This window comes from Lacerta agilis, chromosome 2, assembly GCF_009819535.1.
Source record: "Lacerta agilis isolate rLacAgi1 chromosome 2, rLacAgi1.pri, whole genome shotgun sequence".
NCBI classification, from domain to species: Eukaryota; Metazoa; Chordata; class Lepidosauria; order Squamata; family Lacertidae; genus Lacerta; species Lacerta agilis.
Genome location: NC_046313.1, coordinates 105,926,747 through 105,997,437, shown reverse-complemented (window position 1 = coordinate 105,997,437; position 70,691 = coordinate 105,926,747). Strand labels below are relative to the sequence as shown.

At 46.4% G+C, this 70,691-nt stretch overlaps 3 protein-coding genes across 4 annotated transcripts in view; 1 reads left to right on the top strand and 2 right to left on the bottom strand.

Moving 5' to 3' along the window:
* LOC117042388 overlaps positions 1-3,875 on the top strand; it is an 8,151-nt gene extending 4,276 nt beyond the window's left edge. Inside the window, exons 3-6 of the mRNA XM_033141934.1 lie at positions 1,077-1,166; positions 1,351-1,416; positions 2,755-2,879; positions 3,801-3,875. Coding sequence (XP_032997825.1) covers positions 1,077-1,166; positions 1,351-1,416; positions 2,755-2,879; positions 3,801-3,875 — 356 coding nt within the window. The remainder of the gene's footprint in view (positions 1-1,076; positions 1,167-1,350; positions 1,417-2,754; positions 2,880-3,800) is intronic.
* A 16,816-nt stretch (positions 3,876-20,691) lies between these two features.
* LOC117042387 (nuclear factor 7, brain-like) lies at positions 20,692-31,258 on the bottom strand. Its single transcript, XM_033141933.1, has 6 exons — positions 30,849-31,258; positions 28,549-28,644; positions 26,773-27,006; positions 24,058-24,080; positions 23,439-23,625; positions 20,692-20,973 (listed from the first exon to the last, which is right to left on the bottom strand). The coding sequence occupies exons 1-6, from the start codon at positions 31,251-31,253 to the stop codon at positions 20,692-20,694; spliced, it is 1,227 nt and encodes a 408-aa protein (XP_032997824.1). The 5' UTR covers positions 31,254-31,258.
* A 5,155-nt stretch (positions 31,259-36,413) lies between these two features.
* On the bottom strand, positions 36,414-50,315 carry LOC117042110 (nuclear factor 7, brain-like). Of its 2 annotated transcripts, XM_033141587.1 has the most exons (5): positions 49,676-50,315; positions 47,769-47,864; positions 46,096-46,329; positions 38,901-38,923; positions 36,414-36,824 (listed from the first exon to the last, which is right to left on the bottom strand). In XM_033141587.1, exons 1-5 carry the CDS (start codon positions 50,078-50,080, stop codon positions 36,611-36,613), a joined length of 972 nt encoding a protein of 323 aa, XP_032997478.1. In that variant the 5' UTR covers positions 50,081-50,315; the 3' UTR covers positions 36,414-36,610. The 2 variants fall into 2 exon arrangements, with proteins under 2 accessions (XP_032997478.1, XP_032997479.1); XM_033141588.1 differs by lacking the exon at positions 47,769-47,864.
* Positions 50,316-70,691: the final 20,376 nt, after the last annotated feature.

The window sequence follows — 70,691 nt, the reverse complement described above, 5'->3', positions numbered from 1 at the left end:
TTAGTTTTGTTTTCTGATTAAGTTTGTTTTGTTTTGTGTTCGATTGTATGTTTGTGTGTACTGTTTTTATCAATTAAAAAAATTAAAAGTTAAAAAAGAAATAAATAAAACTATGTGGTCTAACCTTAACTCGAACTCTTCCCCACACACACACACACACACACACACACACAATACAATAGTTTGCTGATTAAAATCAACCCCTCCCTAGGGCTGCTGTTTTCCCTACGGAGGAAAACGTACAGGTACCGTATAGAACCTTTTGATACCCAAAGTAGATGTGACACTCATCCTGCACTTTGGGATTTGGGGTGAATTTTGCAAAACAAATAACAGGCAAAGGTGAGGCAGAGCTGAGCAGAATGAAAGGAGGAGGGTGTTTTGTTTTTTTTAAAAAAACTTTCTGCTTCTGCTGCAATCTGACTGGAAACCCCCACCCCCACCCCATGCCAGCTATTTGTGATAGGAGGAAAGCAGGGCATGCAAATTAATGGTCTTGCTGCTGTTTGTGCTGGCATCCATCCGTCTCAGTAGATAAGGAAGGAGTGCACCTTTAGGAGTGAAGTCAAACTGTTGGAAGGTTGCAGTTCCTTCTGTGTCCATAGAGACCAATGCGGGAGAGACATGTTTTGTGGCCAGAGGAAGGCATCCGGTTGTGCTGCTGCACATGCACCATGGTCTTTCTTCTCTCTGTGCTCCTCCCAGCGGTCATTCCTCCTCTGGTCATTGCTATGGATACACGACGTGCCTGTCTGTCTCCACTGACCAGCAAAGCCTAATTCTACCCACACCTTCTTTCGTTGCCATCAACCACCCTCAGCCCCACACAAGAGAGGGATGGGGAACCTGTGGCCCTCCAGAGATTGCTGGACTCCAACTCCCATTAGCCTCAGCCAGCATGGCCAACTGTCTGGGATGATGGGAGTTGCAGCTCAGCAACTCAACCTTTGCTCCCCATCCCTGATAAAAGAGTTTATATAGCAGACAGTTGAGTCAAAGCCTGCTTCTCTCTTCCCCAGAGAAAGCAAAAGCCCTTGGGCATAAAAAAATGTAAAGCCTTTTTCTTGTCATTTTAGCAGAAACAAACAATACCAAATACAAGGGCGTACGATTTCTAGAAGAGGAGAGAAATGGAATGCGTATCAGTAAAAGTACAGGAGCGACAGGTAAGTTCTAGGGGACGGAGAATGGATGGGGAAAGGGAGATCAGGGTGGAAACAAATGGGATGCTGGCAGAGGGAATGTGCAAGTATTGATCTTCCTCCCTAAGAGAAAGCTTGCATGTGTCCATGATGCACAATAGACTGAGGCTGTCTTCTACTTTTCCTTCTTTCTTTTCTGTTCACCCAGGGATGAACGCTTCAACCGATCAGGCTGAGAGTTCGTCTAACAGGCCAGTTCTGGCATCTCCCCCAAGTAAGTTCTCTTTAGCTGGGGGGCTGCTCCTCCTCCACCCCAAAACCAGATGTTTTGTAATAAGTAAAGTGAGAAAGAAATGCCCTGGAAAGTGTGCTGTGCATAGCGCTTGCTTAATACAAAGTTTCCTATCTAACCTCCCCACAAACAAATCAGAATGAGGGCCCAGGAAACAGATTATCTGGAAACATCGTCTGTGCATCATATCCTACTCGGAGTAGTCTCATTGGAATGAATGAACATAACTAACTTCAGTCCATTAGTTTGAATGGGTCCACTCTGAGTAAAGACTTGTTGTTGTTGTTCAGTCGTTCAGTTGTGTCCGACTCTTTGTGACCCCATGGACCAGAGCACACCAGGCACCCCTATCCTCCACTGCCTCCCGCAGTTTGGTCAGACTCATGTTGGTAGCTTTGAGAACACTGTCCACCCATCTCGTCCTCTGTCGTCCCCTTCTCCTTGTGCCCTCCATCTTTCCCAACATCAGGGTCTTTTCCAGGGAGTCTTCTCTTCTCATGAGGTGGCCAAAGTATTGGAGCCTCAGCATCAGGATCTGTCTTTCCAGTGAGCACTCAGGGCTGATTTCCTTCAGAATGGATAGATTTGATCTTCTTGCAGTCCATGGGACTCTCAAGTAAGGACTACAGGTGGCTAATTGCGCATCTTGGTTTGAGAAGCAGTAGCTTTTGCACAGGGCAAAATGGTTTAGCTCTTGTGTCCACCAGCAAGCTACTGCTCTTCTCAAAGCACAACAGTGATTGGCTGACTGTTACAGTTCTATCTGGTTTTTGGAGGGCAAAGGTCCACAGCGGAGACCCTCCTTTGTACCCATGGAGTCTCCCCCCACAATTTAGAACCCTCCTAAGTGCAGGTCTTTAAAAAGATGGGAGCGCAGTGCATAAAACTCAGCGACAGCACTGCTGCTTGGACTCTCTGCCGTGGCTGAGGAAATGACCGATGCTTGTTCCAGAGAGGTGATGTTTCTTTTTTTCCTCTTTTCATTCCCACTGGCGTGCTTGGTGAAATAGGAACACACTTGCCTGCTCTAAGCAGTGGCAGGGAGACCGGGAACAAGCAGTTACCATCTAGTTGCACCATGAGGGGTTTCCACTCAGATTCTTGGAGAGAGCACTTCTGGGAGGGATCATTCCAAGGTTCCCAGGATGTTCCCCCAGGCACTGTTGGGCAGGTATCTTTGTTTCCATAGCAGTAGTACTGCCCCACGTTTTGAGAACTTGCATCTCAAAATGTCCCCATGCTTCCTTTGACTACTATTCCCATGCACCTGAGCTCTAAGTAAAACGTTAGAGATGAACGGTGTCTGTCTCTCTCCTGCAGGGAATGTGGGTGGTTCTGTCTCTTTCACGAAGGCAGCAAATGACAGCGACTCTACGGTCTCCAACATCATTCATTTGAGCTTAGCGGGCTTGATTCTCTGTCTCCTTGGCCTAATCATAGCAGAGGTAAGTGTCTTTCCCCTGCGTTTCTACCCAAGGCATTCATATTATACTGTTTCACAGAATCATAGATTTGGTAAGGGACCACAGGTAACAAAAAGGTAAGGGACAACTGGATGGTTAAGTCCAGTCAAGGGCGACTCTGGGGTTGCGGCGCTCATCTCGCTTTCAGGCCGAAGGAGCCAGCATTTGTCCACAGACAGCTTTCCGGGTCATGTGACCAGCAGGACTAAACCTGACACAACGGGACACTGTGACGGAAACCAGACCGCACAGAAATGCTGTTTACCTTCCTGCTGCAGCGGCACCTATTTATCTACTTGCACTAGCGTGCTTTTGAACTGATAGGTTGGCAGAAGCTGGGACAGAGCAACGGAAGCTCACCCTGTCACAGGGATTTGAACTGCCGACCTTCTGATCGGCAAGCCCAAGAGGCTCAGTGGTTTAGACCACAGCGCCACCTGCGTCCCACTGCAATGCAGGCATCTTTTGCCCAACACAGCCTTAAGATTAAGAATCTCATGCTCTACTGACTGAACTATCCCCCACTTGCAGTGGGAAGTTTAAGGCAATCTTTAGAAACTGTTTCCGTGGGGACAGAAAATGCAGGAAGCATCCAGGGTCTGTAGTGTTAAAAAGACGTATATGAAAATGTACAATGAGCAGGCGTTGTTAGGCTTCCAGGCAGTGTTTAATTAGCTTTCGCAGCAGATCCACACAGGTAACTGGTTACGAGCACTGCTAATTCCAAATGGATTCTTTTAGAGCTAATTTGCCAACCTCTTGTCAAACTTACAGCTTTGAATTAAATAAATGTGAATATATGCCTACCTAACCACACATGCGCAAACAAACACAAGGCAGTGCTCCAAGAGTATGCCTTCAAACCATCCAGTGGCCAGCGAAGTCAGAAGCCTCTCTCCAAAGCATGTTTCCTTCACGTGCTGCAGTGAGAGACACTCAGCAATCAGGGATAGGGACGCGGGGGGCACTGTGGTCTAAACCACAGAGCTTAGGGCTTGTCGATTGGAAGGTCGGCGGTTCGAATCCCCGCGACGGGGTGAGCTCCCGTTGCTCTGTCCCAGCTCCTGCCCACCTAGCAGTTTGAAAGCATGTCAAAGTGCAAGTAGATAAATAGGTACCACTCTGGCAGGAAGGTAAACGACATTTCCATGCGCTGCTCTGGTTCGCCAGAAGCTGCTTAGTCATGCTGGCCACATGACCCGGAAGCTGTACGCTGGCTCCCTCGGCCAGTAAAGTGAGATGAGCGCCACAACCCCAGAGTCGTCCGCAACTGGACCTAACAGTCAGGGGTACCTACCTTTAACCACAGATGTGCAAACAAACACAAGGCTTTAGGGAGCTGGGTATGTTTAGCCTGGAGAAGAGAAGGTTAAGGCGTGATATGATAGCCATGTTCAAATATATAAAAGGATGTCATATACAGGAGGGTGAAAGGTTGTTTTCTGCTGCTCCAGAGAAGCGGACACGGAGCAATGGATTCAAACTACAAGAAAGAAGATTCCACCTAAACATTAGGAAGAACTTCCTGACAGTAAGAGCTGTTCGGCAGTGGAATTTGCTACCAAGGAGTGTGGTGGAGTCTCCTTCTTTGGAGGTCTTTAAGCAGAGGCTTGACAGCCATCTGTCAGGAATGCTTTGATGGTGTTTCCTGCTTGGCAGGGGGTTGGACTGGATGGCCCTTGTGGTCTCTTCCAACTCTATGATTCTATGAAGGCAGTGCTCCAAGAGTGTGCCTTCAAGCCATCTTGTGGCCAGCCAAGTCAGAAGCTTCTCTTCCTTTCCACAGCATGTTTACTTCACGTCCTGCAGCAAGAGACACTCAGCAACCAGGGGTAGAAGTGGAGCCAAACTGTATCGAGAGAGGATGGAATACCCCTTTCCTTCTACGCCAGGCAACATCTCCCTGCTTCTGGAGATGCCAAGTTCAGACAATCTGAGAGAGCCATATTATTCCATTGTTCACTGATCATCTTCAGTCCTTCTTTACAGTACGAGATTTCTGTTGCCTTTTCATCTACTGAAGCGCTTATAGGTGGGTTTATATATGAGAGGCTAAGGCTGCGATCCTATACCCAAGTGAGCAAGTGCTACTGAACTTAGTGGGGCTTCCTTCTGAGTAGGCACACCAAGGATGGTGCCATGACTGTGACGCTCCCCCTCCCCTTTTTTTTGACTGCGAGCAATTGCAACGTGGCTAGAATACGTCAGAATAATCTTACGCATTAACAACATTTGCACGTGGCTCAAATATGCAGCGAGGTCCGAGAAGCGCTTTTGACCCTGCAGTCTGTAGCCCAGTGCAAGCTTATGTAGGAGTAACTGAAGTCAATTACATTTTTTTAATTGGAATCAATTTACTTTTTAATTGAAGTCAAGCAAATCAATACAATAAAAAATAATAGAAGCACAAATACAAAACGGGGTGTTGTATTTCTGGGTCAAGATTTATAGGATCAGCCTGCAGGTGTGTCGTCATCAGGAAATGTCCTTAGGAGATGTTTTGCCCAACAGCCTTCCCCAACTTGATGCCCCCTCAGATGCTGTTGGACTGGAACTCGCATCATCCCTGATGGAGCCACCAGCTGTTCCGAACAGCCGTCAAGCAGAGAGAGAGATGTTAGACTGTCAGTTGCCTCTGCTGTTTAGCAGCCGGAGGATAGGAGAAGTTTGATCTGTGCAGTATTGCAACCAGGATTCTTACACAGTACTTCTGTACCAAGGCCTGGGGCTAGCTTGAGTTGCGCACTAGCCAGTGATGTGATTTTTCAGCCGCACTGGTGAGAACCATGTTGTTGGCATCCGTCTGCCTTCGAGAGACAATGGAGCGCACCTCCAGGGGTGAAGGTCAAACTCTGCGTGCTGTGCAAGCCTGGGCCGTGTGAATGGAGGTCCTGGGCTGGCCAGACAACAAGACCCTCCCTTCCACCCTCTAACTGCCTTCCCTTTACTCTCCAACTGCCATCCTTCCACTCTCTCCCTTGCATACTGCCTGGAGAGCTCCCATTGGTCAATCTCCTCCCTGCCAAGTTAACCCTTGGAGAACCTTTAGGGGTGAAACGCCACATTTCCTCCCCCCTTAATAAAGTTTGAACAGGAGGGTTAACTTAACACAGTTACTCTCCTGTTCAAACAGCAATAGCTCAAAACACATAACATTTATAACCTTTCCATTGTATCTATCCCGTTTACTTTTTTTTTCTTCCATCCCATATCACATTTTCTCCTTACTACCTCCCCGCCACATTAGAATCATAGAATCATAGAGTTGGAAGAGACCACAAGGGCCATCCAGTCCAACCCCCTGCCAAGCAGGAAACACCATCAAAGCATTCCTGACAGATGGCTGTCAAGCCTCCGCTTAAAGACCTCCAAAGAAGGAGACTCCACCACACTCCTTGGCAGCAAATTCCACTGTCGAACAGCTCTCACTGTCAGGAAGTTCTTCCTAATGTTTAGGTGGAATCTTCTTTCTTGTAGTTTGAATCCATTGCCCCGTATCTGCTTCTCTGGAGCAGCGGAAAACAACCTTTCTCCCTCCTCTATATGACATCCTTTTATATATTAATTATATACATACCTCCGTTAAATGCATTAAATAGGCATACTATTATATTAATAAACAATTTTATTAATGCACCATTAATCTTCTTCCTCTGGTCTCCTGGACAAAGTATCAGCCACGATGTTCAAGGTCCCTTTTACGCTCCTTAATGTCCTTAACCGCCACAAGAAGTGTCTTTCTCTGGGCACCAGTCTTTTCTCTGCTGGGAAAGCAGAGCAAGAATTCCAGCTTGGATGCAGGAGTTGCTGGAAGGAGAGAGCTGAGTGCAGGGTGGGGATCAAAGGTAGACAGGCACAAGGTGTCCCTCACCAGATGTATGACCCCTCTGCTAACACCCCATACACCCCAAGATCCAAGTAACTTCTTCAATTTTGATGCCTTCTCGGCCACGAGATCTTCTTTTCTCAACTGCATGCATTTCTGTGGTTACTGTATATGTTAGGTCGAAAGTGTCTAAGGAAACGTACCTTTGAAGGAAAGAGCCATCTTCTTATGCATTCATAGGCAATCCAAAACTCCTAACCCAGGAGTGGCCAGGGGTGGGGGCCATGTTGCTTGCAATGGAGCAAGATGCTCACATAGCTTTGAGCTCTGCACCTCATCAAGGCTTACATTTTTTTCCAGATGTGCACTAGCACAAGCTACTCTAAATCAACAGAGTAATCAACCAGGCAGAGGGCCTTCTCGGTAGTGGCGCCCACCCTGTGGAACGCCCTCCCATCATATGTCAAGGAAATAAACAACTATCTTAATAGAAAGGTGTATATATGTGAGGTGGAAACAGAAAGCCATGTGAAGGGAAGGAGGGAAGTCATGCGCTGGGCAGAGCACTGATGTTTGATGGATTGTTATAATGTGGTGATTTTATGTTATGTTAATGAAAAGCAATGATTTTTTTTTTTTAAGGAAATAAACAACTATCTGACTTTTAGAAGTCATCCGAAGGCAGCCCTGTACAGGGAAGTTTTTAATGTTTGATTTTTTATCGTGTTTTTAATAGAGTGGTACCTCTATTTGCGTTCACCTCTGGTGACGTATCCTTCAGGATACGTATGCGGCAAACCCAGAAATATTTTTCTGGGTTTCACCACATGCACAGAAGAACTCTAGGTGCCGGGTGCATGTGCAGAAGCGCTAAACTGTGCCACGCAAATGTGCAGAAGCAGCACCTCTGGTTGTGGAAACCTCGGGATCTGACTGGAGCTCCAGAACAGATCCCGTCCATAACTGGAGGTACCACTGTATTCTGTTGGGAGCAGCCCAGAGTGGCTGGGGGAACCCAGCCAGGTGGGCAGGGTATAAATAATAAATGGTGATGGTGATGATGATGGTGGTGGTGTCTGGCATTGCAAAATAAAAGAAAAGAAACCTACCAATAGCCCCCAATGAAAACAGAGTGTCGACATTTTACAATTTTATTATAAAGTAAGATAAGACAAGAAAAACTAAAAAACAACAACGTTTAAAATAATAATAATAACATTGCTAACACTGTAATTACAATGTGGGAGTACGTCCAGGACACACCACCTGCAAGGAAAGAAAAAGAAAAGTGGGGTTCAGAGTAGGTTATTTCTCCTACATATATCAATAGTGAACTCATTATCTGGGTATGGATCCATATTAACCAAAAGGTGGCGCTGTGGGTTAAACCACAGAGCCTAGGGCTTGCCGATCAGAAGGTCGGCAGTTTGAATCCCGGCGACAGGGTGAGCTCCCGTTGCTCCATCCCAGCTCCTGCCAACCTAGCAGTTCGAAAGCACGTCAAAGTGCAAGTAGATAAATAGGTACCACTCTGGCGGGAAGGTAAGCCATTTTTCTCATTCTGTCTTCCTTAGGCCTGTCTAGCAAAAGGCAAGATCTCTAGTTGATTTGTAATATTTGCTTAGAGAAACAAATTTTCTTAATGACTTGTAAGCTACTTTAGCGTTACAGAGTCGCACTTTTCAGGAACTTCACCAAAGGCAGTGTAAGAAGAACGTAAGACACAGAGCCCTAGCTAAGGGCCATGGATCAGTGCCATCTTTTGGCTAGAGATGTGCTTGTATTGTTGGCCTCTGTCTGACTCAGGAGACAATGGAGTGCGCCTCTGGGGGTGAAGTCAAACCGCTGCATTTGCAGCACAAAAGCGACCTCCCCTGGATGCAAGCCTGGGCAGCGTGTATGGAGGTCCTGAACTGCTCAGACGACAAGACTCCTCTCTCGACTTCTCTGATGTGGTCCAAAGGAAAGCAGGGCACCAGACTGGCTGCAGGAGTTGCTGGAAGGAGGCGTACAAGGAGCCATCCAACAGGCTTAAGGACCCCACTCCGGATTTGTGTAGGGTTTACTCCTTTGCCCTGCCTTTTCACAAAGATATCCCACAAGGCAGTGGAGGTTAAGGATCAGAACTTTCCATCTCCTAGATGGGCTCTTTTCCCAGGTTGACAAGGGCTGAATGAAGACTACTTAAAAGTTTTTGGTGCCCCTATAGATATCTAATTCAAAATATAAATAACAATAAACCATAAAAATGTAAAACATTAACCTCTATTTCTTCTTCTTCGTCTTCGTCGTCTTTTTCATTTATTGTGGGAGCCTTTTCTTGGTCAAACCTGGTTCAGCTGTACCATATAAAGGTAAAGGTACCCCTGACCGTTAGGTCCAGTTGCGGACGACTCTGGGGTTGCGGCGCTCATCTCACTCTACAGGCCGAGGGAGCCAGTGGTTGTCCGCAGACAGCTTCCAGGTCATGTGGCCAGCATGACTAAGCCGCTTCTGGCAAACCAGAGCAGCACACGGAAACGCCGTTTACCTTCCTGTCAGAGCGGTACCTATTTATCTACTTGCACTTTGACATGCTTTCAAACTGCTAGGTGGGCAGGAGCAAGGACCGAGCAACAGGAGCTGACTCTGTTGTGGGGATTCGAACTGCAGACCTTCTGATCGGCAAGCTCTAGGCTCTGTGGTTTAGACCACAGCGCCACCCACATCCCAGCTGTACCATATGGTCCATGGCAAATCTGGCAATGGAAAATTTATGTGGTGTCCCCCTTCCCTTTCCCCCCTAAGCGTGTGCTTATTTTGCTTAATGGTTAATCCAGCCCCACCTGCCCCATATAATGATTGTGGATCTACAATAAATGAGCAAGCACTTTTGAGTTCCAACTGTTTAACAATTATAGCACCGCGGAGTCTACAGAGACTCTACATCCTCTTATAGCAGAGGTGCGGCCCATAAAAACTTACCTGACACGGTGACATTTATCCAGGCCACACATTCTCCAGAAATGTCGAGAAGCTTATAGATCCTGCCAGCATCTCTATTTGCGTTGTATATATGAAAAGTTCCCGCTGTCATGGAAACATTCTCTTTGAAGTAATTATGGTATGTCTTGCAGACTCCACCACTAAGATGGCACGCAATGTACCATTTGGAAGCTGTGTTGTTCCAAATGCAGATGTCGAAATATGGTTCTGAAGATTCTGAATCATTAGCAAATTTCACTGTTATTGTCTCCCCTTCTTGCACGGATTTTGAAGTACGATTAAGGCAATTCTCACCACCTGTCAGGGATGGAACCAGAAAGAAGTTTAAGTTTCAAATATTATCTGCAGCAGCATCATATATTCCTTCCAGTTTGAGCTAGTGTACCCAGGTATTGATTGCGGACTTCTTGTAGACATCTGACAGGCTATTTTGTGAGAAGGATGTTGGATGTGATGCGCCTTTGTGCAGTCCTAGGTAGGCAAATGTATATTGTCTCCCTGCTTATTTAACTTATATGCAGAATGTATCCTTTCTAGCCAGTCTTTCTGTCCCTATAAATGTAGCATCCCTCTCCTCAGTTCCGCAGTCTTGTTTGTCTGAATAAAGAGTGTTACATGAAGAAGCTGTCTCCTGCCTGCTATGTCAGAGCTGAAATCACTTGCTGAATCACGATCCCCACGTTACAACAATTTGCATACAAACACATTTATCTTAGGAGAGATTTGCACAAAACATGAGGAATTTTCATGAGGACTTTAAAAAAATTGCACACTGACCTGGAACTGGAGAGAACTGAAGATTGGAATAATGAGAAACCGAGAAACCAAAAATGACATTTCTGTTGCAAGACCGAAGGCAATTATTACTATTTAAATTTCTATACCGGCCTTCATCCTAGGATCATAGGGCAGTTTGCAAAGGGAGAGTGAAACAACCAGCTTCTTTGAGGTTGATTTCTTTTGCAAGGGAACCTGAGAAAACGCTAGCCTGACCTTGTCAAAAGCAGCTTCCTATGTTTTTAGGAAAGGACTGCTGTTGTTGGTTTCTGAAACTCTAATTTCATATTCGTACTCACTCATTGGCTCATATTCACAGGCATTTGAGAAGAGGAAATGGGCAGCAAGCAAGGTGAGTGAAAAGCCGCAGGAATATCTCCTGCTGAGCAGCGTGGCATGACTCTTCAGTGGTGCAGGAGCCATCAGAATATCTGGAACAATTCAGACCATAAATAAGATTATCGTAATACACATTGAGAACCAAAAGCGGCTTGCAGTGTGTGTGTGTGTGTGTGTGTGTGTGTGTGTGTGTGAGAGAGAGAGAGAGAGCACCTCTATACTTCCATCCTGGGGGAAAATGTGGCTAGATCTGGGTGGTACTTAAACAGATGACAGAGAATTGCCAGTGGTTTGGAATGTATTAATCCCAGCAAAATTGGTTGCTTACAAAGATATCTTTTAAGAAGCACGCCTATAATAATTGGTGTCTTACAAAGATATCTTTTAAGAAGCACCCCCATAATACTCGCTTTTTGGGAAATGGCTTTAAAAAAAAAAAGGCATAGCTGTTAATAATAATTTAAAAAAATGTTTTGTTTTGTTTTTTACTGCCAAAATAGAATTGAGAACCAGTCATCTTTCATTTCTTTCCTAGCAAGTACAGAAGCTTTAGTTTCACTTAGGGCGATCCAGCAAGATGTTCAAAATCTTCTCCAATACGTGGAGAAGTAACATACCTTAGATTGAAACCCAGCAAATTAAACCTGTTTTCACTCTCAGCACCTTTTCAAGAAATTTGGCAGAATATGGCTTGATTCCAAGCTCTGCCCAGGACATTTTTTACTAACATATGCTTACTGAATGATTCAATTCCCCATTACAATTTGAATCAAGCAAAGCAAAAGATCTACAAATCCTTTCCCTCCCGCAAGTTATCTCCTCACCTGCCTTCTGAAATATAGGCACACGCGAAACTTCTTAAGACTCTCCGACAAAACCTTCCCACTTCTCTGAGATCCTCCTACCGAAGAACCAGCTCTCGAACTGCAGACTCAGAGGGCCGGCGCTGAGTTTTATTCATGCACAAAAATAGCCCACAGAAAAACCAACTGCATTGCTCAACAGATGAAAAACACGCAGGAGCCGGAGCCTGCAAACCTCTAAGAGACGGCACTGCAAGCCTTGCGTGACACAACATCGCTGCTACTGAAAACTCCCCCTTCAGCAATTTGCGCTGTCACAGTTGCAGGAAACCATAACAACCACACACCACAACAAAGCAAGCATCATTGAAAAACCCTATCAGCCGGGCCACATGCTGTCACCGCTACAGGATTCTTCTAAAGCATGTGAAGACATGTCTTCCTGCCAGCGTATTAATTATCGTCTCACCTTGATTTTTCAATTTGATAATTTCTTCCCCAGTGGGATGAAATCAATGGTTACCTGTCATTGATGCTTTAGCTGAGAGTCCTGCATTGCAGGGAGTTGGGCTCGACGACCCTCGGGATCCCTACAAGTCTATGAGTCTATGATAATGGGCTGGCTCGCTCCAGATCCCTTGTCAAAGGGCTCTCTCGCAACCTCCTAGAGTGGATTTGCATGGCTGGAACCCTTCCTTGCCTGGATGAAGAACACAAGAGGGTTGAATGAGAGTTGGTAGAAACCAGTCTATGGCCTTGGAGTGGCCACTGAGACCATATAACACCGGTCTTGAAAGACCTGCATTGGCTCCCAGTACGTTTCCGGCCACAATTCAAAGTGTTGGTGCTGGCCTTCAAAGCCCTAAATGGCCTTGGCCCAGAATATCTGAAGGAACATTGTCCAGCTCCGAGGGCCTTCTGGCAGTTTCTTCCATGCGGGAAGTGAGGTTACAGGGGACAGACAGTAGGGCCTTCTCAATGGTGGCGCCCGCCCTGTGGAACGCCCTCCCATCAGATGTCAAGGAAATAAACAACTATCTGACTATTAGAAGACACCTGAAGGCGGCCTTGTTTAGGGACGTTTTTAATGTTTGATGTTTTATTGTGATTTTAATATTCTGTTGGGAGCCACCGAGAGTGCCTGAGGAAACCCAGCCAGATGGGTGGGGTATAAATAACAAAGTTATTTACAGTATTTTTCGCTCCATAAGACACACTTTTTTCTCCTAAGAAGTAAGGGGAAATATCTGTGCGTCTTATGAAGCGAATGGTAGTCCCTGAAGCTGAATTGCCCAGGGGCCAGAAGAGGATCATGCTTTTTATTTTACAAAGAGAAAAGGGGGTGTTGAAAGGACCCTGCTCAGCAGCTGATCAGCAAGAGATCGGGAGAGAGATAAGGGTCCCCGGCTCCCTTTCAGCCCCGCCCCCCCTTGTTGAATGTGCTGCAGAGGGAGGTTGTTTGTTTCCCCAGAGACATGTGACTGGCTGATTAGATTATCTGTCTGGAAACTGTAGAAAAGGCTCCCTTTCCTTTAGAAGCTGCAGAAATGTGAGTTGAACCCCATAAAAATGGGGCTTTCCCTCTTTGCTTTTCCCCCTTTGCAAAAAAAGCTGCAAAACTTTTAGCTGATCCTCAAAAAAAAAAACAGGGCTTTTAGAGGAGGAAAACCAGAAAAAAGTTTTTTTCTGGGTTTCCTCTAATAACGAGGTGCATCCTATGGTCCGGTGCGCCCTATGGAGCGAAAAATACGGTAGTAGTAGTAATAGTTGTTGTTGTTAGTCTACTGTACAAAGGTAAGAGTCACATTTGTTGCCCACTATTGGCATGTGGCCCCTGAAAGCTTGTCAAGAAAGGAATGTGGCCCTTGGGCTAAGGAAGATGGCCATGCTCGCAATAGTGGAAATAACCTCCTCACGAACATCACCCTTTGCAGTAGCTGAATTCCACAGTTACTCATAGTTTCTGTGCCCCCGACTTCGTGGAAAAGGAGACGGCCTCATCTTCCTTAGTTTCCTCTTTCCACAGATGAAACAAGAGGCAACCTTGTACTTGCTAACCACAGTGTTTTCTTTCATTCTTAATCAAATGCAATGTTTATTTATTCTGAAACAAATCAGTAATAAAACACACACACACGCACACTTTTAAATGAGCTTGAATTAGTCGCGAATGTTCAGCTTTATTAAAAAAGCAGACTTGTTGAAATGGTAAATGGTATTACAGTATTACATTTATTTCCTATTGACTTATCATTTTTCATTTTACAACAATACATAACAATTAACAAAACCCCAAAATAACATCGAATTGATCCCCCCCCCACAATGTGTGGTTCTGTACTTCTGCATATCCACAAAAATTCCTTGTTTATCTATACATATATATAAATGTTCAAGATGGGTGCGCGGACATGAAGGCCTTGCTCCATAACTGCTTGACCGCTTGCCTTCAAATTTGGACACAACATTCCTTGGCCATATGGGAAAGTTCTTAGGTACCTAGATTGCAAAAATATCACACCTTTCCCAGGTAAATCCGTGAATTTGTGCAAAAAAAGAACAGCGCCCTCCAGTGTACATCAAAGAAACACACGCTTTACAACAACAGACAATAGGTGGGAGGGGGAGCAGAACTTGAGGTCGCCTCAGCCAATAGGCTGTTGGCAGGGGAGGGGCCGAATCAACCTTTAGCTACCACTGGCATAACAACTCCTTGCCTCAGGCTCGGCCAATTCCCATTTTAAAACAGTGAGCACCAGACATGAGAGTGCAGAGGTGATGGAACAAATCACAGCACAGGAGTTCAACAGAACAAGCTGTGGAGAGCCAGGCGAAACTGGGGGTGGGGGAACTGGAGAGAAGGGAGGTAGGAGAAACGATGCATTATGAGGAACGGCTTAGGGAGCTGGGTATGTTTAGCCTGGAGAAGAGAAGGTTAAGGGGTGATATGATAGCCATGTTCAAATATATAAAAGGATGTCATATAGAGGAGGGAGAAAGGTTGTTTTCTGCTGCTGCAGAGAAGCGGACACGGGGCAATGGATTCAAACTACAAAAAGAAGATTCCACCTAAACATTAGGAAGAACTTCCTGACAGTAAGAGCTGTTCGGCAGTGGGATTTGCTGCCAAGGAGTGTGGTGGAGTCTCCTTCTTTGGAGGTCTTTAAGCGGAGGCTTGACAGCCATCTGTCAGGAATGCTTTGATGGTGTTTCCTGCTTGGCAGGGGGTTGGACTGGATGGCCCTTGTGGTCTCTTCCAACTCTATGATTCTAGGAGATCAACACAGTTTCGGAGTGACCACGGAGAGTCCGGGGGAGGGGAACAAATCACGCCGCGTGAGTGGGAGGACGACGAAAAGGGGGGGGACTGAGAGGAGGCACACAGAAGTTCATCAGGATAAGCTGTGGGAAGCCAGGCGAAAACAGGAGGGAAAGACTGAGAGAAGGCAGGCTTAAGTTCATCGGGATAACGTGTGGGAAAGCAGGTGAAAACAGGGGGGGAGGGAAGACTGAAATGGGGCACACAGAAGTTTGTGAGCATAAGCTGTGGGAAACCAGGCGAGAACGGGGGGGGGGGGGGAGAAAGAGCCACAGCAAGGCGTGGACGGGCCAGCTAGTTTCTTCTAAAATTTATTTAAGTGTTCTTTACTGCTCATTTTACATTAGCTGTGCTAAAGTTTTAAACTGCTTAAAATAACTTTTTAAATATCCAATAAATTTTCCCTAGTCTTTATTGAAAATTATCTCTTCCTGGTTTCTTATTCTTCCCGTAAGTTTGGTCATCTCCGCAGACTGCACCAGCTTTATCTGCCTGGCCTTCTTGGCTGGAACTGTTTCATATGTCCACTTCTGCTCATAAATCATCCTGGCAGCCATCGCTGCATATATAAATAGGTTTTCCCCCCCTGATCCTTGGGTACCTCTTGACCTAGGGACGCAGGTGACACTGTGGTCTAAACCACTGAGCCTCTTGGGCTTGCCGATCAGAAGGTCCACAACGGGGTGAGCTCCCTTTGCTCTGTCTCAGCTTTTGCCAACCTAGCAGTTCGAAAGCATACCAGCGCAAGTAGATAAATAGGTACCACTGTGGCAGGAAGGTAAACGGTGTCCTGGAGAAGAGAAGGTTAAGGGGTGATATGATAGCCATGTTCAAATATATAAAAGGATGTCATATAGAGGAGGGAGAAAGGTTGTTTTCTGCTGCTCCAGAGAAGCAGACACGGGGCAATGGATTCAAACTACAAGAAAGAAGATTCCAACTAAACATTAGGAAGAACTTCCTGACAGTGAGAGCTGTTTGACAGTGGAATTTGCTACCAATGAGTGTGGTGGAGTCTCCTTCTTTGGAGGTCTTTAAGCGGAGGCTTGGCAGCCATCTGTCAGGAATGCTTTGATGGTGTTTCCTGCTTGGCAGGGGGTTGGACTGGATCGCCCTTGTGGTCTCTTCCAACTCTGTGATTCTAAGTGCCTACTGTAAATCTAGATTTGAGCAGTGGATTATTTATATCACACTTCTGAGGGGAAAAGGAATGGAAGGTGTTTTGCTCACAGATGCCAATGCATGAGGCTGCTCAGTTACTCTAGCACAACAAAGCCACTTAAAAAAAAAATCCCCACAACCGCTGACTTTTGTTGTTAGGAGAGTGGAGGGGAAATGCAGGGGAAAGTGTGGGTGAATGGGTGATTTAACAGAAAGACATGCAAACTCCCAGGTGGCAAATCATAGAACTGTTAGGAATAGACCACAGGGGTCATCTAGTCCAACCCTCTAATGCAGGAATCATTTGCCCAATGTGGGGATTGAACCCACAACCCTGAGATAAAGAATATTATCTTCTACCATCTGGGCTGGTCGTTGTAACACTGCCTTGCAAGCAATTCAGAAAGAATACCCAATAAAGATTGGACATGGTCTAACCTCCATGTAAGTTTTGTGCAAGTTTGTTGTTGGCATCTGTCCGTCTTGGGAGATGCGGAAGAGTACAGAATTTTAGCACAGAATTCCGGATGAACGGAATCTAGTCTGTTGCCTGTGAAGGAAAAGATCCGAAACAACTTTCTATTCCTGGCTTCTTGTCGAGTTGCCTCATAACATTTCCATTTCTCAAGATCTACAGTGCAAGAAGCTATCTGATGTAAGAGGTCTGCCACCCTGACACTTCTAGGCCACAAGTCACATGATTTTCAGGCGGTGCAGAAACGTCTTGCTCTTGCCTAATGAGGGGTGAGTCATTCACATTAAGTCAGTTTGAGCCTTGCCTGTTACTGAGGCGATTTGCACACTGGGGCTTTTCCCCAAATTGACATCATCTGCTCACTCATATTGCCCAGAAACTACCTAATGCCAGCTGAGGTTCTGCAATGCTATTCCTTCTCCTTCATTATGTTTCAAACAGCTGAGGGTTAGTAGTGCTGTAATATAAGGTTACATAAAAAGATACATGAGCTACGACATCTGATAATATTAATCATAACATCAGAATGCCTGCTGAAATAAAAATGTCTTCCTTATCATAGAATCATAGAGTTGGAAGAGACCACAAGGGCCATCCAGTCCAACACCATCAAAGCATTCCTGACAGATGGCTGTCAAGCCTCCGCTTAAAGACCTCCAAAGAAGGAGACTCCACCACACTCCTTGGCAGCAAATTCCACTGTCGAACAGCTCTTACTGTCAGGAAGTTCTTCCTAATGTTTAGGTGGAATCTTCTTTCTTGTAGTTTGAATCCATTGCCCCGTGTCTGCTTCTCTGGAGCAGCAGAAAACAACCTTTCTCCCTCCTCTATATGACATCCTTTTATATATTTGAACATGGCTATCATATCACCCCTTAACCTTCTCTTCTCCAGGCTAAACATACCCAGCTCCCTAAGCCGTTCCTCATAAGGCATTGTTTCCAGGCCTTTGACCATTTTGGTTGCCCTCTTCTGGACACGTTCCTTCTTGAACTGTGGTGCCCAGAACTGGACACAGTATTCCAGGTGAGGTCTGACCAGAGCGGAATACAGTGGTACTATTACTTCCCTTGATCTAGATGCTATACTCCTATTGATGCAGCCCAGAATTGCATTGGCTTTTTTAGCTGCTGCACCACACTGTTGACTCATGTCAAGTTTGTGGTCTATCAAGACTCCTAGATCCTTTTCACATGTACTGCTCTCAAGCCAGGTGTCACCCATCCTGTATTTATGCCTTTCATATTTTTTTGCCCAAGTGTAGTACTTTACATTTCTCCTTGTTAAAATTCAACTTGTTTGCTTTGGCCCAGTTGTCTAATCTGTTAAGGTCATTTTGAAGTGTGATCCTGTCCTTTGGGGTATTAGCCACCCCTCCCAATTTGGTGTCATCTGCAAACTTGATCAGGATGCCCTCAAGCCCATCATCCAAGTCATTGATGAAGATGTTGAATAGGACTGGGCCCAAGACAGAACCCTGTGGCACCCCACTAGTCACTTCTCTCCAGGATGAAGAGGAACCATTGATGAGCACCCTTTGGGTTCGGTCAGTCAGCCAGTTACAAATCCACTGAATGGTAGCATTGTCTAGCCCACATTTTACCAGCTTCTTTACAAGAATATCATGGGGCACCTTGTCAAAGGCCTTGCTGAAATCAAGATAGGCTATATCCACAGCGTTCCCTTCATCTACCAGGCTTGTAATTCTGTCAAAAAATGAGATCAGGTTAGTCTGGCATGACTTATTTTTCAGAAACCCATGCTGACTTTTAGTTATCACAGGGTTCCTTTCTAGGTGCTCACAGACCATTTGCTTAATGGTCTGCTCTAGAATCTTTCCTGGTATTGATGTCAGGCTGACTGGGCGGTAATTGTTTGGGTCCTCTCTTTTCCCCTTTTTGAAAATAGGGACAACATTTGCCCTCCTCCAGTCTGCTGGCACTTTGCCTGTTCTCCAGGAATTCTCAAAGATTACTGCCAGTGGTTCTGAAATCACCTCTGCCAGTTCTTTTAATACTCTTGGATGTAGTTCATCTGGCCCTGGAGACTTGAATACATCTAAATTAGCCAAGTATTCCTGTACTACCTCCTTACTTATTCTGGGCTGTGTTTCGCCTGCTGAATCATCTGGTCCATATTCTTCAGGTCGGGCATTGTTTTCTTTCTTGGAGAAGACTGAGGCAAAGAAGGCATTGAGGAGTTCTGCCCTTTCTCTGTCCCCTGTTCACATTTCACCATCTTCTCCTCTAAGTGACCCCACTGTTTCCTTGTTCTTCCTTTTGCTACGGACATACCCATAAAAGCCCTTTTTGTTGCTTTTAACCTCTCTAGCAAGCCTGAGTTCATTCTCTGCTTTAGCTTTTCTGACTTTGTCTCTACACGTGCTGGCTATTTGTTTCAATTCCTCTCTGGTGGTTTCCCCCTTTTTCCATTTTTTGTACATATCCCTTTTAAATCTTAACTCAATTAAAAGTTCTTTAGATAGCCACCCTGGCTTCTTTAGGCACCTTCCATGTTTCCGTCTCATTGGTATTGCCTGAAGTTGTGCTTTTAATATCTCCCTTTTAACAAGCTCCCAACCATCATGAACTCCCTTTCCTTTCAGTAGCCTATTTCTGTCCATGGGATTTCACCCAGCATTTCCCTAAGTTTTCTGAAGTCGGCTTTCTTAAAGTCTAGAATTTGAGTCTTAGTATGCTTGGTTGCTCCTTTCTGCTGTATAATAAACTCCAGTAGAGCATGGTCACTCCCACCTAATGATCCTGCCACTTCTACCCCACTAACCAGGTCATCACTATTGGTTAGGACCAGATCTAAAATGGCTGATCCTCTTGTTGCTTCTCCCACTTTCTGGACAATGAAATTGTCTGCAAGGCCAGTGAGGAATCTGTTCGACTTATGCTCTTGGCTGAGTTTGACATCCAACAAATATCAGGGTAGTTGAAATCCCCCATTACTACTATCTCACTTCCTTTTGAATGCTTGGCCATCAGTTCCAGGAAGGCATCATCTGCGTCCTCAGTTTGGCTTGGGGGTCTATAGTAAACTCCCACAATGAGATCACTGTTATTTTTCTCTCTCTTAATTTTGACCCAGATACTCTCAACTTGGCTTTGGAGTTTCAAATCCTGGATCTCTTCACAGATATACACATCCCTGACATATAACACTACTCCTCCTCCTTTCCTGTTTGATCTATTTCTCTGAAATAGATTGTATCCCTCTATTACTACATTCCAATCATGAGACTCATCCCACCAGGTTTCAGTGATGCCTATTATGTCATATTTAGTTTTCTCTACCAAGAGCTCAAGTTCATCTTGTTAATTCCCATGCTCTGTGCATTAGTATACAGACATTGAAGACCATTGATCATTCCTCCATGGCTCTTATTTAAGGATATTTTTCTCCCACCACTAGGTCTGCGTGCTGTTTGCTCCATTTGGTCCTTGACATTTGGATGATCATCTTCAGTACTTGATAGACTCCTACCTTCAGGACCACTGTCTCCCTCCCCCACATAAGTCAGTTTAAAGCCCTCCTGATGAGGTTTTTGAGTTTCATGGCAAAAACATTCCTTCCAACCCTTGTGAGGTGCAGCCCATCACTTGCCAGAAGTCCATCTTCAAGAAACTGCAGACCATGATCTAAGAATCCAAACCGTTCCTGTTTGCACCATTTGCGAAGCCAGTTGTTCACTTCCCCTATTTCCCCCCCTCTCCCTGGGCCATGTCGTTCAACTGGGAGGACAGATGAGATGACAATTTGTGCATTTAATTGCTTCAACTTCCTGCCCAGAGCCTCATAATCACTTCTGATCTTCTGGAGGCTATGGCTTGCAGTGTCATTGGTTCCCACATGGACCAAAAGGAAGGGGTATTTGTCAGTGGGTTTTATGATTCTGTTACATCTTTGATCTTGGCCCTGGGGAGACAGCACACCTCTCGAGACATCTTGTCAGGCCCACAGATCACTGCTTCTGTACCCCTCAGTAGGGAATCCCCTATCACCACTACACGCCTCTTCATAGGCTTGGTTGGGATTCTTCCATGTGCTGTCTCTTCCAAGGTTACCTGCATATTCCCAGAGGATGACTTTGGTGCTCATCTTCATATTCCTTCATATTCCTGATCAACTGTGATGAGGGAGAGATCTTCAAATGGAGTCTGTTCCTCGTCTTCCATGTTAAGGGAGAGCACCTCAAATCGATCCTGTAGTTCTAAACACTCCGAGCGATCCCTGGGCCTTCTACTTGTATGAGTCACGTTCCTCCATACATTTAGCTGCTGTGTTGGGGAACTGACCTCCTCCTCTGGGATGTCCTCTGTCTCCTCCTTGGTGCAGATAGTGTGCTCTGCTGCATCCAAGAAAAGCTCTAGCTCATTGATTCTCTGGAACATAGAAACACAAGCCTGAAGTTGCTGGACCTTGTCCTCCAGTAGGGCAACCAACTTGCATTTGCTGCAGGTGTAGCTGCCTACATCCTTTGGCAAGAACACAAACATTGCGCAGGAATTGCAAGTGACTACAGTTGTTACCTCACCCTCCATCTTGAAAAGCTTGAAGTCGGGGGGGAAGAAGAAGCAGCCTAGGCTCTCATCTAATATACGTGTGAGACTTGCTGCCCTAAATTTAAAAGATGAGTCAAACTGCACGCGCCGATGCACTGGACGTTTATCAGGGAGCTATGAAACAAAACTTCCCAGCAAAACACTTAGGCTAGAATAAATCACAGACACTTAACTTGGCACATAAGTTAATATTTTACTCAGAGTTTCCAGAAATTACAGCAAACAAGGCTCCATCTGCTGGCAGTAAAATAGAAAAAAATAGGTTCCAGACAACTTAAAAATTAAAATGCATGGGTTCCTTACAAAAGGATCATGCAATCTTTGGGTTAACAAAGATACAGGCTTTAAAATATCCCTTTTCGAAAGGTTCTGTTCACTTGGTTTTTCTTGCAGCTGGGAGCCATTGGCCGCATGACTCATTCGCTCGCTCCAGGAAGTACAAGGAGAGAGACTGCGAAATGGGGGAGCAGAGCCTGTTGAGAGCCTGCTAAGTCACACCCACTTGCAACCTGAGCTCTGGGCTCAGGTTAACTCTTTCATGCATGCAAGTGTAAGTCAGTAACTGTATATTACAACATCCTGGACCAAAGCTGCTAAGGGCCTTGTGCTAAGGGTTAATTAGTGCTGAACCTGGTCTCATAGCAAGAGGGCAGCCACTGCAAGCTTTTAAGTACTGTAGCTATTTGCTATGTAGGTGTGTGTTTATAAGGGTAATATGTCTGTCTAGTAAAATGTAACCTTGATACACAGTTATTAGCCTTGATGCTTTTCATTTTGCTTGCCTGTGACTGTAGAAATTCTGTGTGCTTGTTTTGTTAGCAGAACAGAGATGAGCTGTGTTTTGGGAGCACTTCCCCTTCAGCTAAGAATTTTCTGGTTTTCCAAAATTGGCCGTGGCAGTTGCCAAAAAGAAGGGGGGAAAGGGGGGGGAACAGGACTATTTACTTTGATTGTTGTTAAGGTTAGGTGGACCAATGAGGGCAAAAAATATAGAAGCCTAGCAGAAATTACAAGGACCATATTTTGCACAACCAAAGAAGTACAGCTCACAGCTTCCGTTTCATTATTGAAGACACACCACTTGGCTCTGCTCTTTGACAATTTCAGTGTCCTCCCTCCGGCATGGAATTATCGTTTTGGGGTTAGGGAGAGGCAAATTGTTGCCTGTTATTTAAATTGTGTTGTGCTTCTGTGCCATAAGTTGGTCCTGGGATCTTCTTGTGAAGAGTGGGTTTTTTTGGGGGGGTGATATTTATTTATTTATTTTCTGTTCCTTCCAATGTCATTGGTGAACAATGCAACATTTCAATAATTCATAAATTTAAGAAGTATTCAGTAATTAGGTACAAACAAGACAAATCAACAGAGGATACAGGTCATTTCAGAGGGCAAAGTCATAGGAACATGATATTCTGCAAATCGGAATGTTTCGTGCTGATTTGGGATTATTATTATTTTTTAAAAATGAAACAGTAACTTTACAGAATACTACAGAGTAGGGGTGGGGAACATTTGGCCACTGGGTTTTCTGAACTATAATTCACATCATCCCTAGTTGTCAACCATATTAGCAGGGGGCTGCTGGGAGTTGTAACTGAGCATCATCTGGAGGGCGAACGGTTCTCCACATCTGCCAAAGTGTATGCCATCTAATGCCCATGTTTGGTTTGCCAAGAAAGAATGAAGTAATACCTGCTGGCAGTGCCAGCTTCCACTTCTGGGGTCCCTGGACAAGACCACAACTTTCCCCCCACAGCTGCTGATGTGCCCCCCTCCTCTCCCCAGAAGGATGTTTTGGACTACAACTCCCATCAGCTCCAGGCAACACATGCTGGCTGGGGCTGGTGGGATTTGCAGTCCAAAACATCTGAAAGGCACCATTCCAGCAAAGGCTGATATGGGGTGTGTTTTCAAAACAGCAAGTGTCACTTCCTCAGCGCTGCCTCAAAAGAAGCTACCAGTTCTCTCATTGTTGTTATAAAGTCTGTACAAAAATAATACCCTCCATTAAAACTGTAGTGGTGCCACTAGTGGAATTAAGGGGTATGGGGAAGAGAGAAGGGGTGGGTGGTGGGTGGGGAGAGAATAAATCAATAAACCAGAGCACTGTCATAGTTCAATTACAGGCCATCACTTGCAGCCAAGCAGATAACTGCACCTAGGCCATCTACGTATAAAAGCCATTTTGCCTGTAAAGTCCGGAGCAGGAGGCCCCCCCCCCCAATGGCTCACTACTGCAATGCAGGGTAGGATCAGTCCCTGGGCTCAACAGATTGCAAAGTTGCCTTCCATGCATCAAAATCCAGCGAGGCCTCAAATTCCTCGAGGGCTACAGCTGCTGACATCACAATGCCACAGGACGAACCAGAATTATCTTCCATGCCTTTGTTCTCACATTCATTGTTGTCACATTCTTCCTCGATTCCAACCTCTTCTTCACCATTGTCTCCCTCGTCCTTGCCCACCGCAGTTCTGAGGGAGGAGAACACCGCTGTGTATACCAGACTGCCAGAGAGGGCTTTTCCCATGAATCACACCCCGCTTGCCACTAAGCCAGAGCTGTCAGCCTTCCTTAGGTAATATGCTTGCTTTTGAAATATTTGTTGTATTTACTCGCTTTGTCATCCTGAGAATATTTGGGAGGAAGGCCACAATAAAGGGGCAGGGGCAGGGTGGGCGGAGTATATAAATTAACAAATATTAAATATATATTATATTATTATTTGATGTCAGGTGTGGGGCAGGCAGACGTGGTTTGTGAGGGGCCAAATGGGAAGGCTGGTGGGCTAAATCTGGCTTCTTTGGGTAAGGGACTAAAGGGGTTCAAAGCCAAGGGTCTCGTGGGAAGAGACATTTTCTGAAGACGTTATGGCACAGGGGTGAAATATAAATGCATGAACTTACTTGTCCATCACTTGCTTGAAGCCCTGCAGGAAAGAACAATTGAGATGTAGTCATCCAACTCTTCCTCTCTTCACCGCCCCCTCAAAACATGGAAGAACTAACAGCACTCCCCTCGCAACACCAGAGTTCAAGGATGCAAGTCCAGCCAGGCCAAACCAAAGTCAATTTCTCCACATTCCTCAAGATACTTCTACTGTTTTTCTGTATTTGATCACATACATATGCTTACGGGTCTTGATGTGTTCGCCGCTCCAGTACTTTCTATGTCGAGCGGTATAAATATTTGTACAAATAAAATAAGCAAGGTAATAGTAATAATTAGGATTATTTATCAAGTGCCTACAAAGAAACACCCAAGGGGCAACTATGCACAAAACAAAAATACAAGCATGTGTAAAACGATGCAGGCAAAAACAAAATCTTGTGACGGCCGGTAAGAAAGCTTATTGTTCATACATAGCAAATGAGAAGGACCGGTATCCTCAAACACTGTTGGACTACAACTCCCATCATCCCTAGTCATTGGCTAGGCTGCCCGAGGCAGATGGAACTGGCCTTGTTACAGGTGCCACGTTTTAAGAAATCAATGATGCAGACGCCTTCATTGTACTTCTTTTGGCGCCCAATAAATATTTTTGTTTATGCAGGCCTACCCAGATAAGTGTGGCATTGATATTTAGCTGAATCTGTTTTTGGTTTTCTTAAGCTTACTGTTCATTTTAATCATTGTTCTATGCAGCGGCGTAGCGAGGAGGGGGCGTGCCGCCCCGGGCAGCGCCCTGGGGTGAGGGTGACACTTGGGGTGGGGGGCACTGCCCCCCGCGATCAGAGGCACCGCGCTTGCTGGCTTAGCCAGCCGCTGGCGCCTGTTTCCGTTTTTTTCTCCCCGCTGCGGGGGCGGAGCTGCCGGGGCGGCCAGCAAGGAGGAGGAGTGTCACAAGGGTGACACCCCCCCATCCTCGCTGCCCCCCCCCCGCGGACGGCTCCGCCCGGCAGTGGGGAAAGAAGCCCTTTTTTAAAAAGAAAAGCCAAGGCAAGCAGGTTGCTTGCCTTTGCTTTGCATTTTTTAAAAGGGCTTTTCCCCCCGCTGCCGGGGATGGAGCTGCAGTGACATTTCGTTGTGACGATGCCCCGCCCCCAGGGGTGCCTCCGGTCACCGCCCCGGGTACCGAGGAGCCTTCCTACGCCCCTGGTTCTATGTCTTAAATGTTGTATCCAAATGTTGTGTTGAGGCCCAAAAGTTGGGAAAGGCTGGGTTACAGTACCCCCCCCCAAGGAAACCCTTGGGCCAGATTGATAGCTCAGTTGGTTAGAGCGTGGTGCTGATAATGCCAAGGTTGCAGGTTCGATCTCCATATGGGACATGTACATATTCCTGCATTGCAGGGGCTTGGTGATCCTCATGGTCCCTTCCAACTCTACAGTTCTATATATTGTACACATATAAAGAAAAGCAACCTTAGGGCAGAGCTTTCCAAACTGTGTTGCGACACGTGTAGTGGTGTCCAAACTTTTTTCAGAGAGGGCCGGATTTGATGAAGTGAAGGGTCGTGGGGGCCGACCAAAGGGCTAACCAAAGTTGTTTTTATAGGATTGAAGTTTTTGAGCTTTTTAAAGGGTTGGAGTTGTTGAGGTTTTTTTTTAGGATTTTACCCCAGAAAATAAACTGCCACAGGGGCCAGATTAAACTGACCAGCAGGCCAGATTGGGCCCCTGAAATGGCCTTTGGACATGCCTGTGTTAGTGTGTCAGTTGCAATGTGTAGGTGTGTTGCTCAAACGCTCCCCATACTCTTTCCCAGGGCTGGAAAGGGGTTAGTTTAACCTCCAGTTTGCTAGTAAAACTAAATTACTTTGTCGCATGTCTAAAAAGTGTGTCACCAACACAGGGGTGTCGCGAGCCGCTTGGCTGCCGGGGGCGGCAACCCAAGTGGCACCCCTGGGGGGCAGGGCGTCGCTCCGTGCGCATGACGTCATGACGCACGCGCACGGAGCAATGCCTCCGCCCGGGCCAGCGAGCAGGGACGTCATGCTTGTGTCACCCCTCCTCGCTGGCCCGCCCCTCTCCATGTCCCGGCTCTGCTCAGGGAGCCCAGCCAGCGGCAAAAAAAGCCGCTGAAAGGGGGAGAGCCCCCTTTCAGCGGCTCCCCCCCCTCTGGCTGGAGGCACCGATCGCGGGGGGTGGGGCCCTGCTGCGAGTGTCACCCCCCCAAGGGCGCTACTCGGGCCGGCCCGCCCCCCCTCGCCCCTCCCTTGCTATGCCCCTGCACCAACATGAAAAGTTTGGAAAGCTTGGCCTGAGGGCTTGATAACAACCGAATATGTGAGTTAAGAGTGATAAGGAAAGCAAATTGGCAGCCATATTAAATCTAGTCTAGCCGTACTGCTTAGAGCTAGCTATCATTATTTGGCCAAACTACCGTATTCACTTGAATTTTATGCTCACTTTTTTTTTTGGCCAAACTACGTTGTGAAAATTAAGGTGTGCATTAGATTCGATGGTGCATTTACATTCGCCAGCAAATGCTCTTTTTTTGTTTCGTTTCAAGGTTCTGAAAATTGAGGTGCGCATTAGATTTGATGGTGCATTAGACCGAGCAAATACGGTATGTTTCCCTATGTCAGCTCATGCCCAAAGAATCCACCTAACCTACTTGTGGGACCCAATTGATTCCATGCTCTTCCCTGGCTCTGGCTCATAAAAATCTGCTCTTACCTTCAGGAAGGCCACATGGTTTGTGGTTTCTAATGCTGCTTTAATCCTGGCAATCATATCTGTATACGAAGATGATTCGTCTTTCAGAGATGTTATGGCATTCTGCATATCCTGCAGGTTCTTCTTGCTTATCTCCTGGACTCTCTTCTTAAAACTTTCTTCCTTCTCATGCAAGATCTGGTGGAGAGCCTCAAACTCTCTGGAAATGTGACTCAAGGTGCCTTTAGTGCAATTCTGCGCAGTGGTAGAAAAATGAAAGAAGCGAGGAGGGATTTTTTAATCTTACGATTTACAAAATCCATTAAAAAAACAGACAATGGAAATCTTTGAATTTAATCAGCTTCTAAATTGCAGTTGCTGCACGCTTTATTATTGCAACTGAGGATTAGGCTCACTTAACCACATGTGGTGTGACTGAATCTGCTCAGTCTTCTTGCAGAAACGAGGACAGTAGTTGTTACAATGCCATATAGGGATCCGCAGGGGTGATTCAGGTAGCCATTTGGAACATGGCACTCACTCAAAAATTATGTGCCTAATTCAGGCATGTCCAACAGGTAGATCATGATCTACTGGTAGACCACTGGACATCTGTGGTAGATCACTGGTAGATCACTGGTTCTTCCCAAAGAAGCTCAGCAACTTTGGCTCCCCTTAAAAAAGCTATACATCTTTGCCCTGAATCCCCCCAAACAGGGCTTTCCTTCCTAAAAAAAAGCTCAACAACCTCAACCTGAACCCCCCAAAAGGGGGTAGATCACTGCCAGTTTTAACTGTGAGTAGATCGCAGTCTCGAAGCTACTAACATGAGTTTGGCCAAACTGCGGGAGGCAGTGAAGGATAGGCGTGCCTGGCGTGCTCTGGTCCATGGGGTCACGAAGAGTCGGACACGACTGAACAACAACAACAGATCGCAGTCTGGTGTGTGTTTGCTGGTCCTGAATGGGGTAACCGTGCCCCTGGAAGACCAGGTGCACAGCTTGGGAGTCATTCTGGACTCACAAGCTTTCCACGGAGGAAGCAGCTGTTGAGGTGGTTTAGACAAGACTGAAGCTCTTTTCTTTTTGCTTGATTTTAGTCAGACCTGCAAACAGGTGACACACCACCTAGCCAGAAGCAGACTGCCAGCCACGTATTGTTGTCTTCTAGAGTCTCAAGAAGCCAACACTTTTCAGACTATTGCTAACTTATTCTCCTAGCGCACTTATTTATACCTCAGGATATCATGGGGTATAAATAGGGAATCATAACAAATGCTCTTTAAATGCAGGGCTGGTTTTGTATTTCAGTTATCTAATATATGCATTTGGGTATCTCTTAAGATATTGTAACCAAATGTTGCATGATTGTTCCCCAGTTGAAAGAGCAGGGTGTTGTTGTTTTTTTTTGGTCTATGTTTGGATACAATTGGCACGAATTTTGAATCAAGATGGTGGACTGGTCCTTTCAAGACTGCAGTAACTTTACCCACTGATTTCCCATTTTTCGTTTGTTTCTTAGCATTCCCGAGCAATGTGGGTACAAGACAGCTAGTTTATAATATTTTTTATCCTACCTTTCCAGCGACAAATTCCGGATGGCCAATATCTTTCTCCACCATTCCTCTACTCTCACACATTTTAAACTTAGGCCGAGAGATAGCAAGTGGCATAAGGAATTCAACCTTGAACCTATCTTGGAGTAGACCTTTGAACGGCCTACCCATCTTGCCCCATTCCTACAACTGAAATCTTTTACTTACTCCAAGTACAGGTCTGTGTGGTGTATATAATTTACCTCCATCTCTGATATTTCTTCTAGCTGAAAAGATTCGGCGTCACCAGTGGTCTTTAGTAAATTCTCCAGATTTCTAAGAATTGAATTCAATCTCCACTGTGTAGCAGAGAAAGCCAGAGACATTGAGCATAAAACATGTCTATTTTTCGTTTATCGAAACAGGAGAGGCAACACTTGTTACACATTTTGAAAATACAATAAATTGTGTTACCATAAAAAAATAATCAGGATCCTTGCCATGGGGGTGGGGTGGGTTTGAAGGCTGGGGGTGGGGAGAGAAAGGGTAGCTACATGAAACTCTAGAAATACGTGGTATATAAATGAAAATACTATTATAATATAGAGCTTGAAGAGTACAATGGAGGGGTAAATTAGGGTAACAGGAGCATTGGTGTCAGGTTACAGCTGAGTAGACAGCAGCTGCAGCTGTCTGGCTGGGACAGCCAAGAGCTGGGAGAGCAAGTTGTCATGGAAACAGCAAAAGGTAAGACTGAGGGAAGCACTCAGTCCAGGGCTAGGTTTTAAAGGGAAGAAGAAGAGTTTGGATTTGATATCCCGCTTTTCACTACCCGAAGGAGTCTCAAAGCGGCTCACATTCTCCTTTCAACTTCCTCCCCCACAACAAACACTCTGTGAGGTGAGTGGGGCTGAGAGACTTCAGAGAAGTGTGACTAGCCCAAGGTCACCCAGCAGCTGCATGTGGAGGAGTGGAGACACGAACCAGATTCCCCAGATTACGAGTCTACCGCTCTTAACCACTACACCACACTGGCTTCAGGAACCACCCTGAAGTTTCAGATGAGTCATCAACAGAGTAGCCAGAGATCGTGTGAGCAGGGAGCTCCAGTCTAGAGGCTTGGTTGTTTTCTGAACTTCACTGAGTTAAAGTGTACACGTCTTGGTGCTGCTTACAGTTGGACTACAGGGAAAAGAAGTGAGAGATGTTACACAGCAGGGGTTGCTAGTCCTTCTGGGACATTGGGCAAACCCGGAATTTTGAGGAAAGCTATGTAGGTCAGGGGGAAGTCACAAATAGGTGCTGCGTTGCGTGTGACATAATGGATGCCACATTTAAAAGAGAATAAACGCACACACAAAAACCAGTTTTTAAATTCACCATGGTAATGAAGGGCAGGTGAGAAATCTAACAAAATTAAATAAAAATAAGTAACATATCTATTAGGGACACGGGTGGCGCTGTGGTCTAAACCACAGAGCATAGGGCTTGCCGATTAGAAGGTTGGGGGTTCGAATCCCCGCAATGGGGTGAGCTCCCGTTGCTCGGTCCCAACTCCTGCCAACCTAGCAGTTCGAAAGCACATCAAAGTGCAAGTAGATAAATAGATACTGCTCCGGCGGGAAGGTACCGTAAACGGCATTTCTGTGCACTGCTCTGGTTCGCCAGAAGCGGCTTAGTCATGCTGGCCACATGACCGGAAGCTGTACGCCGGCTCCCTCAGCCAGTAAAGTGAGATGAGCGCCGCAACCCCAGAGTCATCCGCGACTGGACCTAACGGTCAGGGGTCCCTTTACCTTTAACATTGCATTTTCCCACACCCCAGTATTAGCCTCTGACCAGATGGTTTTACCATCACCCAACCTTCCTCTCTCCCATTTTTAAACTTCTTGTCCTGATATAAAAGGTATGGAGAACCCGAAAGTTTGCACAAGGTTTTATGTTTTTTTTTTTTTTTGGTGTTGCAAAATCCCCCTTAGGGCAATGCCATCGTTTTTTGTGCAGGTGAACTTAAAAATGGAAAGCGTAATGCTGGTGGTCAACAAAAGAGATTTAAAGACTATATCAAGGCAAATCTTTAAAAAATGTAGTATAAATACAGACAATTGGAAAACACTGGCCTGTGAGCGCTCCAATTGGAGAACGGGCTTTACCAAAGGTGTCATGGGCTTTGAAGATGCTTGAACTCAGGACGCAAGGGAGAAATGTGCTAAGAGGAAGGCACGTTTGGCAAACCCTCACCGTGATAAATTCCTGCCTGGAAACCACTGTCCCCACTGTGGAAGGACTTGTGGATCCAGAATTGGCCTCCACAGTCGTTGTTAAGACCATGTTCATGGCAGCAGCAACCTGGGAAGTAAGTTCTATTTAATTCAAGCGAAACTGATTTCTGTGAGGGGTGGAGAAGGCACGCACGCACGGGATTGGACCGCACGTCTGAACCCGCCCCGCGTGTCACCACTGCTACAGCCGCTTCCCGGGCTCCCCCAGCACAGAAAGAAGCCTTGGCTTCGACTACCTGCGCGTATTCGACGGCAGAATACGCAGAAGCCTTGCCACTGACCTGCGCGTATCTCACAGCATTTTTGATCGGCAGGAACTTGTGGCCCAGGTGGCAGGGCAGATCCCGGCAGATCCTGCAGATGGGGACGCGATCTTGGCGACAGAAGAGCTTGAGCGGCTCCTCGTGCTCCTCGCAGAAGTCGCGGGCGGCTGACGGCAGCGGCTCGCCGTCGAGCTTCAGGAGGCGGGCTTTCTGGGCCACGTTGCCCAGCGCTCGGTTGGATACCAGCTCCTGCAGCCCGAAGGGGCGGCGGCACTCCGGGCAGCTCCCCGCGTCCTGGCCGGCGGGGACGCAGCTTTTGATGCACGACAGGCAAAAGATGTGGCCGCAGCCCAGCAGGTGGGGCTCCTGGAAGATGGAGAGGCAGATCGGGCACAGCAGGTCCTCGGCCAGGTTGGACGCCATGGTCCTCGCCGCCGCCGGGGGCAGCTGCTGGACGGGGAGCGGCTGCGAGCGCCCCTCGCCCTTTCAAACGGGAGGAAGAGGCGCGCCTTTCTTCCAAGCGCTTGCGCCCGCCCGACGCCCGCTTAGCGGATCTGCCTTCTTTCGAGTCTCCTGTCTCCGGAAAGAGGTGGGGGAAGCGCAAAAACGCATGGGGACAGTAGTCGCCAAGAGCGCTGCCTTTTCGGACCCAGCTCTCGCACGTGGAGAGACCAGATGATGAAGCAGGAGCAGAGGCCGCTTGTGCTCTAAATAGTTCCCCCCACCCCGCCCAGCAGGTGAAGCGCGTGAAATTCCTTTTTCTAGGGAACTTTTAAAGGCGCAGGAGCATGATTATCAGGCGGTGCAGAAGTGTTGCTGCTTTCCCCTAACAAATGGCAAGTGAATTAGGTGTGAAACCTGAAAACCTTGGGCCAACTTGGGCCTGCGAAGCGATTCCAGGCAAATCATGCCATCAGCCCCAACACTTGACCTGTGCAATGTCAGCTACCAACATGGCTTCACAGGAACAAACAGGAGCTTAAAGTGAGCTCCTAATTGTAACTCGGCTGAAGCAAGGGATTGATACTGGGTTGAATTAGGCCACTACAGATTGAGGTTGAATCCTGACAAGACACAAGTACAAGCAGATGTCAAAGACATAAACAACTATCTGACCTTTAGAAGAAATCTGAAGGCAGCTCTGATTAGGGAAGCTTTTAATATATGATGAATTATTGTATTTTAATATTTTGCTGGAAGCCGCCCAGAGTGGCTGGGGAAACACAGCCAGACGGGCAGGGTATAAATAATGATTTATTTATTATTATTATTATTATTATTATTATTATTACTTTAGTGATTACAGGTAAGAGTAGGTTTGGCTAAAGCATTGGGCAAGTATCCAGCACCAGGCAGCCTGTTTTCTACCTGATAGGAACCGGGTGCGGGTCAAACCTGTGCTGGGGAGTCAACCCCAACATGAATTGGATGCCATGACCTGGTATAGGTCCATTGGTCCCCATGTGGACTCCCAGACTGGGTCACCCCTCCTGGACCCCTCTAATGGGGCACACCTGTAAGGATCCAGCCCAATGCCTTCTTCGCCAAAGTTGTGACAGTTGCCATGAGGTAGGCGGAAACCTGCAAGCCAGCCAATTTGCTTGCAAGAGAATATTCCTCCCTGGCCCCAAATATGGCAAATGATTAAACCATAGCAAGGTCCGTAGGCCTTCCTGGGTGGGCCTCTAAAGACTGGGTGGCTGCAAAAGCCAACGCTGACCAGCCAACAGGATAGCCTGCACCTGGCAGCCCCTTTAAATAGGCTAGGGGCAGGTGGGTTGCAGCCCCCAAACCCTTGCCTCGATGGGCATTGCCTATCCTTACCCAGGAGCCTGATGTGGCTTGAGGTGGGCAGTTCCAGGTGGCCATCACCTCCCCTGGCCGTGCTGGAAGATGGCGGCCTCCGTGGACCTACGTGGCAAAGGTCGCCCACTGGGAGTCCCAGGTGAGTGGACATTATCCATGAATTTGCTGCATTCGCCAGCCAAGGGAAGCTTCTCAAAAGGAGGCAACTTTTAAGGTTGGCGCCAGAACCTCCAATGCCAAACTCTTCATTGGCAATGCTCTGGAGATGGCGAGAGCTCCCCCTTCCTTGCTCATAGCAGCAAGTCTGCAGAAGCCACACAGCAGAAGATACTCCTTTTGACCCCGGTTGTTTCAAAGACGGCTGTGTGGGATGAGTCCGCAGTGTTACGCCCAATTGCCACAACTTGAGCCTAGCCCTCTATGCTTTCCCTTGGTCAATTGCACCACTATGAACTGGAGAAAAGAAACCTAATTATAACTAAGCAAAATAAAGACCTAGAGTGGTTTTTGAAAGGACCTCTGTGTGCTTTTCCCTTCTTCAAGCGCCCTGTTCTCTGGGCAGAATTGATGTTTACTTAGTTGCTGTTAACATTATAGTGGCACCTGTCTCCTTTCTGTAGACCAGGCTCTGCCATTGGTGCCATTATAAAGCCCTAAATTGAAGTTATGTAATCTGGCTATGGTTTTCCCAGTAGTAATGGTTTTCCCAGTAGTAATGTACGGAAGTGAGAGCTGGACCATAAAGAAGGCTGATCGCCGTAGAATTGATGCTTTTGAATTATGGTGCTGGAGGAGACTCTTGAGAGTCCCGTGGACTGCAAGAAGATCAAACCTATCCATTCTCAAAGAAATCAGCCCTGAGTACTCACTAGAAGGACAGATCCTGAAGTTGAGGCTCCAGTACTTTGGCCACCTCATGAGAAGAGAAGAATCCCTAGAAAAGACCCTGATGTTGGGAAAGATGGAGGGCACAAGGAGAAGGGGACGACAGAGGATGAGATGGTTGGAGAGTGTTCTCGAAGCGACTGGCATGAGTTTGGCCAAACTGCGGGAGGCAGTGGAGGATAGGGGTGCCTGGCCTGCTCTGGTCCATGGGGTCATGAAGAGTCGGACATGAATGAACAACACCAATTTGGCTACAAAAAAAATGTACCTTAGGCTACTTCTAACACATTTTAGCTTCCTTTTGGGGATGGGTGGGAAGGGAGGATAATGTGCTTAACATTTGCTGGATATTTACAAAGTTTATTGTAGGGTTTGAGGTAGATAAATTTAAATATGTTCATTTTAATACTTGACTATGATGGTGTGAAGTATGCTTATACTGTAATGAGTTTGGCTTTTTCTGTTTAGAATCTTAACTGTGCAGAGTTCTGGTTAAGTCTTTTTGTTCACAAGCATAAATATATTAAGCACGGTTATCCTGGAATGTTACTAACTGCCTATGTAAAATTAGCAGACATATGTATGGATCTTTTTGTACTTTTTAATTTCATTTTAAAGTTGGCTCTCCAGCTCCTTGAAAGATTCCATCAACTGGGTCTCTGAAAAATTTTACACATCACTTGGGAAGACAGGCGAACTAATATCAGTGTACTGGATGAAGCAAAGATCTCCAGTGTCAAAGCAATGATTCTTCAACATCAACTTTGTTGGACTGGTCATGTTGTGCAGATGCCTGATGATCATCTTCCAAAGCAACTACTCTATTCCGAACTTAAAAATGGAAAGCGTAATGCTGGTGGTCAACAAAAGAGGTTTAAAGACTGTCTCAAGGCAAATCTATAAAAAAGTAGTATGAACACCAACAACTGGGAAACACTGGCCTGCGAGCGCTCCAGATGGGGAACAGCCTTTACAAAGGTATCATGGGCTTTGAAGACACTCGAACTCAGGACACAAGGGAGAAACATGCTAAGAGGAATGCACACTTGGCAAACCCTCACCGTGATCAACTCTCGCCCGGAAACCTATGTCCCCACTGTGGAAGGACGTGTGGATCCAGAATTGGCCTCCACAGTCACTTTATGGACTCACTGTTAAAACTGTGTTTATGGAAGACAATCTTACTCGGCTACGAGTGAACGCCAAAGAATAATAATAAACACTTTCTTAACGGGGACACACGGATGGACGGACACACACACACACACACACACACACACGGACGGACGGACACACACTTGCATTTCCACTCGCTCATGGGTGGGAATTTATTTGGAAGTTGTTCTTGTGTGTCCTGCATTTGTGTGCATGTGAGACAGTCATAACCAATTCCAATTATCTTAACATGGGACTGTATGGAGCTTGAGGTTTTTATTGAGGTTTGAGAACATTATGGAGCTGCGTAGTGTTTACAAATGGAAGCTACCAGACAACGTGTTTCAAAAGTGGCCTTCAACTTATCATTGCTTACTTCTGGGCTTGGGAAGTAAAATGTAACCTTGATACACAATTAGCCTTGATGCTTTTCATTTTGCTTGCCTGTGACTGTAGGAATTCTGCTTGCTTGTTTTGTTAGCGGAACAGAGATGAGCTGTGTTTTGGGAGCACTTCCCCTTCAGCTAATAATTTTCTGGTTTTCCAAAACTGGCCATGGCAGTTGCCAAAAAGAAGGGGGGAAAGGGGGGGGGAGACAGGACCATTTGCTTTGGAGGTTGTTAAGGTTAAGTGGACCAATAAGGACAAAAAATATAGAAGCCAAGCAGAAATTACAAGGACCCTTTTTTGCACAACCAAAGAAGTACAGCTCACAGCTTCTGTTTAATTGCTGAAGACAACACTTGGCTCTGCTCTTTGACAATTTCAATGCCCTCCCTCCGGCATGGAATTATCGTTTTGGGGTTAGGGAGAAGCAAGTTGTTGTCTATTATTTAAATTGTGTTTTGCTTCTGTGCTATAAGGTGGTCCAGGGATCTTCTTGTGAAGAGTGGTTTTTTTTGGGGGGGGGGTATTTATTTATTTTCTGTTCCTTCCAACACCATCGGCGAACAATGCAAATTTCAATAAATCATAAATTTAAGAAGCATTCAGTAATTAGGTACAAACAAGACATATCAACAGAGGATACAGGTCATTTCAGAGGGCCAAGTCATAGGAACATGATATTCTGCAAATAGGAATGTTTCGTGCTGATTTGGGATTCATTTTTTTTTAAATGAAACAGTAACTTTACAGAATACTACAGAGCAGGGGTGGGGAACATTTGGTTTTCTGAACTAATTCACATCATCGCTAGTTGTCAACCATATTAGCAGGGGGCTGCCGGGAGTTGTAACTGAGCATCATCTGGAGGGCGAAAGGTTCTCCACATCTGCCAAAGTGTATGCCATCTAATGCCCATGTTTGGTTTGCCAAGAATGAAGTAATACCTGCTGGCAGTGCCAGCTTCCACTTCTGGGGTCCCTGGACAAGACCACAACTTTCCCCACACAGCTGCTGAGCTGCCCTCCCCCTCTGCGCCATCCCCACTGCTGCTCAGGGGGAAAAGGATGTTTTGGACTACAACTCCCATCAGCTAGCTGCACGCAACACACGCTGGCTGGGGCTGGTGGGATTTGCAGTCCAAAACATCCGAAAGGCGCCATTCCAGCAAAGGCCGATATGGGGGTGTGTTTTCAAAACAGCAAGTGTCACTTCCTCAGCGCTGCCTCAAAAGGAGCTACCGGTTCTCTCACACTGTTATTATAAAGTCCGTACAAAAATATTACCCTCCATTAAAACTGTAGTGGTGCCACTAGTGGAATTAATGGGTATGGGGAAGAGAGAAGGGGTAGTTGGTGGTTGGGGAGAGAATAAATAAACAAACCAGAGCACTGTCAGTACTATAGTTCAGTTGCAGGCAATCACTTGCAGCCAAGCAGATAACCGCACAAGGCCATCTATGTATAAAAGTCAGGAGGCCATTTTGCCTGTAAAGACCGGACCAGGAGCTCCCCCCCCCCCAATGGCTCACTTCTGCAAGGCAGGTGGGATCACTCTCTGGGCTCAATAGATTGCAAAGTTTTCTTCCACGCATCAAAATCCAGCGAGGCCTCGAATTCCTCGAGGGCTGCAGCCTCTGACGTCGCAATGGCAAAGGATAAATCCGAATTATCTTCCAGGTCATTGTCCTCGCATTCATCGTTGTTACACTCTTCCTCGATTCCAGCCTCTTCTTCGCCATTGTCTCCCTCGTCCTCCGCATTTCTGAGGGAGGAGAACACCGCTGTGTATACCAGATTGCCAGAGAGGGCTTGGCCCATGGATCACACCCCGCTTGCCACTAAGCCAGAGCTGTCAACCTTCCTTATTTTTGCATTGGGAAACGGCCATAGCTGTCAACATTCCCTTTTTTTGCAATGGGAAACAGCGCTGGAATAAGGGAATTTCCCACAAAAAAAGGGACAGCTGTGCACTAAGCGCCTTGGCCTGCCTACTGGGAAGGGTCAAAACATTGCAGGCCTTTCAGTAAGAAGCCAAAGTAGGCCCCCCAATGACATCAGCTCAAGTATTTTGCATGCTAACACTAAGCCATGGCTCGTGGAGGCACACCTTGCCCAACTGTTTCGTTTCCCAACTGCTCCTGACTTTATAGTTTGGCGGGTTGGCTAAACAAACCATGGTTAAGGAAGGGTCAATCGGCTTCCTTGCTGGTGGCGGTGCTGCCTGTCTGGCACAAACCCACATCAGGGCCTTCTTAGTAGTGGTCCCATGCTTACTAATAGCCCTACCTGGTAAGGTAGAATAATAGAATTGTGGAGTTGGAAGGGACCCTGACAAGGTGGCTATCCAGCCTCTGCTTAAAAACCCCAGGGAAGGAGAGTCCACAACCTCCTGAGGGAGACCGTTCCACTGTCGAACAGCTGAGTTACAAGTCTGTCCCCCTCATTACTATTATTTTTGGGCAGATTTCTTCTTAAGAACAAACATTCCTCTTCATCCAAGCACTTGGGGGCTGAAAGATACTGTTGCCAGCAACCTTGAAATCAATTAGCTGCGAGGGTAATACGCTTGCTTTTGAAATATTTGTTGTATTTATTGTTTTGTCATCCTGAGAATTTATTTGGGGGGGGCACAATGCAGGGGCAGGGGCAGGGCGTGATAAAGATCTAATAGTAATTAAATTATTACATTATTCATTTAGTATAATAAAACACATGTTACCAGCTCTCTCCAAAAATGGAGGGAGTGGAAATTATGAAGCATTTCAACTTTTGATAAAGAAGGGCAATTTGCACTGGAGCTGGTGCTTTTCAGACAAAAACTATTAATGGGACATTGCTGGGGGTGGGGTTGGAATCCAAAGGCACAATGTAGTCAATTAGAAAATGCACAAAAAGGGCACTTGTCAACGTTACTTTCCAGGAAATCTGGAGTTTTATAATATGTCTGTCCAGAGCAGCGATGGGGAAAAGAACCTTTTCGGCTGGAGGGCCAAATCTTCATCTTCCCACAAACCCTGCAGGCCAAATCTAACGGAAAGGTAAGACCACCTGTCAAACTTGGTCCTCAGGATGGAACTCCCTGCACTTCAGAGAACGAGCAGCGAGTTCAAATCCAGCCTTGTCTCTCGCTGCCCCCTGCTGGATGTCACATTCGATTGCTGCTGCCATGAGCGATGGAGGGAAGGCCTGCTCTCTGCTGCAAGGCCCATTTCCACCTGGCCTAGGGGGCAGGGCCCACACCTACCCTGAACAGCTAAAAGAGGCTCCTGGGAGGCCACTGGGACATTGCTGGAACAACTCTCGGGTGGGGGCAACTGGCTAAAATATTTTAAACAGGTCTAATTTTGATTCCTCCGTTTCATTTTTGTTGGGTTGGTGTTGGTTACAATGTTTAGTTGGGGTTGGCGGTTACTTTAATTTGGGTATTAACTGTAAACTGTTTCTTATTATTGCTATTATTATTATTGGCTTTTTATTGATTTATTGGTTGGTTTGTTGCTTGTATAGGATATCTTGTTTTCTAGTGGCTTGACGTTTTGTTGGGTTTTATATGTTGTAAGCTGCCCAAGTGTTGCTGGGAAACCCAGCCAGATGGGCGGGGTATATAAATTAACAAATATTATATTATATTATATTATATTATATTATTATTATTATTTGATGTCAGGTGTGGGGCAGGCAGACGTGGTTTGTGAGGGGCCAAATGGGAAGGCTGGTGGGCTAAATCTGGCTTCTTTGGGTAAGGGACTAAAGGGGTTCAAAGCCAAGGGTCTCGTGGGAAGAGACATTTTCTGAAGACGTTATGGCACAGGGGTGAAATATGAATGCATAAACTTACTCTTCCATCACTTGCTTGAAGCCCTGCAGGAAAGAACAACTGAGATGTAGTCATTCAGCTCTTCCTCTCTTCACCGTCCCCTCAAAACATGGAAGAACTAACAGCACTCCCCTCGCAACACCAGAGTTCAAGGATGCAAGTCCAGCCAGGCCAAACCAAAGTCAATTTCTCCACATTCCTCAAGATACTTCTACTGTTTTTCTGTATTTGATCACATACATATGCTTTCGGGTCTTGAAGTGTTCACCACTCTGGTACTTTATATCAGTGTTTTTCAACCACTGTTCCGCGGCACACCAGATGTTGCCTGGTGTGCCGTGGGAAAAATTTGTTTATTTGATTACTATTCAAGAGAATTACTTTATATATAGTCAATATAGGCAAAGAGTTAATTTTTTTAACATTTTCTAATGGTGGTGTGCCTCGTGATTTTTTTCATGAAACAAGTGTGCCTTTGCCCAAAAAAGGTTGAAAAACACTGCTTTATATGTCGAGCGGTATAAATATTTGTACAAATAAAATAAGCAAGGCAATAGTAATAATTAGGATTATTTATCAAGTGCCTACAAAGAAACACCCAAGGGGCAACTACAGTGGTACCTCGGGTTACATACACTTCAGGTTACAAATTCCGCTAACCCGGAAGTAGTACCTTGGGTCAAGAACTTTACCTCAGGATGAGAACAGAAATTGCGCGGCGGCAGCGGGAGGCCCCATTTGCTAAAGTGATACCTCAGGTTAAGAACAGTTTCAGGTTAAGAACGGACCTCCAGAACTAATTAAGTACCTAACCAGAGGTACCACTGTATACACAAAACAAAAATACAAGCATGTGTAAAATGATACAGGCAAAAACAAAGTCTTGTGACGGCCTGTAAGAAAGCTTATTGCTCATACATACTAAATGAGAAGTCCTCAAACGCTGTTGGACTACAACTCCCATCATCCCTAGTCATTGGCTAGGCTGCTCGAGGCAGATGGAACTGGCCTTGTTACAGGTGCCACGTTTTAAGAAATCAATGATACAGGCGCCTTCATTGTACTCCTTTTGGTACCCAATAAAAAGATTTTTGTTTATGCATTGAAATGTTGCTGAATCTGTTTTTGGTTTTTTTAAGCTTAAAGGTAAAGGGACCCCTGACCATTAGGTCCAGTCTTGGACGACTCTGGGGTTGTGGTGCTCATCTTGTGTTACTGGCTGAGGGAGCCGGCGTACAGCTTCCGGGTCATGTGGCCAGCATGACTAAGTTGCTTCTGGCCAACCAGAGCAGCACATGGAAATGCCGTTTACCTTTACTTTTAGGCTTACTGTTCATTTTAATCATTGTTCTATGTCTTAAATGTTGTAGGGAAAGTCTGGGTTACAGTATTCCCCCCCCCCCCAAGATAACCCTTGGGCCAGATTGATAGCTCCGTTGGTTAGAGCATGGCGCTGATAACGCCAGGGTTGCAGGTTCAATCCTCGTATGGGACACCTGCATATTTTTTCATTGCAGGGGGTTGGACTATATGATCCTCACAGTCCCTTCCAACTCTACAATTCTATATATTGTGCACATATAAAGAAAGGCAACCTTAGGGTAGAGCTTTCCAAACTGTGTCGTGACACGTGCAGTGGTGTCCAAAAAAATTTCAAGATTTGATGAAGTGAAGGGCTGTGGGGGCCGACCAATGGGCTAACCAAAGTTGTTGATTTTTTAGGAATGAAGTTTTTGAGCTTTTTTAAGGGTTGGAGTTGTTGAGGTTTTTTTTAGGATTTTACCCCAGAAAATAAACTGCTACAGGGGCCGGATTAAACCGACCGGCGGGCCAGATTGGGTCCCTGAAACGGACTTTGGACATGCCTGCGTTAGTGTGTCAGTTGCAATGTGTAGGTGTGTTGCTCAAACGCTCCCCATACTCCTCCCAGGGCTGGAAAGGGGTTTGTTTAACCTCCGGTTTGCTAGTAAAAATGAACTACTTTGTCGCATGTCTAAAAAGTGTGTCACCAATATGAAAAAGTTTGGAAAGCTCAGCCTGAGGGCTTGATAACAACCGAATATGTGAGTTAAGAGCGATGAGTAAAGCAAATTGACAGCCATATTAAATCAGATCTAGTTTAGCCGTATTGCTTAGAGCTAGCTATCATTATCTGGCCAAACTACCGTATTCACTCAAATATAATGCTCACTTTTTTTTGGCCAAACTACGTTGTGAAAATTAGTTAGATTTGATGGTGCATTAAAAAGGTAAAGGTACCCCTGACCATTAGGTCCAGTCGTGGATGACTCTGTGGTTGCAGCGCTCATCCCACTCTATATGCCGAGGGAGCCAGCATTTGTGTAGGGAAACTGTTTGGGCGTATATGACAAAGACCACTAACTGCCCTTATCAGAAAAGACCATGCACCAACGTATACCACACCTAACTGGGTGCAGTGAGAATCACAAACACACAGGCCCATTTACTTACGTAGACATGGCATGTTGTAAGAATGTAGTCCCACCCTACCCATATATGGTACTTGCATATCCTATGGCTGATGAAATGTAGTCCAAATATGATGAAATGTTCCTGTATGCTTTTGTATAAATAAGGCTCTTGCAGCCCAAATAATCATCAGACTCTTTCAACCCACACTGTTGTGAGACTGGTCATTTCGCACAGGACGGGCTGGCTCCCGTCAGATGGTGCCCCGTGTGTGTGACTTCGGACAGTCACGACGCCTTCGCTTAGGCTTCAGCGCTCACCTCGACCCGGCAAGGGTTTCAAGGCGCCTCCTCATCCCTCGTGGATCCCTCGGTGAGCGCTCCCCCCCATACCTTTAAAAATGGGGAAATTTCTACGCCTTCGGCTGCTTCCAGCACTCACCTCGCCCAGCACGGGTCTCTGGCGTCTTTTCGTGGATCGCCTACTCATCCTTCGCGGATCCCTGGTGAGTTGCTCCCCCCCCATACCTTTAAAAATGGGGCTATCTCTCTCTGCACCACAGAAGAAATTTTTTGATGCATTGAAATTTCTCCTGGCTACTGACAGCCTTGTGGTGTTGGACAAACATTTAGAACTTCTTATTAAAGCTTTGTCTACCCATTGCCCCTGGTATTGCCAAGACGGCTCCTGGGATTTAAAAGAATGGGACAAAATTGGACATTTCTTCTACACTCATTCCCAAGTAGACCTTTGCGTCCTCAACGCTTGGTGCAAAGTTTACAAGGCTATGTCTACCCTCAGCCCGGCCAATATTCTTTTGGCTGCTGCCCCCCCGACGATTTCTCCTTTACCAACTGCTCAAGTGTCCATATCTCCAGCCCTGCCCTCACCTCCTCTGCAGGCTGATGTGCTTCCCACGGCCCCGGAGGTGTCCAATTCATCTGCTGCAGCACCCCTCCTGCCTTTTGATGTCTCTATGCCCGCAGCAATCCTCAATAATGCAGCCCAGGCTGCCCATCAGGCTGCTGTTGGCGCGCTTGCTGCAGGTGCTGCACCCCCCCTGCTCCCGTCTTTTTGACACAACAGGACGTAGTCAATGGACTTACTGGGGAGGGCAATTTTCTAACCATCCAGCAACAACTGGGGCTTGATCCTTCCTATTGGGACGCTGCCACTGCTGCAGCCCAGGAAGCACTGGTTCCTGTCCCTGATGAAACAACTGAAAAAGGTGGGCGCTGGGGTAGTGCCCTCCAAGGACTCTCAAAACCTTATGGGACATTTGTGGATCGTTTGTATACCACCCCTAAAAGCCAAGTGCAGGATGAGGCAGCACAAGAAGTCATTGTCCGCCAGTTAGCGTTTGACAATGCCAATGAGGACTGCAAGCAAGTGTTGTGCCCTCTGTTGACTACCCCCAACATTGCAAAAGAAAAAATTCAGGAGGACTTAATTGTTACCATGATGCAAGCAGAGCTGACTGTTGCAAAGGAAAAGATTCAACGTACCTTGCCACTCACCTATTTGGGAATGGACTTAGTGGCAAAAGGCAGACGCCGTGCTCTGGCCCTTACTGGCATGGATTTACGAACTGTATATTTGCCATTTTACCAGGAAGAGGTCAACCACCTGATGATGACTGCTACCCATGCCCAAATTGCCTTTGCTGATTTTGTGGGTCACATCTCCAATAATCCACCTAAAGACCCTAGACTGTCCTTTCTGACTGGCCTTCGCTATGTATTGGATTCTCCCTTTTCCCCTCTCCCCCTACCATCCGCTCTTACTCTTTTCACAGGATGGTACCAAGATTCGGGGGGTGGTGGTGTGGGAGGAGGGGGGTGTCTGGCATAGCTTGTACACCACAGATCAGACCTCAGCACAATGCTCTGAGCTCACGGCGGTCATTCTGGCTTTCCAATCCTTTGATTCTAAACCTTTCAACCTTGTGGTAGATTTTCAATATGTGTACAATTTGTTGACAATTTTGCCCTATATCACGCCTGCTATAAGATGATAATTTGTTTACATTGTTTTCTGCCCTACAGAATTTGATTACGCAGCGCAGTCATAAGTTTTATGTAGCTCACCTTCGGTCGCATACACCATCCAGGGTATTTGGCTGAAGGTAATGCTCATGCTGATAAGGCCTTGAGGCCTGATTTTTTCTCTCTGTTCACTGACCCTTTGTCTAGCCATTCGGTTTTTCACCAGAATGCAAAGGTTTTAGCGAAATCTTTTGCTATACCCATTTCTCAAGCTTGAGACATTGTGTCACAATGCACTGTGTGTTCTAAATCACCCACAGTTATACCTTTTGATGCAGTCAACCCTAGGGGCTCACACCCCCTAGCGGTTTGGCAAATGGGTGTTACCCAAACCCCTGATTTGGCTCCCTTTTCAAAGGTGCATCTCACTGTTGACACTGCCTATGGCTTTATTTGAGCGACCCCTCTGAAAGGGAAAAACATTCGCCACACTATACAGCATCTTCTGCATTGCTTTTCTGTTATGGGCAAAACCCCAGTCCCTGAAAACAGATAATGGTTCTGTTTATATCTCTCGTTCCTTTTCTGATTTTTTGCTCTCTTAAGACCCTCCTTCACAAACAGTTGGGAGGCCGCTTCTGTGATCTCAGAAATACCTAATATTGTTCACTAAGTGCTGTTTACCTTAAATCATCTGTTGTACCCTCATAATAGGAATCATACACCTGCGGAAGTTCATTTTCAGAAGGAAAAGGTGTTGCAGTGCTCTTTAGTGTCTTACAGGTTGCTTCCTGATCCTCATTGCTCCCTGATCCTCAGTGGAAAGGCCCAAACTTCCTGGTGTCCTGGGGACGCGATTTGCTAGCAGCAGCAGATACCACCATTTCTACAAATTTATGCTGAAGGCCGCCCCTGCCTTGCCCTGGACTGCGCTTTCTCTCTGCTGGACCACAGGCACCCCTGTGTGGGTGGATCAGTGGCCCTTGCCTAAGGAGAAGCTTGCAGTGGCGGAACAACTCATTGCAGAACAACTTGCCCTGGGGCACATTGAACCTACTATCATTCTCACCCTTATTGCCCCCTGCGAACATTGTGAAACATCGCCCTCGCCATACTGCCCTCCTGAAGAAAAACCGACGGCCGAAACCCTATCATAATATTTGGAGTAATAATATATTTGTTAAAAACATCACTCATTTTGCTGATATGTTAAATTCTTCTGATTGTTGGCTATGTATGCATATTCCTCCTCAGTCGAGATGATCTGGCATTTTATTGCATGATATTCCCATTATTGAGTCTAATTTTGAGTCCTATTGTTTTTGGTTTAATCACAATGCCAGTAGATTCTTGGGACACTATCCTTATTGTAATCCTTATTGTTAATGGCTCCTTTTGCTTTCTTAATGTCACCACCATGAGCGGTAGGCCTAAGGTAGCAATGAATTTACAGGGATCTCCACCGCCTCGCCAACTGGACAGAGGCTTTGTTTAATTCCCCCATTTTAGTTTTGAAATTGATTAATAATGAAATGTTAGAAATTAGGGAGATCACTTTATATATTCGTTATGTTTTAGACATTATATTAGCTTCTAAGGAAGGAGTTTGCGTTTTAATACATTCGCATTGCTGTATGTATATTTGCAATCAAGCACCTAATATTTCAGCCACCATTAATTACATGGAAGAAATGCACTGAATCCACTGAATCCTCCCGATGGTTTTGATCCTTGTGAGTGACTAACAGCTTGGCTCCCCAATGGTGTCTGGTTTTGGAAATTGCTTATGATTATTGTATTGATTATTGTTTTATTGATTGTGATTTGCTGTTGTATTCGATGCCTTCCCTCCCTGCTTACTCAATGCATGGCATGGTGGACCACACCTCGTCCCTCCTCCAGGCTCACTAGAGGGGTCTACGTAGCATGGTATAAACGCCTAGGAAGTACTGTGTATAACTCTGATTAAAGGTATTCTCATATAAAACAAAGTAAGAGGGAATGTAGGGAAACTGTTTGGGCGTATATGACAAAGACCACTAACTGCCCTTATCAGAAAAGACCATGCACCAACGTATACCACACCTAACTGGGTGCAGTGAGAATCACAAACACACAGGCCCATTTACTTACGTAGACATGGCATGTTGTAAGAATGTAGTCCCACCCTACCCATATATGGTACTTGCATATCCTATGGCTGATGAAATGTAGTCCAAATATGATGAAATGTTCCTGTATGCTTTTGTATAAATAAGGCTCTTGCAGCCCAAATAATCATCAGACTCTTTCAACCCACACTGTTGTGAGACTGGTCATTTCGCACAGGACGGGCTGGCTCCCGTCACATTTGTCCGCAGACAGTTTGCAGGTCATGTGGCCAGCATGACTAAGCTGCTTCTGGAGAACCAGAGCAGCGCACGGAAACACCGTTTACCTTCCCACCAGAGCGCTACCTATTTATCTACTTGCACTTTGACGTGCTTTTGAACTGCTAGGTTGGCAGGAGCAGAGACCGAGCAACGGGAGCTCACCTGGTCGCGGGGATTCGAACCGCCGACCTTCTGATCAGCAAGCCCTAGGCTCTATGGTTTAGACCACAGTGCCACCCGTGCCCCTGATGGTGCATTAGACTCGAGTAAATATGGTACGTTTCCCCACACCCACTTTCCCCATGTCAGCTCATGCCCAAAGAATCCACCTAACCTACTTGTGGGACCCAATGGATTCCATGCTCTTCCCTGGCTCTGAAAATCTCATCCAGTCTTTTAGGTAAACCATTCATAAAAATCTGCTCTTACCTTCAGGAAGGCCACATGGTCTGTGGTTTCTAATGCTGCTTTAATGCTGGCAATCATCTCTGTATATGAAGATGCTTCGTCTTTCAGGTATGTTATGTTATTTTGCATATCCTGCAGGTTCCTCTCGCTTATCTTCTGGACTCTCTTCTTAAAATTGTCTTCCTTCTCATGCAAGATCTGGTGGAGAGCCTCAAACTCTCTGGAAATGTGACTCAAGGTGCATTTAGTGAAATGCTGCAAGTGGTAGAATAATCGAAGAAGCGAGGAGGGATTTTTTTAATCTTACAAAGAAAAACAACAACAGCCGTGCGGCAAATATACCTTCTGATTTACAAAATCCGTTTTAAAAAACAACGCACAAATGGAAATCTTTGAATATATTCAGCTTCTAAATTGCAGTTCCTGCACGCGTTATTATTGCAACTGAGGATTAGTCTCACTCAACCACACATGGGGTGACTGAATCTGCTCGGTCTTCTTGCAGAAACGAGAATGGTGGTTGTTACAACGCCATATAGGGATCCGCAGGGGTGATTCAGATAGCCATTTGGAACATGGCACTCACTCAAAAATTATGTGCCTAATTCAGGCATGTCCAGCAGGTAGATCATGATCTACTGGTAGATCACTGGACACCTGTGGTAGATCACTGGTTCCCCCCAAAGAAGCTCAGCAACTTTGGCTCCCCTAAAAAAAGCTCTACATCTTTGCCCTGAAGCCCCCCAAACAGGGCTTTCCTTCCTAAAAATAAAAAGCTCAACAGCCTCAACCTGAACCCCCCAAAAGGGGGTAGATCACTGCCAGTTTTTAACTGTGCGTAGATCACAGTCTGGTGTGTTTGCTGGTCCTGAATGGGGTAACCGTGCCCCTGGAAGACCAGGTGCACAGCCTGGGAGTCATTCTGGACTCACAAGCTTTCCACGGAGGAAGCAGCTGTTGAGGTGGTTTAGCCAAGACTGGAGCTCTTTCCTTTTTGCTTGATTTTAGTCAGACCTGCAAACAGGTGACCCACCACCTAGCCAGAAGCAGACTGCCAGCCACCTTTTGTTTGTCTTCTGGAGTCTCAAGAAGCCAACACTTTTCAGACTATTGCTAACTTATTCGCCTAGCGCACTTATTTACACCTCAGGATATCATGAGGTATAAATAGGGAATCATAACAAATGCTATTTAAATACAGGGCTGGTTTTGTATTTCAGTTATCTAATATATGCAACTGGGTATCTCTTAAGATATTGTAACCAAATGTTGCACGATTGTTCCCCAGTTGAAAGAGCAGGGTTGTTTTTGTCTATGTTTGGATACAATTGGACGCCAATTTTGAATCAAGATGGTGGACTGGTCCTTTCAAGACTGCAGTAACTTTACCCACTGATTTCCCATTTTTCGTTTGTTTCTTAGCATTCCTGAACAATGTGGGTACAAGACAGTTTATTATATTTTTATCCTACCTTTCCAGCAACAAATTCAGGATGGCCAATATCATTCTCCACCATTCCTCTACTCTCACACATTTTAACCTTAGGCCAAGAGATAGCAATTGGCAGAAGGAATTCAACCTTGAACCTATCTTGGAGTAGACCTTTGAACCAGCCTACCCATCTTGCCCCATTCCTACAACTGAAATCCTTTACTTACTCCAAGTACAGGTCTGTGTGGTGTATATCATTTACCTCCATGTCTGACATTTCGTCTAGCTGATAAGATTCGGCGTCACCATTGGTCTTTAGTAAATTCTCCAGGTTTCTAAGAATTGGCTTCAGTTTACACTGTGTAGCAGAGAAAGCCAGAGACACTGAGCATAAAACATATCTATTTTTCGTTTATCGAAACAGGAGAGGCAACACTTGTTACACATTTTGAAAATACAATAAATTGTATTACCATAAAAATAATAATCAGGATCCTTGCCATGGGGGGTTGAAGGCTGGGGGTGGGGAGAGAAAGGGTAGCGACAGGAAACTCTAGAAATACGTTTGTGATATGGTGTTATTGTGTATTTATTGTTTGTGTGTGTCTATATGTGCATCACCTTGCCGACTATACGGACCTTTGTTGGCAAGGTGATGTCTTTGCTTTTTAAGATGCTGTCTAGGTTTGTCTTGGGGGAAAAGCAATGACAGACAGCATCTTAAAAAGCAGAGACATCACCCTGCCGACAAAGGTCCGTATAGTTAAAGCTATGGTTTTCCCAGTAGTAATGTATGGAAGTGAGAGCCGGACCATAAAGAAGACTGATCGCCAAAGAATTGATGCTTTTGAATTATGGTGCTGGAGGAGACTCTTGAGAGTCCCATGGACTGCAAGAAGATCAAAAATATCCATTCTGAAGGAAATCAGCCCTGAGTGCTCACTAGAAGGACAGATCCCAAAGTTGAGGCTCCAATACTTTGGCCACCTCATGAGAAGAGAAGACTCCCTAGAAAAGACCCTGATGTTGGGAAAGATGGAGGGCACAAGGAGAAGGGGGCGACCGAGGACGAGATGGTTGGACAGTGTTCTCGAAGCTACTAACATGAGTTTGGCCAAACTGCGGGAGGCAGTGGAGGATAGGGGTGCCTGGCGTGCTCTGGTCCATGGGGTCACGAAGAGTCGGACACGACTGAACAACAACAACACACACACAGGGGCGTTCTTAGCCCCTTGGCTGCCAGGGGCGGGAAGCCAACAGGCACCCCTGGGGGCGGGGCATCAGGGTGCGTGCATCTTGACGTAATGACGCACGCGATGCCCTGCCCCCGGGGGTGCCGGGCAGCGGATTCGGGAGTCTTTGCGGGCTGCAAAGACTCCTGAATCCGCCGCCCGGGCTCCCTTGGTGGAGTGCAAGTCGGGGCAGGGAGAGGGACGGGCCAGCCCGGCAGTGCCGAAAATAGCCTAAAAAGATTTTTTTAAATAAAAAAGTAAAAAAAATTATTTTTAAAAAGCCCAGGGGGCGGGGCCGCCCCCAGATGTGTCACACCCAGCAGGGGTGCTGCCCGGGGCCCCCGTCCCCTCCGCCCCCCCCTTGCTACACCCCTGAACACACACGCACACACACACATAAAGATATCAAGGCAAATCTTAAAAAAAATGTAGTATAAACACTGACAATTGGGAAACACTGGCCTGTGAGCGCTCCAATTGGAGAACAGCCTTTACCAAAGGTGTCATGGGCTTTGAAGACGCCCAAACTCAGGACACAAGGGAGTAAGGTGCTAAAGGAAGGCACTTTTGGCAAACCCTCACCGTGATCAACTCCCACCTGAAACCAAGGTCCCCACACTGGAAGGACGTGTGGATCCAGAATTGGCCTCCACAGTCATTGTAAGACCATGTTCATGGAAGACAATCTTACTCAGCTACGAATGATCACCAAGGAAGCAGCAGCAACCTGGGAAGTAAGCCCTATTGAACTCAAGCGAAACTGACTTCTGTGAGAGGGTGAAGGCACGCACGGGATTGGACCGCACGTCTGAACCCCCCCCCCCCGTATGTCACCACTGCTGCAGCCGCTTCCCGGGCTCCGAGAAGAGAAAGAAGCCTTGGCTTCGACTACCTGCGCGTATTCGACGGCAGAATACGCAGAAGCCTTGCCACTGACCTGCGCGTATTTCACAGCATTTTTGATCGGCAGGAACTTGTGGCCCCGGTGGCAGGGCAGATCCCGGCAGATCACGCAGATGAGGACGCGATCCTGGAGGCAGAAGAGCTTGAGCGGCTCCTCGTGCTCCTCGCAGAAGTCGCGGGCGGCTGCCGGCAGCGGCTCTCCGTCCAGCTTCATGAGGCGGACTTTCTGGGCCACGTTGCCCAGCGCTCGGTTGGACACCAGCTCCTGCAGCCCGAAGGGGCGGCGGCACTCCGGGCAGCTCCCCGCGTCCTGGCCGGCGGGGACGCAGCTTTTGATGCACGGCAGGCAGAAGTTGTGGCCGCAGCCCAGCAGGTGGGGCTCCTGGAAGATGGAGAGGCAGATCGGGCACAGCAGGTCCTCGGCCAGGCTGGACGCCATGGTCCCCGACGCCGGGGGCAGCTGCTGGACGGGGACCGGCCGCGACCCCGCCTCGCCCTTTCAAGCGGGAGGAAGAGGCGTGCCCACCCGCACAGCGCCTTTCTTCCAAGCGCTTCCGTTGTGGGGGAAGCGCAAAAACGCATGGGGACGCTAGTCGCCAAGAGCGCTGCCTTTTCGGAGCCAGCGCGCACGTGGAGCGACCAGATGAAGCAGGAGCAGAGACTGCTTGTGCTCTAAATAGTCCCGTCCCCCCGCCCAGCAGGTGAAGCGTGTGAAATTCCTTTTTCTAGGGAACTTTTAAAGGCGCAGGAGCCCTGTCTTTGTTTGCATTTGGCAACATTCCATTGCTCCAACCAGCGAGCCGGCTGACCATTTCGTAGAGATCTTTCCCCCCCCTCAAATAAGTCAAGGTCACTAAGGCTAAAATTTACGCCATTAAAAAGAGGATTCTCCCCCATCCCAGTCCCAAAATTACGCACCCCAGCGACAAAATCCCCTCAGAGCCAGTCTTACTCACCGCAACCTCTCAGGCAGCCTTCGGCTTATTTTGCTCCGCATTTTTTTTCTCCCCCCCCCCTCTTCCGCAACTGCCCTGCCTCCTGCTCCGTCTTTTTTCCACATTTCCACAAAGCAGTTTGTGTCAGAAAGTCATTGGGTGCTTACAGGTGGCATTTATAAAATGGTGGACGGGGTTTAGTTTTTGGCGCAGGTCTGATGACGTCAACAGGCAACCCGCCTTTCTATTGGATGCTGTTGGAGTCTTCATTCCTTTTGCTGGTGAGGTATAATAGGCGCGCCAGTTTTTTGCCTTTATTCTATATTTTAGGCATGACAGGTGTGGTTTTTTTAAAAAAAAATTATGCTAGATCCTTCCTCGATGGTCATGTTACGCTTTGTCCTAAATTTGATGCGCTTTGGTCCAGCGGTTACGGAGCAAGGTGGTGTCGCACGCACACACAATGGGAACACGTGTGTGTGTGTGTGTGGATTAAAAGCTTCCCTAAACAGGGCTGCCTTCAGATCTCTTCTAAGTCTGGTAGTTGTTTTTCTCTTTGACATCTGGTAGGAGAGTGTTCCACTGGGCGGTTGCCACTACCAAGAAGGCCCTCTGCCTGGTTCCCTGTAACTTGGCTTCTCGCAGCAAGGGAACCAACCAGAAGGCCCACGGCACTGGACCTCAGTGCCCGGGCAGAATGATGGGGGTGGAAACGCTCCTTCAGGTATACTGGACCGAGGCCATTAAGGGCTTTAAAGTTCAGCACCAACACTTTGAATTGTGCTCGGAAACGTACTGGGAGCCAATGTAGATCTTTCAAGCCATTGATAGCCTTCTTCTCCCAATGAGTCCACCTAATCTTCTTTTAAAGCTATACCAGGACCTCTGTTAGTTTAACCACATGCTGCGCAGTGCTATTTTTTCTAGAAAAAGAGGTGCCGCAACTCACCACTCCCTCGTTCTCTAAGAATGGCAATGTCGCCCTCCTGGGGTTGGTGCCAGGACTAGCTCCCGTGTGTTCCCCCTGGAAAGAAAAAAGCCCTGGTGCTTTTTTCTCTATCCCAAATCCATTTGTATACAGTAGTGCTTAATATTGAAAATTAAATAATTATAAACAGTTTAGAGCAGCAGTATCAGCAGGGTTACATGTGTGTGTGTTAGGCCCTAGCTTGGGGATTGGAACTGGTTTGTGAACTTTAAACAACAGCCCTGTGGTGTGTGCGCCAAGGTGGAAAGCCCTGAGAAACAGCCTGTGGTCTTTTTTCTTTTTCTTTTTGCAAGGGAATATATGGACATATAACCAGACCAAGAATGAGAGTTCAAAAGTTTTATTTTCTGGTATAGTGGGTGAAGAGATACCAAAGGAAGATAAAAGACTATGTATGCAACAACAGCGGCAAGAATTCTCCTAGCCCCAAAATGGAAACAACAAGAAGTGTCAATGAAAGAAGAGTAGCAGATGATGGACTTTGTGGAATTGGCGAAGCTGAGAGGAAGAACTCGAAACCAGCAAGATCAAGTATTCCAAAAGGACTGGAGTAAATTTATTACTGTAAGCAATTAACATCACTAGCAGGTTTGTCTGAAGACTCGTAATGAAGAATTTTCTCCCTTTTTATTTTAACATAAATTTCAATGACTTTTGTAATGAGCTAATCAGAATTGGAGAAATGTATACAATGCAATGATGTAAAGGTTTACTTTGTAAGCCAGGAGCCGGGAGGGATGGAAGTCTATAGGCTCAGAAGAGCCAGAGAGGTAAAGTGGATAACAATGATGTGATTATATATTATTAAATGGAAAACTAATAAAAACTGTATTTTAAAAACTCCCTTATACTGCCCAATGCAGTATGTTCCATCTCCCTCCCTCTGAGTATAAAGCGGAAATGCAGAGTGAGAAAACGTACACTCTGTACAGTGTGAGAATGCAGTGTGAGATCAGTTCACTTCCCTGGGTTCGATACCTTGCAACAGTTTCCCCCAAGCCTCAAAATCCAATGCCACTTTGAATTCCTTGAGAGATGGATACACTGGCACCACATTTTTCTCGTCGTCTCCAGAATATTCCTCCTTCTCTTCACTACTTTCACCCTGTTCTTCCTCAGCCTTCTGCTCTTCCTCTTCAGCTGCACTGTTGTCATCTTTCTTCCCCTCCTCCTCTTCCTCTTCCTCCTCTATTGATTCTTTGGCTCTGAGAAAACAACAAGCGCCTGTTTACTGGGAAAGGCTGATCTGCCCCACTGTATTACTCCTGCTTGTTGCTCCTAACAGGATGTTGCCCCCCCCGACCCAAAAAATGAGGCCATGCTGATGTGTGGCAAGCCCTAGAACTGGTTGGAGAAACCACCAACTTTCAAACAGGAGCCACATTTTTCAACTAAGCAAGAGCAAACTGGATGATCCATGTTCGTGGCTTGACAGGTCTTCCATTGGAATAAATATGAAAGGGGGATTTCGGCCATGTGGAAGATACTTGACGTTATGTTGGAGCTATGTTAAGTGCTGCATGGAGCCGCCATTTTAATTTCATGCCCACCCGATTGTGGAAAAGTAATGATTCCGCAGCATAGAATATGTAGATGGGAGAGTAATGTGAATGCAGTAAAATAGTCTTTTTTAAAAAACTGAGCTGCATTCAGTTGGGGATGAGGACTAAGGGGCCAAACCAGAGGTGGGAAACCTCAGCCCTGGAGGTCAAATGTGCCCCCTCCAAAAAAACAAAAACAAAGCCTGTCTATGTGCCCCATGCTCCCATGCTACTCTCCCCAGAATACACCCTCAATGGTCTCCCTTCACACCATTCTGGGCTGGAATGTGTGCTCAGGGGCGTAGCAAGGGGGGGCAGGGCCCCCCCGGTAGCGCCCTTGGCGGTGACACTCAAGGCGGGCCCCCGCCCCCACAATCCCTGCCTCCAGCCAGCGGCGAAAAAAGCTGCTGAGAGAGGGGGCTTTCCCCCTTTCAGCGGCTTTTTTCGCCGCTCCACTCCCTGAGGCGGCGGGAAATGGAGAGGGGCGGAAAAACCCGCTGCGCTCCCTGAGCGGAGCCCGTGGGGAAAGGAGAGGGGCGGGCCAGCGAGGGGAGTGACACCCCCCTCACTGGCCCATCCCCTCTCCATGCCCCGGGACGGCTCCACTTAGGGAGTACAGCAGCAGAAAAACCCGCTGCGCTCCCTGAGCGGAGCCCGCGGGGAAAGGAGAGGGGCGGGCCAGCTGGCCCGGGCGTAGGCGTCGCTCCATGCTCATGAGTCATGATGTCATGCGCACGGAGCGACGCCCCACCCCCAGGGGTGCCGCTTGGCTTGCCGCCCCCAGCAGCCCAGCGGCTAGCTACGCCCCTGTGTGTGCTTGAACTTTTAAAATGACTATCGTTTGCCTGGATGGAGTGTGGCCGTGTGTAAAAAGTGGCCCTCCATACAAAAGAACATTTTGCATTTCTTGCTGCCCTGTCTGATTTTTGCCCCTGCCTCTGCCCATCACTGGGATGTGGCCACAGACTGTTGTCCCAAAATGAATGTGGACCTTGGGCTGAAAAAGCCACACACCCACACCTGCCACCAGGTTAAACCAAGGACACAAGGAACATGAATGTCAAAGAAGGGAATGACAGAGGTGCCACACAATAATGAATTCCAGACACTTACTTCTCCATCAGCTCCTGGAAGTCCTACATGAAAGATAAACAAGTTTAGTGTATTGATTTACAGCATCTTCACAGTCCATTTGAAAGAATGACTAGAAAGGGCTTCCTCTCGCTTCAGCTGTCATCCAACACCCGAGTTGGAAAAGTTGTTAAGAGTCTCCTATTCCCCTCACAAAGCAGTTTAAGAATCAACCCCTCTTCCCAATGAATTCTGAGAAGTGCAGCCATATTAAATCAGATCTAGTCTAGCCATATTTAATCAGATATTGTTATTTGGCCAAGAACTTTCAATCCTCCATCACCGCACACCCCCATTGGACGGCATGGTGTTTTGCAGGTATGCCTCTGATCGGAGCTGGTCTCACCTTCAGAAAGGCCACATGGTCTGTACTTTCTAACGCTGCTTTAACCCTGGCAATTATCTCAGTAAGGGAAGAAATGTCGTTTTTCAGGCACGATAAGGCATCTTGCATTTCCTCCATGTTCTTCTTCCTCTTCTCCTGGGCAGTCTTCTTAATAGCCTTCTCCTTCTCATTCAAGATCCGGTGAAGGAATGCAAATCCTATGGAAATGTGATTTGCGATATCTTCAGCACAACCCTGCAAGTGGTGGGGAGAGAAACACACACACACACACACACACACACACACACAAATTAATTTCATTTTTAGTGTTAGTGAAAAACAAAGCAGATATTTATTCAAGGCAACAAAAATCAAACATAACGAAAGGGTGATTTGTCCCGTCCCCCGCAAGAAGATTTTGAATTAGAAAAGTTCCTATGGAAAGTAAGGCTATTCCTCAGGAGAACTTGTGCCTGGATATTATGAAACATAAAAACGGAAATTTAACCTTCATAGCCTGAGGTCAGGGCACCCTGTGATTATCAGGGACAGGGCCTTTTCAGTGGTGGTGTCCTGTCTTTGACACACTCCCTACCAAAAGCTTGCCCGGTCCTGGCACCTAGAGTCCAGTGTCTTTCCAGTGCCAGATGAAGACCTTTTTAAAAAATTGCTTCACCTGCACTCTTTCACTACTATTTTTAGGTTGTCTTCACAGATTTCAGGTTTGTTTGTTTTTTGCTTATTTCCGAACACAATTCAAAGTGTTGGTGCTGACCTTTAAGGCCCCAAATGGCCTCGGCCCAGTATACCTGAAGGAGCGGCTCCACCCCCCATCGTTCAACCCAGACACTTAGCTCCAGCACCAAGGGCCTTCTGGCAGTTCCTTCCCTGCGAGAAGTGAGGTTACAGGGGACAGACAGCAGGGCCTTCTCATTGGTGGCGCCCGCCCTGTGGAACGCCCTCCCATCAGATGTCAAGGAAACAAACAACTATCTGACTTTTAGAAGACATCTGAAGGCAGCCCTGTTTAGGGAAGTTTTTAATAGTTGATGTTCTATTGTGTTTTTAAATACTCTGTTGGGAGCCGCCCAGAGTGGATGGGGCTTAAATAATAATAAATAAATTAATTAATGTAATGCATTAGTTGTTCTATATCGTGCTTTTTGTACTTTTATTGTAGGCAGCAGTGAATTTCAAGGGTGGGCTATAAACAAGGGCAATAGTGCATGCTCTTTAAACCACAAAAAGTTGTGGTGAAGCGGAGTTCCACAATCCCTTACTGCTTTTCCTTTACCTTTAGCTCTTCAATTTCCTCCCTTTGATGTCGTTTCTCCTCTGTGGTCTCCTTCAGGCGCTCCTTCAGAGGCTTCAGGTATGGCTCCAGCTCCCTCTGTGCAGCAGAGAAATCAACAGGGGTTAAGAAGGAAGGAAGGCTTCAGAGGCATGGAGGAAGATGTGGCGAGGTGGAACTGCCCTCACCGCTGCTTAGCTCTGCCGGGTGGGGGCCAAGGCTAGGACCACCTTAGCACAACAGCGGTGCTGTGTAGTGCAATTAGACCTGAACTGCAGAATAACGGATAGTCATGGGGGGGGGAGCCTCTGAAATGTGATTATTTTTGTCTCTCTATGTGAACTGGTAAACTCCCCCCCCCCCCCGGAAAGACTGCCTATGTTGATGCAATTGCAGTTACAGGTAGGTAGCCGTGTTGGGCCAAACCCTACGCCAAAGGATAAATGGACATAAATCTGATATCAGGAATCACAAGACAGAGAAACCAGTAGGAGAACACTTCAATCTCCCAGGACATTCTATAAAAGATCTCAAAGTAGCTGTCCTAATACAAAGGAATTTCAGAAATAGACTGGAAAGAGAAGTGGCTGAATTGCAACTAATCACCAAACTTAAAACCATGGAGAAACCTGGTCTGAACAAAGACATTGGATTCTTATCTCATTATACATGACAAAGCTATCTTTAGCAATCTCACCCCTTGCTTTTTCCTTTAGGACTAATTGCAGTCGTTAACAGTCATCAGCAGGTTTTCCACACCCATCAGCCAATCACCCATTCCCACCACCCTTCTGAGTAATACCCCTCCCCACTCTCTCACTATATATACTGGTATGCGTCTGGTGACTTCTGTTTCAGTGTATCTGAAGAAGTGTGCATGCACACGAAAGCTCATACCAAGAAATACTTAGTTGGTCTCTAAGGTGATACTGGAAGGATTTTTTTACTTTGTTTTGATGCAATTGGTTTGGGGAAATTATGAGCAGACGCTTAGACTTGATATCATCGGAGTTACCCAAGATGGCGGCTGCCCAACAACAGAGGAGCTTTGGATTTATATGACTGAACGCCAGCGTGTGATGAGTTGCTGCGAACTTACAAAGGAATCATTTGGACATGAAATCCACACAGAAATATAACATTTGTCTTAACTTGCCTGTGGGAACAATTTAGAGGCTGTGAAAGACTGAAGGATAGCAACAGAGAGCCAAAGGGACTACTGGAAATAAATATAAAATGCAGTAAAAATGAGACGAGATTGTTGTTGTTGTTCAGTCGTTCAGTAGTGTCCGACTTTTTGTGACCCCATGGACCAGAGCACGCCAGGCACGCCTATCCTCCACTGCCTCTCGCAGTTTGGACAAACTTATGTTAGTAGCTTTGAGAACACTGTCCAACCACCTCATCCTCTGCCGTCCCCTTCTCCTTGTGCCCTCCATATTTCCCAACATCAGGGTCTTTTCCAGGGAGTCTTCTCTTCTCATGAGGTGGCCAAAGTATTGCAGCCTCAACTTCAGGATCTGCCCTTCCAGTGAGCACTCAAGGCTGATTTCTTTAAGGATGGGTATGTTTGATCTGAGCCCTCCAAACCTTGAAGCATGGGGAGTCCCAAAAATAAATAAATAAATTATAATTGTATAGAATATTTGGATTATTTGATGTATATGTATAATTTGGAATATCTGATGTGGTTTTGATTGGATTGTTAATTTGGAAGATTTAATAAAAATGATTTATTTAAAACAACAACAACAACAAGAAAAACAGTGGTGCTGCGTAGGGCATGATGGAGACCCGGGAGAATGAAGATATAATCAGTGCTCCCCCCCCCTTGAAAAATGTTTAGGGTTACTCTCATTTTGACTCAAGAAATTCACCATTTTGTAGTTGAAATTGGGGAAAAATAACTACAGCAAATGGACAAAAGTACAAAGATTCATGAAATGTTTAGAGGTATGCGTACCCCTGTGTCCTGCCCCCCCCCGGGGGGGGGGAAAACAACACTGGATATAATGTTTTATAAGGACAAACAGAAACAATATGGACAAAATGAAGAAATACAAATGCAAAATAAATGTCACACACAGGAATAATACTTTACTTTCAGAAATACAAATTATTAAATGTATTAATATGAATGGAAGTTAAAAACATTGTAGCTGTTCTAGTTACAGGTAGGTAGCTGTGTTGGTCTGCTGTGGTCGAAACAAAATAATAATAAAAAATCCTTCCAGTAGCAACTTAGAGACCAGCTAAGTTTGTTCTTGGTATGAGCTTTCGTGTGCATGCACACGTCTTTGTTGCAGGCTTCCCCCCCAGTCAATGAGACAGACATTGGTCTCGCTTTATTAAGCTGCGCAGCTGGCTTCAGCGAGATAACTCTCAGAGGCTGGGCCCCGAACTCAGATTGGAGCTGCTTTTTATACAGTGTCACAAGCAAACTTCCATGGCACCAGAGCATGTGCAGGGTGTGGTCACACAATTTTGCAAGCAAGCAAGCAAGGGTCTCCCTTCCCTTTCTGCTGATTTCTGCAATTTAGGTGTCGGACTGCTGAGGCAAGCAGATTTTCTTTATTTCTCAGTTCCTAATTCCTGCACTATTCTGGTAACTCGAGTTAGCCCACCCTTGGTGACTCATCTACCATTGGCCTGGGTGGCTTTTATAATATCTTCTGTTCTTCTTAGAGCAGGGGTTATTGAGGCATATAATATTTTACTTAATTCTTCCCTCAGTATAAAGGTTTATCATAGAATCATAGAGTTGGAAGAGACCACAAGGGCCATCCAGTCCAACCCCCTGCCAAGCAGGAAACACCATCAAAGCATTCCTGACAGATGGCTGTCAAGCCTCTGCTTAAAGAACTCCAAAGAAGGAGACTCCACCACACTCCTTGGCAGCAAATTCCACTGTCGATCAGCTCTCACTGTCTGGAAGTTCTTCCTAATGTTTTGGTGGAATCTTCTTTCTTTATGATTAAGACTGAAATGTAATTGGATTAAATAAGACTTCGGAAGCAGAATTAAATGAAATTGTCTTTCCTTGAAATCTAGCACACGCGGGGGGGGGGGGTCCATCTAAAACATCAAAACAAAATAAAAAATTAAAAAAATCCTTCCAGTAGCACCTTAGAGAACAACTAAGTTTGTTCTTGGTATGAGCTTTCGTGTGCATGCACACTTCTTCAGATACACTGAAACAGAAGTCACCAGACCCTTATATATAGTGAGAGGGTGGGGAGGGGTATTACTCAGAAGGGTGGTGGGGATGGGTGATTGGCTGATAGGTGTGGAAAACCTGTTGACGACTGTTAACGACTGCAATCGGTCTTACAGGAAAAAGCAAGGGGTGAGATGGCTAAAGATAGCTTTGTCATATATAATGAGATAAGAATCCAATGTCTTTGTTCAGACCAGGTTTCTCCATGGTTTTAAGTTTGCTAATTAGTTGCAATTCAGCAACTTCTCTTTCCAGTCTATTTCTGAAATTCCTTTGTATTAAGACAGCTACTTTGAGATCTTCTATAGAATGTCCTGGGAGATTGTTCTCCCACTGGTTTCTCTGTCTTGTGATTCCTGATATCAGATTTATGTCCATTTATCATTTGGCGTAGGGTATGGGCTGTTTGTCCAATATACAGAGCTGAAGGGCACTGTTGGCATTTGATTGCATACACAATGTTAGAAGATGAGCAATTAAATAGTCCTGAGAGGGTATGTTTGATGTTGTTAGGGCCAGTAATGGTGTTATCCAGGTGTATGTGGCAGCAAAGTTGGCATCTGGGTTTATTGCAGGCTCTGGTACCAGTGTCCATGTTGAGTCCTGTTGTTGTATTATTGTGGGTGAGGAGTTGTTTAAGATTAGGTGGCTGTCTGTAGGCGGTGAAAGGTCTTCCTCCCACAGCTACCTGTAACTGCATCTAAAATGTGTAATTGGCTTTTTAATTGATTGATATTTTAATTGAAATTTGGTATTGATAAAATGTGGCTTATATTGGATTTTTATAATAAAAATTATTCTATATGTATATAAAAAAGGACCACCCAAACACGACCCATTTAAGCAGCAGTGAAGCTGGCGCAGCTCTGAACTCGTGCAAAAACTTAAGTTTTCAAAGCCTGTTAGAATCCCTAGCAGAGCTGCAGGGTTGCGAATTCCAGGTCTGATTTTTCTGAGTCGACATCGCTTGCAGGTCACTCTGCCTGCCTGGGTTGAAGGAGGTCAAAACCGAGCCTGTGGTTTTGTAACGCCGTCCTCACATGATGATCACCCACCGCCCCCCCCAAGCCCACTCAACCCCAAAGCAGAAACCTTGCCACTGACCTGCGCGCATTTCACAGCATCTTTGGTCGGCAGGAACTCGTGGCCCCAATGGGCAGGCTGATCCCGGCAGATCACGCAGATGGGGACGCGATCCTGGCGACAGAAGAGCTTGAGCGGCTCCTCGTGCTCCTCGCAGGAGCCCGCTGAGCTGGCGCTCGCGGGAGGCTCCTCATCCAGCCGGAGCTTGCGCGCTTTTTCCGACAGGTTGGCCAGGATCCTGTGGTGCCTGAGCTCCCGCAGTCTGAAAGGGAAGCGGCACTCCGGGCAAATCCCTCTGCCCCGGCCATCTGCGCAGCCCTTCAGGCAATCCAGGCAGAAGTTGTGGCCGCAATCCAGTATGTGGGGATCGCGGAAGATGGCGAGGCAGACGGAGCACACCAGATCGTCCACCAGGCTGGAAGCCATGATCACAGGAGCGGCAGGATCCTAGTCTGCGAGCGAGCTGGTCGTAAGACACTTCTGCGCAAGGCGCCGCTTGAAGAAGAAGGGGCAGAGCGATTCTGCTTTCAGTTTCGCTTCTGCATTGGTGGAAAGGGCTGAGTCGTCAAAGAAATCAGATTAACGGAATCATCATTTTCTCCATCCCTTCCTCAAGCTGCACGCACGCAGCTGTGCCAGGGGCTACCCAGGATCAAAACTAGGGGGGGGGGGGCAAGCCATGGTAGTTCAGGTTGTGACATTTCAGCACGGAAAAGACGAATGAAACTAAAATTTTAAGAATATTATATATAATTATAGCAGTGCTTTATTACGGTAGTTATTACAATTATTTGCTTGATTTTTTTAATTTTTATTCTAGTTACATGTCTTATACTAATATCATTTTTCTTGGGCTTGAAGAAAACTTGTTCAAAACTTTCGTTTCAATCCAGTCCTGATTTTCCTTGAAGCATTTCCGATGGATGCTCATCAAACACAACCCAGTCAGTCTGTCCTCTCCTATTGTACTTCTTAGCCAGGTCTTTACCCTTCGAAGGGTACTGAAAGATCGTTCAACAGTAGCCGTGGTGGACGGGAAAGCACTTAAAATGTGGAGTGCGGGGGGGGGGGGGAATATTAGCCTCCTCCAAAAGTGCAGCCACTTCAATGTCCTTTCATTTGTCTCCTGCTAAATCCTTCTTTTTCCACTTATATTTTGGAAATGTACATACAGGTTGTTGTTTTCCTTTAATTTTTTTTTGGGGGGGGGGCAAAAAAATGGGGCCCTAAGCTGTAGCTTGCTTAGTTTATACGTAAATCCGGCACTGAGTATATCTCACTCTGATGCTGCTGGGGGTAACCAGCCTCAACATATCAGAACTGCAAACTGTATGACATCAGAGCAGGATCCCTCTGTTCCATCCAATGCCGAGTCGCGCGGAACAGGGGTGGGAACTTTAGAAAAAAGGCCATTGACCTGCAGCTCCCGGTGAGTCTTGCAGGGTCTGCGCTGCGCTAGTAAGGAGCGCGTGAATTGCGGTTACAGGGACGGCGGGTTGCGGGGTTTCGCTGGTGCCGGCAGGCAGGGCCATCTTAAGCATATGTGGCGCCATGGTGTGAAGATCCTTCCGGTACCCCCCCCCCTTCCCAGAGTTGTTGACCTTTTTAAGGAAAAGTCCAGTGCCTAGAAGGGAGAAATGCAGTGTTTGTTTGCATTAGGATGGCGCCAGCTTTCAGCATAAACTAAGTAAGCTACAGTTTAGGACCACAGGTTAACATAATGGTATTAATAATAGGTTGTTGTTGTTGTTGTTGTTGTTACCTCCTGCAATGCAGGCAAGTGGAAGTGGCCTATAGAGGATCAAACCCATGATTTTGGTGTTATCAGCACCACAGTCTAACCAACAGAGCTGGGCAGAGTCTTATTATAGCTCATTTTCCACACCTATCAGCCGATCACCCATTCCCACCACCCTTCTGAGTAATACCCCTCCCCACTCCCTCACTGTATTTAAGGGTTTGGTGACTTCCGTCTCAGTGAATCTGAAGAAGTGTGCATGCACACGAAAGCTCATACCAAGAACAAACTTAGTTGGTTTCTAAGGTGCTACTGTATAGAATTTTTTATTTTGTTTTAAAATTAAGAATGTTCCTGTCCCTTCAGGCACAGATTCCTATGATGGTCCCTATGTAGCATCTTGGTCAATGCTGAGGTTCATGGAGAGGAATTTTGAACTCGTTTTTATATCTTGCAAACCCCGTTCTGCCCTGTTATGCCTCGTTCCTGCCCCACCACTGTTCCACCTGTTTTGCCTTTTTCCAGGTCCAAAAGGATCTATGAGTTGGCAATTGCCTGAAATGGTCTCCGCCTGTACAGTTTCACAATATGAGTATTTATTATCATCGCCAGCCCACCTTTTAGAATACAAATCCTTCCCCGGAAAGTAACATTTTAAAATGCATTGAGAAATTCATAATAAAAAATTAAAAAAATTCCTTCCAGTAGCACCTTAGAGACCAATTAAGTTAGTTCTTGGTATGAGCTTTCGTGTGCATGCACACTTCTTCAGATACACTGAAACAGAAGTAACCAGACTTGAATACAGACTTGATAAAGACTTGAAGGCAGGAAAGTGGAAAACGAAGGGTTAAATGCTGCTGGGCAAAACAGCAACTAAGGAACAAAAACGTCTGAGCAGGGAGAAGCCACAACAAGGAGACCCGGTGGTTTTAACACAGCAAAAGGCAGGGAGGGGCTGAACAACACTAATTGCTAGCGGCAGGTAAAAGCATAGCTGTCAACTTTCGGATTTGAAAATAAGGGATCAGCAGCCTCACCTATGACAGTCACATGGCAGTGGTGGGTGGAGCCAGAAGCAAAACTGGGCGGAGCAGCAGCATCTAGGCATGATAGAAATATGATAACGATATTAATACGAAGAATACTTTGCCATGCCCTCCCAAAGCCTTCTCGCTCCAGCACAATTCATCCAGTGCCTGCCTTCAATCCATGATAGTATCCTACCTCTCTGAAGATGTGGGGGCCTCGTCGGGGGCCGTTCGGAGCAGGCGGAGGTCGCCTGAGAAAATAGCAGGAGGATGGGCAGCGGCAGCCAAAACCGCCTTTTTCTCCCCTCAGGAGACTTCCCGCCACTGAGTTTGTCGGCGCCGCCACCGCCACCTTCCTGCCCCCAACTCCCCTCAGGCTGAGCGCCCTGCCGGCTGCGAGTGGTGGCCCCCTTACCCCGTATTCCCCGCTGTAGCACGCCAGGCTGCTCTCCTTTCCGCCTTCGCCTTTCCCCCTCTAGAGCAGCAGTCGCGCTGGGCGGCTCCTCCGTCCTGCTCTGCCAGCCCTGGGAAGCCAGGCTCGCGAAGGCAGGGCCGCGACGAAGCTGGGTGCGGATTGCTCGCTCTTAGCGACGAGTCAGCCACCAACCTTCTTACCTTTCCCCGTCGTCGCCTCGCCTCACCACCCACCCTCCTGCAGCCCGGCACCCTGGGCGGAGGGGAAACCCCGAGGGGGAGGGCTCCACCTCCCCCTCCGCCGCCTCCCTCCTGCTTTCCCAGGCCGAGGAGCGCCCGCCGCTCAACAGCCAGCTTCAGCCTTCCTCTGCAAACCATCCTCCGTGCAAGGCGCACAGCCGGAGGGGAGCGAAACAAGCTGTTAAGCGGGGGCACGTTTCTCGGCTCGAGGTGACCCACAACCCGGGAATATACGGGTTTTTGAGTCATCCGGGATAGCAGTGGGAAACGCATTTAAAAACGGGAGAATCCCGGCCGATATGGGATACTTGACACCACTGGGTAAAAGGACGCTGCGAAACACCAACCCAGGAGATGTTTTTGCTAGCGGTAGAAAAGCAGGAATTTTAAACAGCTCAGAAAAAGGGGGACAGAGAGAAACACCAACCCCAGAGCAGTAAAGTAACTTTAAAAGGGGGGAACCAGAGGAGTTGGGGTGAAGGAATGACAGACAACACAACGCCAGGAACAGGCAAGCCCTCCAAACTTGTTAATATTCCCAGAACAGCACTAACGACGAGAGGAAAATTGCAGTGAGAGGAACAAAACAGTGCGGGGGGGGGGGGAACCAAGCCCCCGCTTAAATGATAGAGAGAAACTAGCTGCAGGAGGGACAACCTAAGGAGCAAAGAACGTGTGTGCGCTGCCGAGGAGGCAGGAGTTGTAAGGGCTAGTGGCAGGGGAGAAAGGCAGTCGGTGGGATTAGGAAATCAGGAGGAAAGAGAGTAGCAGCATGAAGCCTGTTTGCGTTTCCATGCCCACCCGAGGGGGGAATCCTGCCGCGGTGGGAGGGCGATCAAGGGACGTCACCGTCCAGTGCAGAAGCTGCTTCTCTTCCCTCCCACGCACGTTCTTAGCTCTTCCCCCTCCGCCAGCCCTTTTGATGGCACCAGGGACGGGTGGGAGGCTGCAGACGGCTGCCGCCGCTGAGAAACTAATATACTGTACTGTACTCCGCCTTTTCCCCTGCCAGGGACTCAAGGCTGCTTCTGGGAGGGGGGCAGCTGCCCCCCCCGGATACGCCCATGGTTGTGCCTCATTCAGCTGCACTCTCCACACCCAGTTCCTGGTACACTCAGTTCCCTTGCACAATCTTTTTGGAGATTCATGTCTCCAAAGAGGTCTCCTGGCTGTGACCTCAGTAGAGAACTGGAAGCCCATTACTGGCATTAGAAAACAACACCTAGCCCCCTTCATAGTTCAGAGACACTCTGATCCTCTAGGTATCTCGAAGCACAGGTGAGGAGGAGGAGGAGGAGGAGGAGAAGAAGAAGAAGAAGAAGAAGAAGAAGAAGAAGAAGAAGAAGAAGAAGAAGAAGAAGAAGAAGAGGAGTTTGGATTTGATATCCCACTTTATCACTACCCGAAGGAGTCTCAAAGCGGCTAACATTTTCCTTTCCCTTCCTCCCCCAAAACAAACCCTCTGTGAGTGGGGCTGAGAGACTTCAGAGAAGTGTGACTAGCCCAAGGTCACCCAGCAGCTGCATGTGGAGGAGCGGAGATGCGAACCCGGTTCCCCAGATTACGAGTCCACCGCTCTTAACCACTACACCACGCTGCCTGAGGTGAGGAAATAACGTGGTTGTTTGAGCCCAATCCATCTTTCCAATGGACCAATATAACTGTTCTTGGTGATCTAAACAAAATAAAAAATTCTTTAAAAATGGCACCTTAGAGACCAACTGAGTTTGTTCTTGGTATGAGCTTTCGTGTGCATGCACACTTCTTCAGATACACTGAAACAGAAGTCACCAGACCCTTATATATAGTGAGAGGGTGGGGAGGGGTATTACTCAGAAGGGTAGTGGGAACGGGTGATTTGCTGATGGGTGTGGAAAACCTGTTGACGACTGTTAACGACTGCAATTGGTCTTACAGGAAAAAGCAAGGGGCGAGATGGCTAAAGATAGTTTTGTCATGTATAATGAGATAAGAATCCAATGTCTTTGTTCAGACCAGGTGTCTCCATGGTTTTAAGTTTGGTAATTAGTTGCAATTCAGCAACTTCTCTTTCCAGTCTATTTCTGAAATTCCTTTGTATTAAGACAGCTACTTTGAGATCTTGTATAGAATGTCCTGGGAGACATTTATTTGTTTGTTTGTTTGTTTGTTTGTGTGTGTGTGTGTGTGTAAAAATGTGTTTAGTTTTTCCCCCTTTTTGAAACTTTTTTTGGGGAGAATCTAAGGCAATATCCAGAGCCCAGTTACCACCTCCACTCCCCCCCCCAGTGGTTTCCTGATGTAAATCCCTCACACAGGGATTGAAAACAAATCTTATATTTTTATTTCTTTAATTAAATAAAATTATCCTGATGTTTATTTTTTTATTACATTTAGACATATAACAGGTAACAGTTGCATAAAACGAGAAGTGAAGCAAAAAAAAAAAACCAAACAGTATACGCTCAGATAAACGTTTCTGAATATGTTAACAAAGTTGTGCCTATATATCATAATCATTACAGAAATGTTTATTATTATTTATTCAATTGATATACCACCCTTTATCAAGGGATTCCAGGGCAGTGCACAACATTAATTAGCAAAATTAATTAGGGCTGCCATACACCTGGTGTTTCCTGGACATATCTTCCAAAAATCCAGGTGGGTTTTTCAGAAATCGGCAAAAATGTCCTGCCAAATCCGGGAGTATGGTAGCATGTGGGGTGTTTTTTTTTTTTTTTTTGGCGAATTCCCTAAAAAATTGCTTTTTTTGAGATTTTGCAAAAACACACAGAGAGAGAAACGAGAAAAAAAAAGTTCAACAACATTTGTGTCCAGATGAATAATAACTTAGATTGTGGACCATTAGTAAAATGCATTTTGCATTAATAACCATTTTAATTTATCGGGTTTTATAGGAATTTATAGGGAGAAAAGGGGACATTAAAATATATACTTCGTGCACTCCGAACTGTGCTGTAAACTATGGGTACTGTTCTGCCATATGCCTCATTATTTGCATAACCAATTAAATCGCACCAAATTGCACAAAAAATTTCCTGTTTCTTTTGGCCCCTTTCTTTCAATTTCTGTGCAATGCAGTATTTTAGAGTTTAGAGTCAGCCCCATCAGTTGGCAATTCCATGGCATTCTTCCCTTCAGTTTCAAAGTGACGAAAAACTTACAACCGGCTGCAAGAGAGAGAAATGTTATCACATAAAATAATAATATCACCGTGTTCTCCTTGGGATTTTTGGGTTCGTGGTGCATCATGAAGAGCAAAATGCTACAGTGGGGGATAAACCATAATTTCCCTTTTGAGCACCTGTCAGTTTGGAAGCAAAACAAGGCAATCCAAAAATATCAGTGTGGTTCTTACATACCCAGGAGACTCCTTATACATATATATTTTTGGGGGGGGGGATTTACTATGATTTCTAATTAAAAGAAAGAAAAATTGTTATAGCCCTTACAGGAACTGTGAGCTTTCAGGAGCACAGAGATAAGAGAATTTTAAAATTATCTATCTACAGATGACCCATTGGAGGCCTTCCAACTCTGAAATTCTATAATTTTTATGACCTCATAGGCATGCAGTTGGTGCCACTGACAGCTAGATTTTGCTGCAACTCGTCAACTCTCTGCCCCTTTTTACCTGACAGTGGAAGAAGTACATGCAGACTAAATGTCGCGAGGACACCAGTGGCGTAGGGAGCTGTTTTGCTGCCCGGAGCGGCAAATGCAGAGGCACCCCCTGGGGGCGGGGTGCCGCTTCCTAGTGCAAGGCATGACGTCACGGCGCACGCGCACTATCCAGGTTGGAATGTGCATGTGCGGACATGCGCACTCCACCCAAGATGCCAGGCGCAAGCAGCTGGCACCCCTTCCGTGCGGGCACGGCGGTGGCAAATTTTAAGGCTGCAGCGCCCCGTCCCCGCAGGGGGTGTGTGTGTGTGCCTCTGCATTTGCCGCTCCGGGATCTTGTTCCCAGGTAAAACCACACCTACTTCTGGTTCCTGTAACTCAGTCCAGGTAAACAGGAAGTTAAGCCTGGAGGACTGAGTTACCTTCATGTCCACTCTAGCAGTGTTGGGTTTGACTGCTCTCTGTTTACATCCCATATGCAGCACGCGAGCAGCAGCCTTAAACGTTGCCGGCGCCGCATGGAAGGAGTGGCGGGCGGCGGCTTGGGAGTGGGGGGTGGCGCCGAGTGTCACTCTCCCCCCAGGCTGGCACCCGGGGCGCTCCGCCTCCATCGGCCCCCCTCGGTACGCCACTGGAGGACACTTCCAAACTGGACCCACAGCTCTATAAATGTTACATCTGCCTATAAAAGCTCTCTGCAAGGAACGATGAGAGGAAATTTTTTGTTTGCATCGAAAAACCATCAATACGTTTATTGGAGGAAATATTCTCATCCTAGACCTGCCAGCGCAGGTATATTCTAAGCGCTTTCACCCTCCGTACTGGAGCTGAAGTTGAGTGTCAAAGGTCGCAGCACAGGTTAAATTAAACACACGGAAGAACCCTTAATTTCAAGGGGAGAAATCCAAGGCCGCATAGAACTTTCTGCCTGGGATCAATGGGCCTGGAAACTCTACTCATTTTAGCAGCCCAGTGCTCAAGGTATTTAGACAGTGTGGATAAATGAAACAGGAAACTTACCATCTCCATCATTCACAGAGACTGAAGATGGTTTTTGAGATGCAGGCTGTTCTTCCACTTGCATGCCTGCAGAAGCCCACTGAGAAGCTTTGAAACAGGGAGGGTAAGAGGGAAGACACTTGTTTGATAGTCGCGTGAACCAAGAGAAAGGGGAAAACTTTAAAGTCATTTCAGTTTTTAAACAAAGATATCATTGCACAAGTTGCCATGTGCCATCTGGGGCCTGTGACCATGTTCATCTATTGATGTTGCATATCAATAGATGTTCTCCCAGTATGTTTCTGAGCACAATTCAAAGTGTTGGTGCTGACCTTTAAAGCCTTTAACGGCCTCGGCCCAGGATACCTGAAGGAGCGTCTCCACCCCCATCGTTCTGCCCAGACACTGAGGTCCAGCTCCGAGGGCCTTCTGGCGGTTCCCTCACTGCGAGAAGTGAGGTTACGGGGAACCAGGCAGAGGGCCTTCTTGGTAGTGGCACCCGCCCTGTGGAACACCCTCCCACCAGATGTCAAAGAGAAAAACAACTACCAGAGTCTTAGAAGACATCTGATCTGAAGGCAGCCCTGTTTAGGGAAGCTTTTAATGTTTAATAGATTATTGTATTTTAACATCCTGTTGGAAGCCGCCCAGAGTGGCTGGGGAAACCCAGCCAGATGGGCAGGGTATGTATAAATAAATAAATAAATAAATAAATAAATAAATAAGTATTATTCTCCCCCTCGGCACCCTCCAAGGAACCTCTAAATCTATTCGGATTCCCCCAACCATCTGGAGCACATATGGAGAGGATGGGGTGTGGAGGAGAGGCAGGAAAGTACTGTTGCACAAGCAGCCCTGTTTAGGGAAGTTTTTATGTTTGATTCTATTTTTAATATTCTGTTGGGAGCCGCCCAGAGTGGCTGGTGAAACCCAGCCAGATGGGCGAGGTATAGATAATAAATTATTATTGTTATTACACTTTGTACTGTAAAACCAATTAAAATTATTTCACACAAAAGCACGGAGTGGCTGGGTTTTTTTTTTTTTAAGAATATACTCATTGACTAAATCATTCTGTGGCTTTTCGTGATTTTTTTCACTTGTGGCAACAGCAACATTGGAGGAGGAGGAGGAGGAGGAGGAGAAGAAGAAGAAGAAGAAGAAGAAGAAGAAGAAGAAGAAGAAGAAGAAGAGGAGGAGGAGGAGGAGGAGGAGGAGGAGGAGGAGGAGGAGGAGGAGGAGGAGGAGGAGTTTGGATTTGATATCCCATTTTATCACCACCCAAAGGAGTCTCAAAGCGGCTCACATTCTCCTTTCCCTTCCTCCCCCACAACAAACACTCTGTGAGTTGAATGGGGCTGAGAGACTTCAGAGAAGTGTAACTAGCCTAAAGTCACCCAGCAGCTGCATGTGGAGGAGCAGAGAAGTGAACTCAGTTCACCAGATTACGAGTCTACCACTCTTAACCACTACACCACACTGGCTCTCTGTTGGCACTCACTCCTCGTATGAAACCATATCTGAATCCCATTGGATATGGAATTTACCTGATAAGATGTAGACAATCACAAAAACCTTCAGAGCAATGCTGCCCACCAGCAAAGCTCCCAGGACGATTTTCCACCGGTGGAGCATCAAGATAGAAACTGTTGGGTTAAAGCTCATGGTGAAAATGTGAGAGAAACAGCAGCCAAGTACACCAAGGAGCAAGGGGGAAAACGTCAACCAAATTCAATGCTCTCTGGATAAGGGTGCAGGGCACTTTATTGACAACTTTCCCAACCTGGCGCCGCCCAGAAATTTTGGACTACAACTCCCATCAGCTCCAGCCGGCTGACTGGAGCTGATGGGAGTTGTGATCCCCAAAATCTGTAGGGGCCACATTGGCAATGGCTGATGTATTGGACTGGCTCCTGCTTTTGAGCGGCACTGGTGGGAATCTTCCCCTAAGAGGAATCTTACAGCTATACCCAGGGGTCTCAGGGCGGTTCACAGAATAAAATCAAGATATAAAACCACAAAATACCTAACGAAAACAAAAACAACCCAATAGCCCCCCTGAACATGAAAGTTCTATGTTTAACCATCATAGCTAATTGTTTTCATTAGACCTCTGTTTTTTAAAAAAATCATTGTTGTTTACTGAACTCGTAGTCCACTTCATATTTCAAGAAATCTAAGAGGTTTACATCTCGGCAAAAACCAATGGCATGAAGATACAAATTCCACACTGAATGTAATGATAAAACCCCACATTTTGAGTAACATAATTCAGCAACATATATTACTGCAAAATATTGTTATAGGGTCGTTTGAAGGGGGGGCAAGAATTTAGCTGTTCTCAGGAGGGTAGTCTGGGGGTGGCTCACTAAAGGCATATAAGGCGGCCATGAGCCAAGTGGATAACAAGCTCCCTCGGCCGATTGCCATCTTCCATCTTCTGTCCGGTACGCTTCCTAACGAGATGCGTAATTAACAGTCTTAGCAGAG

What these genes read in the sequence shown, in the direction of transcription:
- LOC117042110 (XM_033141587.1), bottom strand. Translation starts at nt 50,080, where the DNA reads ATGGCGTCCAGCCTGGCCGAGGACCTGCTGTGCCCGATCTGCCTCTCC. An exon ending in ACGAAATGTCAGACATGGAG is followed by an intron (nt 46,330 to 47,768) that starts GTAAATGATATA and finishes TACCACTTGCAG; the next exon opens with CATTTCACTAAATGCACCTT. An exon ending in ACCATGTGGCCTTCCTGAAG is followed by an intron (nt 38,924 to 46,095) that starts GTAAGAGCAGAT and finishes TCTTTCCTGCAG; the next exon opens with GGCTTCAAGCAAGTGATGGA.
- LOC117042387 (XM_033141933.1), bottom strand. Translation starts at nt 31,253, where the DNA reads ATGGCGTCCAACCTGGCCGAGGACCTGCTGTGCCCGATCTGCCTCTCC. An exon ending in AAGAAATATCAGAGATGGAG is followed by an intron (nt 27,007 to 28,548) that starts GTAAATTATATA and finishes ACCACTGCGCAG; the next exon opens with AATTGCACTAAAGGCACCTT. An exon ending in TTCAAGCAAGTGATGGACAA is followed by an intron (nt 23,626 to 24,057) that starts GTAAGTTCATGC and finishes CTCCTCCCTCAG; the next exon opens with AACTGCGGTGGGCAAGGACG.